Here is a 65,806-nt window from a genome sequence, read left to right on the forward strand (position 1 = left end):
TATATCAGTCATATATCTCATTTTGTAGACGATTAAATGACAAAAGGGATGTTTAGTAACCATAGTAGCTAACAGAAGTAGAGAAAGTAGCTACTGAGAAATTATGCTTAAAGGGTAAACATTTTAAGCATAATATATATTTCTAATCTAAGCCTGTAAACTAAAATATCCTCATATTTTTGTAAAAGCTCTTGGGTAAACACAATATAATTTAAGACTTTTGAACTGCATGTTTGACATACAAACCCACTGCTATAGAAAATTAGGGTTTTGACTCAAAATATTATAATTACCAAGACAACAAGCCTTGGTCTATACAGTTTTAAGTAACTGAACCCATAAAATCGCTGGACTTTTAATGTCATATGTAACATATAAAATAATCAGCTACATATGAAATAGCAATGACTTGTGCATACTCCAAAGCTGAATCTTCAATATAGGCTGACAGGCTGCAATGCATTGGCTTAATTGAAGATTAGATACCATTTGATTATATATCTCCCATTTAAAGTGGGATCTAATTAAGGCTTCACATGGGGCGTGACGTAAGCAACCCACGAGCTCCGATCTTGCGTGTTCCACAGAGCGCTCAAAACAGACGCAGCCCGCACTCAGAGCTGCAGCACGCGCCACAGAGAATCCCTCTTTACAGAAGACAAGCCTCCTGGATAAAGATTACAACAGCAAAACATTTGCATGCACCATGAAGTTTCTGTTTTTGGTCTCCTTGGTTGTTTTCCTATCTACTGGTAAGTGAAAAACCCATGCACATAAATAATAATTTCATAAATCATTTCAGCACCACGGTCAGCGACAGCGTACTTTGCTGCAGAGCATTTGTAGATCGTGATGAAAACATTTCAGCGTGTTTTGCACAAGTAAAACGTATATGATTAATTCATAAAATGCTTTTGAGATGAATGAGTGTAAAAAATATCTTGCATTAAGTCTTGCACACATTTAATACAAGGCTTTTACTATCCCAGATGGAGAGTCTGTACCAGTTGAGCAGGACACCAGGAGAGAAGATTTGGTATTCTATAGATTCTACATGTTACTAAGCAATGCATGCATTTTTCTATTAGTTTCTATTCTAAGTTAAATGTATGGGTTGTTGACAAATAAGGTTTTCTGAGATGGTAAAAATTAGAAAGGTTTAAAAAAAAAAAAAAAAAAATCTACTTTAAACCATGTGTTAAGTTTGTAGAAATGTAATATTTTTGTTTCATAAGTTTTTGAAAAACATTTATAGCATTTTTCTAAAAACAAAAAAAAAAACTGAATTACTTTTTTTTTTTTTTTTTAAATGAATTTCAAGAAGTTTTCTTAGGGTTACTCCATTTGACCTGAACAAAATGTGCCTTTTGATAAAAGTGTCAAAACATATTTTTAAAAACAGTCATGAGGGTCTAATAGAGTCCTTTGTTTTATTTTATTTTTTCCACACATGACAGAAGAATGGCCATCTGCATGTTGGTCACACCACCTGACTTTGATTTGATGGATAAAAGTTTTTGAAATATTAATATTTAAACAACAATTAACTGCTATTAAAAAAAAAATACAATTGTATCCTCTTTTCTCCCAATTTGGAATGCCCAATTCCCACTACTTAGTAGGTCCTCGTGGTGGTGTGGTTACTCACCTCAATCCAGGTGGCAGAGGACAAGTCTCGGTTGCCTTCGCTTCTGAGACAGTCAATCCGCACATCTTATCACGGGGCTCGTTGTGCATGACACCACGAAGACTCACAGCATGTGGAGGCTCATGCTATTCTCTGTGATCCACGCACAATTTATCACGTGCCCCACTGAGAGCGAGAACCCCTAATCATGACCACGAGGAGGTTACCCCAGGTGACTCTACCCTCCCTAGCAACTGGGCCAATTTGGTTGCTCAGGAGACCTGGCTGGAGTCATTCAGCACACCCTGTATTCGAACGCACGACTCCAGGGGTGGTGGTCAGTGTCAGTACTCGCTGAGCTACCTAGGCCTCCATTAACTGCTATTTTAAGAAAAAATAATTATAATAAATTTATAGACCACATTTACCAAAATATTTCAAGAATTACAGCCTTTAATGAGACTTTTATTTTGTTTTACTGTCTTCGGACAGTTACACAACTTTTTCTGACATTTGACATATCAAAATGACATTACACTCAAAAATCAAAGTAGATGTTTATTCAAGTAATTGTTGTGTAAATTGCATTTATGTATTTTTGAATAACTTTGAATAACACAATTACTGTCACGTCATTAATTCGTATATTATTTCTTCTCAGCTTGCCCAGTGTTTAGTTCAGATCCTTTCTAAGGCACTGTATAAAACAGATGCTGCTCCATTGCATTCAGAATGCAAAAACATCCTCAAACCAGGTATGTTGTTGTTACTTATCGCTTCAATCATCTGTTGAAGTAAAAAAAACATTAATTTAATGTAAGAATTATTTGTTATTTAGATTACTTTAAATCATGTTTGGTTTATTGTGGAGGTAACACTGTTTGCTAAGTGATTCTGCAAGTAAATGTATCGTAAATATAATTTGGATATATAGCGTGAGAACAGTCAGACTTTGTTATCATCATCATTTCTTACCCGTCCAATGCAGTATATCATGCTTGGATGGGTCAGTTATGGGTCAGTGGTTTCATTGGAAGACTCTGTAGACTAATTATCAGATGTAAAGTTACAGTTTTTTTTAAGAAACTCCTGCAAGAAAAACAAGAAATGGAGTTAAAAAGAATCATGAGGTATGTGCTTTGTTTTGTTCCCATTTTATCTCTCCTTGAATTTAGGTTCAGGTCACTCCTCAGTCGTGAAAAAAAGTGAGGATGCTGCTCTGAAAACTGCTCAAGAGGATGTGAAAAGACCAAGCCGAGAGCCTGAAGTTAATGAGGAAGAAACAATTGAGGATCTTCTCAAAGCTGACAAAGAAAAACATGAGTTGAACGATGAACGAAGCCAGGAAGGGTTCCCGAGTTTTGTGAAAAGAAGATTCCAAGACAAGCATGAGGAAGTGGACGATGAACGCAGCCAAGAAGACTTCCCAAGTTTTGTCAAAAGAAGACTCAAAGATAAACGTGAGGAACAGGATGATGAACGAAGCCAGGAGGACTTCCCGAGTTACTATAAAAGAAGCAGCAAAGATAAAAGAGAAGATTCTGAAGACGAGAGAAGCCAAGAGGAATTCCCTCAGAAACGTCATTTCTCCATCTTACACAAGGAAAAGCGTGATAATCCTGATGAGGAGCGCAGCCAGGAGGAATTCCCTCCATACCAGTATAAAAGGAGTCGTCTTCTGAGCAGCAAAGACAAGCGTGAAGATACAGATTATGATAGAAGCCAAGAGGACTTCCCAAGCTACACCCACAAACGAAACCATGGGGATGAAGAGGAGAAAGAAGAGGATGAGAGAGAGAAGCAGATCTGGAAACCATCACACAGATACCACCACAAGAAAATGCTCCACAAACGAGATGAGGACTCAGAGAATGAGAATTTTGAAGATCAAGACTACGATAGAAGCCAAGAAGACTTCCCAAGCTACACCCTCAAACGAAACCATGTGGATGAAGACGATGAGGAGGACAAGGAAGAGAGAGAAAAGCGTATCTGGAAACCCTCACACAGATACCACCACAAGGAAAAGCTCCACAAACGAAATGGAGATTCAGCCGGGGACATGAACTCTAAGGAATCTGAAGAGGTGGACGAGGATATTGTAAAACGATCTCGGAAACCTTCTAGCAGAAACCACCATAAGAAGTACCACAAACGCAGTGGGGACTCATCTGAGGAGGATTATGAGGAACAGACACACAAATATCCCCCCAAGTATAATCACAAGCGTGTTGACTTCATGGATTTTGAGAATGAAGATGAACCAAAGATTGACCATGAGCTGAATGAAAAGAGGCATTCCTCAAACAGTCAGGGGGAAGAAGATGAGCAGAAGAGACACCAGAGCTCTGCAGAAGAAGAGCAAGACAAGGAGGCTGCACTGAGGTACCTCACTAAGAAAAAGAACGAGTTAGAGGAACGCCTACTTAACAAGGTCAACTTTGATGAGAAACGTTCTCCCTGGATTTACAGAGGATACTACCATCCTGCGTGGTACAAGAGAAGCCAAGATGTGAGTACTGGCCCGCATTACAGTCGTAACCTAGAGGAGATCGCTGAGACCCTACGGTACAAAAGGGGCCTGCTTTCTCAGCAGGAGTCACTTGGGGATAAAAAGGATGTGCCACATTAGAAGCTTCTCACACCAGAAGAGGTACAGTATTTTACAAAATGGTTTTTACAAAAAACAGGGACAGATACCCCAAGAGTAACTTGCATTTACAAAAATTGTTCACCCAAATATTTAAACTCAATGAGTGTGAGTAAATGACACTTGTCATTTTCTGAAATATTTGTATCATAAAGGTGAAGTGTGCCATTTCTGGACCACTAGTGCACCAAACAGAATTGCAAAAACAATGAATGCATTTAAATGCACACCAATACATGGATAACTACCAAAAATCTGCTTATTAAAAAAAAACAGGTTTACATGAGACTTGAAATCACCGGCTTTTGATGTTAAAACCTAAAGAGTTGTGCACACAACACTAGTATCCTTATGTTTATGTGGGTGTAGGGTTATGTTTTAGGGATTACGGGCCAATCAGGTAGCGCAGAGTCAGAATCTGGAGGGCAGTCAGATTTCGCCACAACACCAGTAAAGGTGTTTTCATGCAGCGTGAAATCGGGGTAATGGGCAAAAATCTACGTGTGCATATCGGTTTTTGCTTCAACCATTTATGACCTTACCTGGCTCAAGGAAAACTGTTTAACGCATTTACATTGACTACGTTTACATGGACACCAGAAAGCAGCTTATTGTGAGAAAGCAGCGTTGCAGTTTACATGCACTGTATAAGTGGCATACTCTTTACTTACTAATACATGCGGCTCGGTCAGTAAGCAGCTTTCTCCACAGCAATGTAATTTCCCCACAAATCTTGTGTAAATAACAAACATGGGATCTGAGGAAGACTTTGCTTTTTTATTCTCTGTTGCTTTGCTTTATTTCCAGATATTCCAGAGTTGTTGCCATGTTTGTTTTTTTAAATTTCCATTGCGACCTGCAGCAGAATTGCGCTGCAATATTGGGGTTTACGTCTTACTTAAAACTCCAGGATTCCCCAGACGATATTTTACATTGGCCTGTATAAATGGGTATAGTTTATAGTATGTGCTTTTCCCACTGTACTCCCAGAAATGTTGAATTCTTTGCACTGTGTTGACTTGTTGTTGGGCTCCATCCTATAACATTTGTTATTCGATCTATTCACACACATGCGCACTCCCCAAAAACCTATAAGAACAGCACTTAAGCATTTACATGGCCACATTAAGATGCGTTCTCGATGAGAAACCTAGGTGTGTTTAACCGTTTTTTCTTAATCCCTTAAGCAGTGTAAGGAAATTGACGTTCTCGTTTACAAGAGGTTTCAGAATGCCATTTTCTTAAATGTGGTCATAACCATACACAACGTTGGCTCATTAAGCATAATTGGTGTGAAATCGTGCATGAAAACGTACTCATTTAAGGCATTTACATGCACACCAATATGCTGATAACTATGAAAAATCCGTTTATTAAAATAAAATCAGACAACGCAAGAAAACCATGCTTATGTGAGACTTGATATCAGCGGGTTATTCTCTGCTTTTGACATCAAAATGTAAACAGGCATGCACACAACACATGCACACATTCGGAAAGCTGATAAGAACACTGGTAAATGTGTTTGCATGCAATACGAAATTGGAGTAATGGGCAAACATCTTTGTGCTTAAACTGTTTATGACCTTACACCGATAAAGGAAAACTATTTAAGGTGTTTACATGACCTTGTTAAGCATAATCAGTGTAAGATTGTACATGTAAACAGGGTTACTATTTATATGCAGTGCCAATTCGCTGATAACACCAAAAGATTTGAAATCAACGGGTAATTCTTGAGTTATTTTCACTCTAACATTCAGAGTTAAATCAGGGTAATGAACAATGGGTGAAAAAAGCACCTAACCAGTCTAGGTCTAGATGCATTTAAAGCAAGCAAACTATGACATCAATGTACAAATAATAGCCAGAGTCTGAGAAACAAGGTCAGATTTGCTGCTTAAAGTAGTTCATCCATGTCTCTGCATGTTAGAGTTCAGCATGAATAAGTAGAAGAATGCGGGTTGACTGTAGCACTCCTCTTGAGTTCTTTTCTGCATGCAATTCACGCTGCTCCAAAAAACTGGTAAATACCTCCCAGTATCAATGTTTCTCCAGTAACTAATTATCTAAATGCTGCACTATTACAAGGACATCCGAGATATCCAATATGACTTCACTGCAAGCGATGCAGAAATATGGCAATAACTCCAGAGCATAGAGGGATGTCTAGATTCTACAATATGCCAAGAGAATCATTTCTCATCTTGACAAGGATATTATATAACTTCAAGTACTTCTCAACCACTTCCTTTGGGTCTGCTGAAATAAAATATTTTGTTGACTAAAGCAACACACTTTCTTTCATTCATTAAGAAACAATAGATTGCAAACACATAAATAGTACAGGGTCTGAGGGTTGTTTAGGACAATGTTTTTAAGCACCACTCAAAAACGCTTTGTAGCTTCATGGCACCAAACAGAATCGCAAAAATAAGTTAATAATGACATAATTTAACAATTCCTATATCCAACAGGGAAAGTATTTTAAAAGATGAAAACAATACACACTTTAAGTGTTTCAAAGTTATAAAGATACTAAGCATAGCAAATAATCTCTCTACTTTTCTTTCTTCAGTTGTGAAACTGGCCTCTGTGGACCAACAGATGAAAAAAACAGCTTAACCAGTTGAAGAATGAGCTGGGACATCACCTTCTGTGCTGCCTGTTTCAACTTTGCATTAGCTTTATGTGTGCTGATTTGGGCTTAAGTTGAATGCGTTATTATTATATCTTACTCTTATACACTTGTATTGCGAATTTTGTTGTAAGTCAGTGTATGTTTAATGTGAGCATCTAAGAAACAAGAAAAGCATCTACAAAAGGCAAAACTCTGGAATCTTTATGCTTGACAACAGCATTCATGTTATTTCTCTCTTTATTAAATAACTACAAGAACACAGAAAAAGAAAAAAATGCCTGTTTACTATTACCTGCAGATTTGAAATGACGCATTTAAGAGCATGCTACTCGATACCCGTGAAAGTTAATGTGTTTAAAAATAGCTGTCGTTTAATGTTCTTTAATAGATTCATTGCATTCCTGATTGTTTGTATTCAATCAAATAAAATGTGTTATTATGGGACCAAAGTTGATAAATGCACTTGTGTTTTGATGCTGTAAGCCTGCAAAAACACAAATTAATATATTGTTTACTGATGCAATGATTAATTTGTGAGCAAAACCTGACAATTTGCCAAGAGGATGTTAAAAACTTAAAAGCATCTTTCCTTTCTTGCACATTTTGCTAAAATAAATAAATAAACAAAATGGAAACAATTTATACAGTCATTTTATGTAGTAATGATACAAGTCTATGCAAAAAGTAAAAAAGAAAACATACTGGATAAGAGACAATGAATAATAAAGTCTTGCAACTCATACAGAAAATAAAGCACTGCCTGAATGTGCGAGTCCACACTGATTTAGTTTCTTCTAACTTAAATAAATTAAACTGAACTGATTGCCTAGGTCGCGCTGCCAAATGATGGGCTAATCTCATCCAGTTTCTGTCTCTTGGCGGCTGGCTCCTCGGATTTCTGCTGATTCTTAGATTTGGAAGTGCCTGCGGCAACCGTCATCCCCGAGAGGAGATAACCTCCACCTCCACTCATGAGTAACATTGGATGAGTCCTATTGGGCAACACCTGCAACATTTAAACATAAGGGTATAAGATATCCACAATTCTAAAATCCTGAATTTGATGATGTTAAGAATATCAAACTATTTGCAAAAGGTAAATAAAAAAAATAAAAAAAGAGGAACCTTGCAAGGTTTCTTTTTTTATTGGGTCATGGTTGTGGAGAGGGCCAATAACCAATTAATCAGCCGATAGTTTTTAAAATTGATTTACAGAATGTTTTATGTAAAATGTCTTAGTCTTTCCTTCCTGTGACAGGCACAGACTTAGACACTACAAGTAGAGCTGTCAACAAGGCGGAGAAACAAAGTTAAAATTTTTCACTGAAATATTACCAAAATCGAATAGCAAAATTTAATTGTTTATTGCAAAGAATATATATTTGGCTGTTAAAAAAATGTGCGTAAAATGATAGTCAAAAGATTCAGCCAGTTCATATTTTCAAATATGAAGTAAAAAAGTAAAACGAGAAAAGAAATGCTTCAATAGACAGTTCTATGTTAAATTATTGTTGCACAGTAGCCTATACTGGCGCCATAGTATTACCACGGACTCAAGCTTCATAAAAACACCACAGTGTTTTTCATTAAATATAGCTGTATGTACGTACCTAATGCTAATGCAGCGAGATGCTGAAAACAGAGCAAGACCTCCAGACTTCTGGGAGCCATTCACTCTGTATGCGACCATCTTTTTCTTTGTAAGCATGCGCTAGATGGACGTTTTTGACCGTTGCGCTGTGCCTCGCTGTTATTTCAGCATCTCGTGCGGTAACCATTTCTTTTTCAGACGGTGTCATTTTAAAAGGAAATGTACCTTTGAAACGTGTTGAGACACCCACATTCTGTTTTATTCATTGCACTGCATCTGTTTTAGCTCAAGAGTGCAAGTCATCATCAGTGCTTAGCACACATCCAAAATTAGAACTTTAGCATTTTTTTTAGGGATGTCATAAAAATGTATAGATAAAATAATGTGCCCATTAATAATCAATGTATATCGCATTTTTAAGGCATCGATATACTAAAATTAGCCGAGATTTAAATTAGAAGCCTAATTAGCATGCCTTCCAATTCACTCTGCTGCCGTCTGTTTAACAGTATGGCGTAAAAGTGTTGGGAGACCACAAGAGGGTGATATAACATTTAATGAAACCGGGTCGTGGGTGAGAAAAGCACTGGTATCACACACAGGACAAGCATGCAGCGCAGCAGAAGGCAGTCCAAAGTTACAAAGGTTTTTGTACTTCTTCAAGAATGAACAAAGTGATGTTGATGAGTTTGCAGGTTAGTGTATGAAACTGGTGTAACTGTACAAACTGAATGATTAGAAATGGCGATGTTTATTCTGCAATTTCTCTGTATGTAGCCTTGAATAGATCTTTCATTCAAGCTGTCAAACCACAAAACGACATACTTGTAACTGAAAATACATTGTGTAGGCTCTATGAAGTATACATATACACAATATATCATCCAGCAATGGCTAGAGTAAATAATCTTTGTCCTTTGATAATGATTTTGGTCAAATTTAATTGAAAAATTGCTAGTTGCGCTCCGTGGCACTATAGAATTTTGAAACGGAGCGTTGGCGGAGTGTGCATGCCTGCGTAGATTTTTTTGTAAATTATTTTAGAACGGACCATGTCGTCCGTCAGACGTGTCTAGTGTGCGATCCCCTTTAAATTACCCTGCAGCTAATACTTTACCAAAGTTGTGTTGAGAAAAATGTTTGAAAAGACAAAGACTATTGTGCAACGACTATTGTGTCCAATTTATATACGAAAAAAAACCATATACAGATAATCATCTGGAAAATCTTACAATTATCGATGCATGAAAAAGCCATCAATCCCAAGCCTATTTTTTTTTTTTATCTTAAATTTGACAAATACCTGAATTTAAATTTGACAGCCTTAGCTACAGTCCAAAATGAACAAAATCCCAGATGCAGTTTGTGACGAGGAGGAGGGCGTGGCCGGGCCGTGATGGAGCACGGCCGGCACTGAATCAGCTGATCAGCGGGAGAGCGAGATAAGGGGCAGCCGGAGACGCCGCTTCAAGAGAGAAACGCACACGGCCGCGTTGCATGTGTGTCTGTGTTTGTTTATGTTTGTTTTAAGTTCATTCATTTCATTAAAGTTTGTTTACTGTTCAGCTGGTTCCCGCCTCCTCCTTGTCCATGCTTTATCTGTTACACAGTTTATTGTTCAACCAAAATCCTAATAACCAGAAAAAAAATTATGATTTTGGTGCATAATGTGGGACTTTTAACTATAACCAAGCCCAAAATACACAAGGGACTCCATAATGAGGACTAGTGAGGACTTATTTTGAAATGACGGAGACTTGGCCAAATCAATTTATCAATCTACCTCTAGTTGAAGTAAAATGCTGTGCACCCTACATTATCTACAGTATCCTTAAATACAATGAACAAAAAGAAAATATGACTCAGACTAAATTTAATACAGATACACATGTTTTTTTGACGACCACAATGTGTTTTTCCTGTGAATTATTGGCAGCCAAAAGCATGCACATTTTTGTTTACTTTTGTACGATAAACACATTTGGATCTGTTTTAGTTTGCCACTTGATATCCAATGCAAAAGTTAAGTGTGGGATAAAAGTGAAGATTCACCTGGTAATGCCTGAGCCATGAATCCGTCAGTCTAAGACTGATTGCTCCTCCTTGTTCCCTGAGCTTGGTGTAGCACTCAATCAGAGGCTGCAAAAGAGATGAGACATTAAATATTGAAGGAAGCAGGTTAAAAATGACTTTAAAAAAATGGTTTATTCAGTTTGATTAGAATAATCAATGTCTGACAAAGCAGCCAGTTTTACCTCTCTGTACTGGGAGTACACAACAAACGGTCGTGATGGTGCTACAAACTTCAGCATACCCAGTAACACAGGACAGGGGTGAAATCGACTAGCAATCACCAACCTGAAATAAACATTCCAATAAGTATTCACAACACTGACTAGCAGCATGGGTTGCCAGTGAATTGCTGGAGAGCTGAATGCAAAACAGCTTAAAGATCAATATAAGAAATAGAACATGACAAGCCTGGTCAATGTCAGTATATATCACCATTTACCATAAGACAAATTCAGCAACATGTTCTCCTGACAAAAAAAGCTAGTTAAAAATAGCTTTTATAGTTTAAACTTGTTAAGTAGGTGCACAATTCGCATCTGCATAATATAAGGAAGTATTATTGGACTATTTTAACAGAGATCCTTATAAAACAGACCACCATTTTACATGCATTTAAACCTGTTTGCTGTATCTGCTATATTAAGACAGAAAAACATACCCATCTGCATTTCGTCCCTCCAGCTGAGCTGCAGCTGATGCTAGTTTCTTCCTCTTCTCCTCCATCTTCACTTTCTTCTCTTGTGCCTGTGAAGGTTAGAATTGCCATTTATTTGTAAATAATAAATCAAAGTGTTGAATAGGGCTGGGTATTGCTACAGATTTCCTAATTCGATATCAATTTACAAGCTCTCGATTTTATTCTATTCAGACTCATTTGGGTACATTTCATTTATAATGTCCATTTTGCTAACATATGAAAGAAATTCTATCCTAATGCTGCTAATTATACAGGGATCCTTCTAACTTGGTACATCACGAAATTATATTAATTCAGCTCATTTTATTTAATCATTCGTTTTTCATCATTTTAGTCGCATTTTAAAAATTTTCAAATTCCATATATTTCATCAATAAATATGATGTTATGAAATTGCATATATTAGTGACAAAACTAGAACACTCCCATCCAGAGGGCTATCACGATTTAATTAATTGTCCAAAAATTATTGCGATTTATGACGATTAATTGTCTGTTTTAGGGCTTTTACATTTAATTGTCACAATTCATTTGAATTAATAATAATAATAATAAATTCTATTTATAAAGCGCCTTTCTAATAGAGGTCGACCGATAGTGGGTTTTGCCGATACGATAACTATGGTGGGAAAATAGGCCGATAGCCAATTAATCTGCGGATAGTTTTTAAAATGTATAATATGAATGAAAACTTTCCACTCAATGTAAAATAATGCTGAACTTTAGTAAGTATCACTCTCAATAGCAATACTTTATACATTTCTAACACATTGGTATCTTCTTCAAAGCCTTTGCCATCTGAAATAATGAAAATAGTAATTAAAATATTACAGGTCAAATGTGTTTGTTGTTCAGCAGTAACATAAAACACTGCCTTACAAAGCCAAATAGCATCTGTATGCTTCATCACTACTAACATATTTATTATTTTATTTCACTGTCATACAGTCGTACTCAAAAGTTTGCATATTCTTGGAGAATTGGTAATAGATGTACCATTTTAAAAGAAAACATGAGTGAGCAGGCAAAACACATTTCTTTTATTTCTTATGGGATTCATATTCAACTGTAGGTTATAACAGAATGGCACAATCATAAAACAAAACATGGAAACAATGAAATAAAATGAAATGACCCCTGTTCAAAAGTCTGCATACCCTTAGTTCTTAATACTGTGTATTGCCCCCTTTAGCATCAATGACAGTGTGCAGTCTTTTGTAATAGTTGTCTATGAGGCCCCGAATTCTTGCAGGTGGTATAGCTGCCCATTCGTCTTGGCAAAATGCCTCCAGGTCATGAAAAGTCTTTGGTCGTCTTGCATGAACCGCACGTTTGTGATCTCCCCAGAGTGGCTCAATGATATTAAGGTCAGGAGACTGTGATGGCCACTCCAGAACCTTCACCTTTTTCTGCTGTAACCACTGGAGGGTCAACTTGGCCTTGTGCTTAGGGTCATTATCGTTCTGGAAAGTCCAAGAGCGTTCCATGCGCAGCTTTCGTGCAGAAGAATGCAAATTGTCTGCCAGTATTTTCTGATAACATGCTGCATTCATCTTGCCATCAATTTTCACAAGATTCCCCGTGCCTTTACAGCTCACACACCCCCAAAACATCAGTGAGCCACCACCATGTTTCACAGTGGGGATGGTATTCTTTTCACTATAGGCCTTGTTGACCCCTTTCCAAACATAGCGCTTATGGTTGTGACCATAAAGCTCTATTTTGGTCTCGTCACTCCAAATTACAGTGTGCCAGAAGCTGTGAGGTGTGTCAAGGTGTTGTCAAGCATATTGTAACCGGGCTTTGTGGCATTGTAAAGGCTTCTTTCTGGCAACTCGACCATGCAGCTCATTTTTGTTCAAGTATCGTCGTATTGTGCTCCTTGAAACAACCACACCGTCTTTTTCCAGAGCAGCCTGTATTTCCCCTGAGGTTACCTGTGGGTTTTTCTTTGTATCCCAAACAATTCCTCTGGCAGTTGTGGCTGAAATCTTTCTTGGTCTACCTGACCTTGGCTTGGTATCAAGAGATCCCCGAAATTTCCACTTCTTAATAAGTGATTGAACAGTACTGACTGGCATTTTCAAGGCTTTGGATATCTTTTTATATCCTTTTCCATCTTTATAAAGTTCCATTACCTTGTTACGCAGGTCTTTTGACAGTTCTTTTCTGCTCCCCATGGCTCAGTGTCTAGCCTGCTCAGTGCATCCACGTGAGAGCTAACAAACTCATTGACTAATTATAACCAGACACTAATTGCAATTTAAAAAGCCACAGGTGTGGGAAATTAACCTTTAATTGCCACTGAAATCTGTGTGTGTCACCTTGTGTGTCTGTAACAAGGTCAAACATTCAAGGGTATGTAAACTTTTGATCAGGGCCATTTGGGTGATTTCTGTTATCATTATGATTTAAAAAGGAGCCAAACAACTATGTGATAATAAATGGCTTCATATGATCACTATCCTTAAATAGAAGACAGTTTTTTTGCATAATCAGTCATATTTTCAAAATCAATGCCAAAATTTCACAATATCTGCCATGGTATGCAAACTTTTGAGCACAACTGTATTAAATGTATGCATGATGCATAAGAAAGGGAGAGAGAAAAATGGGTAGAAATAAAATCAACTAAATTCTTGTCTTTTTAAAGGTAATTTTTAAATGGCATTGTATATATGTGCCCTCACATGAACACATTTTATTATATAACAATGTGCCCAATCATGAATATAAAATGTATTTTTCAGACGTATATATTTTATCATGCTCTTACACTTTTTTTTTTTTTTTTTGTATTATAAAATTAGGAAGCTTGGACAGAAGTTTTTTGTCAGAATTCTGTCAGAACAGAAAAAAGTTTGGTAAACTTTATGGTCAAAAATCTATAAAACGTAAAACTATAAAACTGTACATTGCGTGCATTCACGCAATGTAATTTGCCATCGCTTGGTCTTCTGAAGCAAGCGAACATCTGAGAAAAAGCAAAAGGCAGCATATTCATATACGTTTGGCATTAATGATTGATTTACTACTGATAACTTACTTATAAATTCACTTAGAAACAAATCCTTTTCAAAGCGATTAAAGGAAATAACTAATGGAAACTATTAGGTCTATTAATTAAGATAGATTAATTGCGCAGCCCTTCATAGAAGAAAGTCTTAGTCTTACCCTCTGTTCTCGCAGTCTCTCTCTCTCTGCTCTCTTCGTTTCCTCTTCTGGGTCAGTGCTGACCTCCATGCTTTGAGGTTTTGAACTCTTCTCCTCTAACACACCTAAGGTCTCCTGAGAGGAGTCAGACTGCCCGTTCCCACTGGCCTGAGAGTCCACGTCCTTCTCTGATAATTCAAGGGTTCCCGCCAGAAGAGCGTTAACTTTACACATGGGGAACTCATGTAGTGTATCATGGAAGTGTGATGGAAAGCCAAAACTTTCCATACCGGCTCTTGTTGGCCCACCACCAGGATACATCTGGATCACTGAACCATAACCTGAAAATCAAACATGCAGTGTAATATAAGTGCATGCACATTTATCTTTGGCATTAATACCATACACATGGGAATTTTTTTTTAAGCAATTATAAATTATAAACAACACTTTATGTAATTAACAGCAATGCATGACTTTCAAGGTGTGAAAAAAGGTAAAGTGTGAATACCTCCCATTCTCTCCATTACAGAGCCCAGTACAAGTCCAGCACAGGTCTCAAAAACAATGATCTTACTGCCAGCGTGGATGTTACCCAGAGTTAGCATTTGAGCTAGGGTGTCATAGCGCAGATGACTAATAGAAAGCAAAATGTGTATTTAAAATAAGCAGCACAACTACTTCTGAAACATTGATATATTGATCTATTAAATATAATTGCATATACACTGATGAGCGAAAACATTATGACCACCTGCCTAATATGATGCTGGTCCTCCGCGTGCCACCAAAACAGAGCCGGCCCGCCGAGGCATGGACTCTACAAGACCTGTGAAGGTGTCCTGTGGTATCTGGCACCAAGACATTAGCAGCAGATCCTTCAAGTCCTGTAAGTTGCGAGGTGGAGCTGCCGTGGATCGGACTTGTTGGTCCAGCACATCCCACAGATGGAGATCTGGGGAATTTGGAGGCCAAGTCAACACCTTGAACTCTTCATCATGTTCCTCAAACCATTCCCGAACAATGTGTGAAGTGTGGCAGGGCGCATTATCCTGCTGAAAGAGGCCACTGCCATCAGGGAATACCACTGCCGTGAAGGGGTGTACCTGGTCTGCAATGATGTTTAGGAAGGTGGCACGTGTCAAATTGACGTCCACATGAATGGCTGGATCCAGGGTTTCCCAGCAGAACATTGCCCAGAGCATCACAATCCCTCCACCGGCTTGTCGCCTTCCCAGAGTGCATCCTGGTGCCATCACTTCCCCAGGTAAACGGTGCATATGTACATGGCCATTCACGTGATGTAAAGAAAACAGGACTCATCGGACCAGGCGACATTCTTCCACTGCTCCAAGGTCCAGTTCTGATGCTCGCGTGCCCATTATAGGCGCTTTCGACAGTAGACAGGGGTCATCATGGGCACTCTGACCGGTCTGCGGCTACGCAGCCACAAATGCAGCAGGGTGAGACGCACTGTGTGTTGTGACACATTCCTCTCGAAACCATCAATCAAATTTGCTGTGACTTGTGCCACAGTAGATCTTCTGTCAGTTCGGACCAGACAGGATAGCCTTCGTTGCCATCGTGCATTGATGAGCCTTGGATGCCCAACACCCTGTCGCCGGTTTGTGGTTTGTCCCTCCTCGGATTACTGTCGGTAGGCACTCACCACTGCTGACTAGGTGCACCCCACAAGCCTTGCCATTTCAGAGATGCTCTGGCCCAGTAGTCTGGCCATAACAATTTGGCCCTTGTCAAAGGTGCTCAGGTCTTCACTCCTGCCCATTTCTCCTGCTTTCATCACGTTGACTAAGAATACTGATTGCTCGCTTACCATCTAATCCACCCAGACCTTGACATGGGGCCTTGTTAGGAGATGATCAACATTATTTGCTTCACCTGTGAGTGGTCATAATGTTTTGGCTCATCGGTGTATAGTTTCTACCATAACATACCATATTTTTCCTGGTTCTCTGCCGTGGTACATCATGGCGAGGAGTCGAGTGGAGGGTTTTAGGACTGTTACGTCACTTTCGTACCTGTGGCGATTAAGTCAAATTAGTCTCTAGCCACACTTTTAGCATTTAGCAACTCTGAGAAGTTAGAACTCACTTTTTCTTTTTCTTCTTGATGTATTTCTCTTGTGCAAATTCAGTTTTGTCCTTGAATGTTGTACTGTTGTCTATAAGCTGCTGAACAATCTCCTTAAAGACAAATGAAAAGACATGTAAGCTAAATTTATTTGTAACATCACCACAGAACCTATAAATTCAGTGCAAAAAAAAAAACACGAACATTCCGCAAAACATCTCATTTTGTATTCTACAGAAGAAAAAAAGGTCTTGGAATGACATGAAGGTGAGGAAATAACAGAATTTTTTTCTTCACAAAACTGTTTTGCAAAAATGCTTCCCCAGAGACTTTTAGCATAGGACATACCTGTCCCTTTAACCCCTGCTCTTTCAGTGTTTCAATATCGTCTCTGGTCAGTTTTTGAGATCTTCCATCGTCCACTATGTGCCTGTTATCCTGGCCTGCTTCCTTAGACTCTATGACAAGGGAAAAACTAGATAGTGTTACAAAAAAGTGATGGGCTCGAAGAAGTAAAACTATTAAACACACAAAAGAAAGCATATCCATACCCTCATTACCCACAGAGTTCCCTGTGCGTTTCGCAGCCTTGAGTTTGAGTGAACCACCGGCTTCGATTTCAAACATCGTCCCGTACAGCTGTCCAACTGCATTGTCCAAGAAGAACCACTGCTTCTCAAATATAACTTTCCTAAGAACAAAACACACAAAGACATGTTAAATCCAGTCCAGAGAGGTAAACATAGGCACTGATATACACTAATATTATACCTGATATAACCAGCATTGTATCACAGGCAGAAAACTTCAATCTGAGGTTTATCTGATACTCCAAACAGCCAAACAAACAAATAAATAAATAAAAATTAAACGAAGTTCATCCAAAACTCAAAAATTATTTCATCATTTACTCACCTTCATGCCATCCCAGATGTGTATGACTTACTTTCTTCTGCTGAACACAAACGAAGATTTTTAGAAGAATATCTCAGCTCTGTAGGTCAATACAATGCAAGTGAATGGTGACCAAAACTTTGAAGCACCATAAAGCAAATTAAGGCAGCATAAAAGTAATCCATCAGATTCCAGTGTTTTAATCCATGTCTTCTGAAGTGGTCCAGTCGGTTTTTTACAGTCTCCTTGGCGATAATGATTTCAAACTCGATTACATGTTGTAGGGCCATCTAGCGTTCTGCACATGTGTCTAACATTAGGAAGTGTAAACGAGCTTAAAATCATGATCGTGAATAGAGACTGCAATGGCAAGATGTACAGTTGAATAGGAGTTATATTTTGGGCTGTTCTCACACAAAACCGATTACATCACTTCAGAAGACATGGATTAAACCACTTTTTTAAAACATGGATTCAATTTACTTTTATGCTGCCTTTCTGTTTTTGGAGCTTGAACGTTTTTGTCACCATTCACTTGCATTGTATTTAAGTACATAGCTAAGATATTTTTCAAAATCTTTGTTTGTGTTCTGCAGAAGAGTCATTAACATCTGGGAGGAATAAGGGTGAGTAAATGATGTGAGAATTTTCATCTTATTTGATTAGTGACCTTGAACTAATGCAGAGTCCTAATTTTATTTCAAAATGTTTCATTTTAGATAACTAAAACTTTATTTCCAGATATAAATTCAATTTTAAATCCAAGATATTTTTATGGGGTCTCAGACTGACTGTATATATAACATCAAGCTCTTGCCTGCAGAATCTAAACATTTAAGGAGGATCACATTTAATAAGTTTGTGAAACAGTTCTGCTCGGACTCACTTTTTCTGCTCGATCTGCACGGATTTGAAGACATCTCCTCTTCTAAGCACTATATAATCCCCGTAACTGATTGGTCTCTCGGTATCACTGTCATTCACACACTCCGCCATTTACTGCGATTAATCTGTATACAAGTGAGTTTGCAGATTTTCTATTATAGCCTACACTTCAATACGCCTAACGTTAAAGCGGTAATTTCACTCAAGCGACGCTCGTCTCCACTCTCCACATGTGTATACTGTCACTTCCTGTTCGGAGAGGCAGATTAATCGAGTGCTGATTTCAAGAGCGACAGCCAGGACGACTAGCTGGTCACAGATTAGAGTGATTTTCAACTATATTTTCCACTGCTTATTTATTCTCTCATTAAGAAATTAAATGTGCAGATTAATTCTGAACTTTTTTAAATCCCCTTTTCTCCCTAATTTGGAATGCCCAATTCCCACTACTTAGTAGGTCCTCGTGGTGGCGCGGTTACTCACCTCAGTCCGGGTGGCAGAGGTTGCCTCCTCTTCTGAGACAGACAATCCGCGCATTTTATCACGTGGCTGTGCATGACACACAGAGACTCCCAGCATGTGGAGCATGTGGAGGCTCATGCTACTCTCCGTGATCCAAGCACAACTTACCATGAGCCCTATTGAGAGCGAGAACCACTAATCGCGACCAAGAGGAGATTACCCCATGTGACTCAACCCTCCCTAGCAACCGGGCCAATTTGGTTGCTTAGGAGACCTGGCAGGAGTCACTCAGCACACCCTGGATTCGGTGACTCCAGGGGTGGTAGTCAGCATCAAGATTAATTCTGTACTTAAATTAAATTAAAGAACCTTGCACCATTTTTTTTTTTTTTTTTTTTTGGACATGCACCATAATAATTTGATACTCTCTGAAGTTCATTAATGTATTGTACAGCCACAGTACTTTTTATAAGTGTAAACAGTCTAATTTATTGCACATACAAGAGAGTTTGTCCTAGGACTAACAATAAATAGATCCTTTATGATTATTACCATAACCATATTATTGGAATTACCTTTTATGATAAATAGAAAGCAAACATGCACTATTAAGATTGCATTCATTGCTATTATTCAGAAGTTGGTGGCAATTTATTAACATAAATCAAAACTGATTTTCATCAAACTTGAATGACGCATGACAGAATTGACCTTACTTCAACAAGATTTTTTGAAACACATTTAAAAGATTCGGTGACTATATTATGACAAACATTTATAAAACAGTTATGAAGGATTCGCCAAACTGTCAGTGCTTCAGTATGAGATTCAGAGAAAAAGACAAAACATGTCAAAATGAAAGTGATTTATTTAGACTACTGCCAGATTTCCTAGTCAACATACTGAATGAAAGCAAACATTAAACAATACTGAACTTTAAAACGAATGAACACACAAACTGATAAAAATGTATGCCTTAAATGCACTGTAAGTCGCTTTTGGATAAAAGCATCTGCTAAATGCATAAAATGCAAATGAATAAAAAATAATAATAATAATTTGAAATTTGGTGCTGTGGATAATGTAAACTCGTGGACACGTTTAGCTTTCATTTGATGTTAACTTACACTCATGGACACATTTATCTAATAAACAATAAAAAAGAACTTTGTCTGTACCCTACTTAGGTAAACCTTCAAAGAAACCTACAGCAGTAAACATGCAACAGTTACACAAATTCATGTACATAAATGTGCTGTGACTTATGTACAATGTACAGATGTAAAAACAACTCATTGAGATGGCAAAGACTAGCAACCGAAAAAAAAAAAACTGACCCACTTTATATCAGGTGTCTTTAACTTCTGTGTCCTTAAGAATTTGATACTATGTACCTATTATGTACATACTTGTTACATTGTACTTACTTTTAAAGTACCTGTATTCAATCACATCTGTAATTACACCGTTAACTTTACCCCTAACCCTACCCATACCTCAAACTCATGTTAGTACATAATAATGTTTAATTTATATAGCACCTTTCCAGAGCTCAAGGACGCTTTCCAATAGTGACACAATAATACATAAACAATGAACAGTCACAAAAACACAGTTCAGATAGCACAGTCATTGAGACTGAATACATAACACATCAAGACAAAGTAGTTAAAGACACCTAATATAAAGTAGCCACAAAAAAAATAAAAATAATAATAATCTCTGTTGAGCATGCCTTTTACTTTTAAACTACTTTTGACAAAAACTCTATAAAATTATGAACACATTTTATTCTTGCTTCACTGAAACACTAAAGATCCAAGTCTCAGTTCTGATGTTTCATGATTTGGGCTCAGTCTTGTCCTCCTGTAAGTTTGTGGAAGAGTTCTTCATCTAATGTTTCATTCTGGTCTTTTGAGCGTGTTGAAAGGAAAATGTATCCTCCAATGTACTCGTGAACCACCTTGCAGTCACAGCTTTGGCAGGAGAAAGCTATCGACATGCTCTGGTCGAACTCAATGGCCACCTGAAACAGAAATGCAAAATTAAATGCTCACAGATCATATCTGATTTGTGCACCAGCCACACAGACACATACAAAGTATCTGGTCACTTAAGCCACACTTAAAAATGTATGAATGTCATTGCATTATATAACCATAAATCACAGCACAAGCACAAATTTCAAGCAAAAACACTCTACAAAAAGTGGCTATTTGGCTTCAAATTATAAAACAATAGATATATTGAGTATTTGGACACTGTCTGGGTGTCAACCATTAGTGGAGCATGTCCATAGTAAATGTGCTGAACTCCACCTGTGGTTACTCTGCTAGGACACATGTGTGGGGAACTGACTTATAATCACTTTGAAAAACCAGCTGGTTAAAAGTATTCACAAAAATGGCTCAAAAAGTCAAGTTAGTAAAAAAAAAAGAAAAGGGTTATCTTTCTGGTTTTGATTACCTGTCTAATCTCCCAGTTGACATTCCATTGTTTCATGTTGGAGTACCTCCAGGTGGTGACTGGCAGACCAGTTGACATGTCAATGCGGATCAGCCTGTTGTACGAAATTCCCAGGATGTCATCTTTCTTGCTTCCTCTGAATCTATGGCATACAAAAACTATGATTTCAGACTTCTTTTTCCAGGACTCATAACTCAATCCCTTGAGTACTCCCCCAAAAGTCAATTTGATGTTCAGCAAGGTTACCTGACAATGTAGTACTTGATGCCGAATTCTGGCAGGGACTGCCACGCTTGGATGAAACGCATTTTGGCCTCCATGAGAGAAAGCTGGGAAATATTGTGATGGGCCTCCAAGATTCGTGTGGTCAGCTGAAATGAGAAGAGTAAGGTTTGGATGTACCTACTCATTCTTTATTATTACTATTTTCTGCATTTTAAAATCATAGTGAAGTCATCAAAACTATGAAAGAACTTAAATGGAAGTGTAGGAACAATGTAAAGGCCAGAAAATGTTAAACAAATCAAAACAATCCTATATTTTAGCTTCTTCAAAATAGGGATGTGAGTGACTAATCGACTAATAGAATAATCGTTCTGCACCAGCTAGTCGACTATTAAAATCACTACTCTAATATTGCAAATGTATTTTCCTTTGTGCATTTGTCCTTTACTTTCCCTCTGGATCTCTCACCAAATCTCACAATAACAATTGAGTCCACCTGGGGGCGCTGTGGAAGCGTGTCGTCGAGGTGTTGGATCTAAGTGAGGCAATATTTCTAATATTTTGATTCTTGTTGAATTCTACTCTATTGGTATTCGGCTCTTGTTGGAGTCAAGCATACCAACGGACAAGGATTTGCTATTATGGTGGAAAGGAAATGCGAAGTGGTACGAGAAACTCGGAAGCTTATCAGACCAGTATGTGCGTTACATATCTGAACATGGGCAGAGCACATTTTATAAAAAGCTAATTTTCACCACTTGTTTTTCAGAATAACATGTAAAAACATAAAAATGTGATAGCGTGTAGACAGTAGACAATAGAAGTTTATATATGTGCGTTACCCTAATGCCGTCAGTATTGGTTTCTATGTAAGCTCTAGGTGAGTGCAAATGTTTTTCTGTTATTTTTTTTATTTTTTATTAATGCATATTGTTCATTTAATTTTTTCCCCCAAAAGAAAAGCATAGTTTGAAGTTATCTCATTTTGAAACTGTTCTTGGTAACGTTTGTGAATTAAACAAAATATCAATTTCACGTACTGCCTTTTAAACAGTATTAAAGGAGATCCCATGTATGATGGACACTTTTTGACGGCTTTTCCTTCAGACTCATCCATTTAAAAAAGTAGTTAAAAAAAATAATAATCACACATTTTCTACAAAACTAATTTCAAGCTAAAAACTGAGCATAAAACTTTAGATCTGCAGTATTTAAGATCATGAGGGACATAAATTCAGCCAAGTGCGTCCACATTTTTGACTAGTGGGGTAACACTTTACAATAAGGTTCCATTCATTAACATTAGTTAATGCATTAGGTATCATGAACTAACAATGAACAATATATTTTTTACAGCATTTATTAATCTTTGTTAATGTTAGTTAATAAAAATACATTTGTTCATCTTTAGTTTATAGTGCATTAACGAATGTTAACATAAACAGCTTTTGATTTTAAAGTATTGTTTATTGCTAGTTCATGTTAACTAATGTTGTTTACTAATGCTAACAAATGTAACCTTATTGGAAAGTGTCACCAATGTATGTCTTTTCATAGCAAGGTATGAAATAATGCCAGCACAGATCTAATAAACCAACGTTGTCAACATGGCACAAAGATAATGAATACTTCAAGCCACAGCTTGTCCACTGTGTGTGGCAGCATACACAAGGGTGGCGTTCCAAAATGGTAATTTCACCTGTTTGGTCTTGTACTTCTTTGTGTATCTTGGAGAAACGAAGCACTCGGCGTTCATCTCCATGGACTCCACGTCAGGAGCTGCCTGGCCTGGAGGAGGCGCCAGACTCTTCATCTGTAGGAAAGACTGGATGTTCTTCACTTCTGTGCGATAGGAGCTGTAGGCCATCGTCTTCCCTTTAGATGCCAAAATGCAGGCAGCTTTCCATTTAGCATACTGTGTTTCCTGTTTTGAGGTGACATTTAATTGGAAGCGGAAAAATCAAAGGCTTTGTTCACACTTTATTTTACAAATCTTTAAGTCTGACTGATCACACTGCCATTTTGTGAGGAAATGTAATCTGATCTATTTGTTCAGACAGTGTAGTCAGTGTCCAATATATCTACATTAGTTGCTACTATTATGTTGTATGCTTCTCCAAAAATATAAAATGTTGTGGTTGGTCCTGGGTTTGTAAAAATCTGATTTCGTATTTTTTATTTATTTATTTTTTGTTGCTGAAATGCTAAACTTACAGCCAAATTCTTGCGTAAAACTTTAATCAATTTAACTAGACAAAAATAATGCTTAGTTAAACAATATTGTGCTTACCACTATTGTGCTTTAAAGAGGTTCAGACACACAAACTCACATTTTCACAGCGAATATAAACCTCGTTCATCCCGTCGGCCACTGGCAGTAACAGCTTCAGGCCAAACTTCCTCTCGGTCACATTGACATCTGGGATAACCTCACATCCTGTACAATTAATGATATGCATTAACACTCTGAAGGATTAGTTTTAATGAAACTAATGATCTTCTCTCTGATTGGCTGCTCACCTCGTAGATGAAGTTGCTCAATTGGTTCCTTATTCGCAGACTCTTTGTTTTTGAAATATGAAATGGTGGTATCTCTAAAAACAAACCAGTACTCCTTATACGGCTTTAACGTCAGTCGTTTGGGCCTGTAGAGCAAAGACGTGAAAAGATATGTAAATACTGCAATGGATAATTTGTCTTATTGCAGAATTGGACACAGATAACACCGGCCTGTAACAGAAACACTGAAATCTAACCAAAAAGTGCAAAAAAGTATTACATTATTACCATGTTATTTTTTTGTACTATGTTTTGTGGGCACGTACCATGGTAATTCAATTATATATTTGAAGTGCCAAGTAAATACCATGGTATATGAATATGATAATCATTCAGTCACATAGCATTTCGGTCATTGACAAATAAGGTTGTATGAGGTAATACAAATTTGAAATATTTAAAAATCTAGTTTAAAACACGTCAAATTCGTAGACATGTAATCTTTGAGTTCATGTTGTTTTTACAAATTTATGAAAAACTTTGATAGCATTTTCTAAAAAACACATTTTTTATTTAATGTCAAAGGTATTAAAATAGTTTCCTGGGGGCCTGGGTAGCTCAGTGAGTAAAGACGCTGAATACCACCCCTGGAGTCGGAATTTCGAATCCAGGGCATGCTGAGTGACACCAGCCTGGTCTCCTAAGCAACCAAAATGGCCCGGTTGCTAGGGAGGGTAGAGTTACATGGGGTAACCTCCTTGTGGTTGCTATAATGTGGTTCTCGCTCTCGGGGGTGGGGCACATGGTGAGTTGTGCGTGGATGACGCGGTGAATAGCGTGAAGCCTCCACACGCGCTATGTCTCCGCGGTAATGTGCTCAACAAGTCACGTGATAAGAAGTGTGGACTGACTGAGATTCGTCCTCCACCACCCCGATTGAGGCGAGTCACTACGCCACCACGAGCGCATTGGGAATTGGGCATTCCAAATTGGGGAGAAAATGGGAGAAAAAAAAATTCCTTACACATTAAACACATGAGAGTGTATGCAACTTAATCATTAATTTCAAAAAAGTTTTCTCAAGTCAAGAATATCAAGAAGTTTTTTCATGGTTACACCAAATGACCCGAGCAAAATGTGCCTTTTCATAAAAAATGTCAAAACACTGATATTTAATGATATTACGAAATAATGATTTGTTTTAAAATTTCACACACACATACACACACACACACACACACACACACACACACACACACACACACACACACACACACACACACACACACAGTCTTGCGGGTCTAAAGGGGTCTCTGTTTTATGATATGTCACATGACACAAGATGACTTTGATTTGGTGTACATTTTTTTTAACATATTAATTATATTTTAAAATAAAAATGTCACTGCTTATTTTTAAAGAAATAATAATAGTAAAAGATTATTCAGCACAACTCATGGCAACTTTTCTTTTTTCAAGAATTTCAGCAATTTCAGAGACTTTGATTTTTACTTTGAACCACATAAAAAACAAATGACTTTAAGCCCCAGGAAAAAAAAGTGACTTTGAACTCAGTAATAAAAACATAGAAAAGGTGAATTCAAGTAATTGTTTTGGTTGAATTTCATTTGTAAAGTATTTTTGAATAATTTATTAGATGTGGACCAAAAAATTAGCATCACATCATTGACCCATATATCAAAATATAATCACAGTACTTTTTTAGTAAGGGTTGCCTCTGTTACAAGTTTGCAAATCCTAAAATTAGCATTTATAATAAACCATGATCGTCTGAGTGTTTTTATTTAAAGACCACCCCTTACTAAATTGGGAACAACACTACCAGTAATCTATAAGAGATTTGTTTTATTTGTAAAGGGTCTTTTTGATCCATGTATGCTCTCTGAATAATGTGCATTAAATCTATTTATTATTATTTTAATGTTTTTGTCTGTATTTTAGTAAAATCAGATTTTGATCTGGTGTGTTGGGGGGGCATGATTTTCCAAAACAGATTTTTCTGTTAATGTGCATTATTTTACTTTGTAAAATTACTTTGTTAAATTTACTTTGTTAAAATAAAACAAAAAACGTTAAATTACAAAGGGAGGAAAAAATAATAAAAATCTTTTTTGCTTTAAAATTTTTTTTTTTTTTTTTTTTTTAACTGAAAAATCATTGGTTTGATCTGTAGAGAGACATTAAACACTCTTAAACTCACCTAAACAATTTAAGTGTATCTTCCAGTTTTGGAATGTCAGTGATGTCTTCCTGAGAGAATGAAATGCAAAAGTTAATACACATGTAACTGATGTCCTCTTACATCACAAAATGGAAAGGTTTACCTACAGTATATTTACACCTCACACAGAATCATCTTGAAGATACTGTATTGATAAAGAGAAATAGTTTGCTTGGTGTAATGTCTTAAGGACTATTGTGTTTATATAAAAGAACTACATAAAAAATATATAAACTTGTATAAATCTCATCCTGACGGATTGCAGTTATAATAATCTGGAAGCTAAAAGGTAACCTTTTATCAGCAGACCCCCAAAAATGACGGATATTAATTGAATTCAAGTACCATTGTAAAGCCAACGTCTTTCTGATGAATATCAATCGAAAACTAAGTCATCATATCATAAAAATTATAGACACCAGGATCTTATCGGCATTCCGTCCTTCCAGTGTAGATTCTAAATTTGAGAGCGCAGCCTCTACTTCATCGATCTCTGGCTCATTGGAATCAGTCAGTGGCTCCGTTGTCAAGGTCAATTTACAGATGTGATACTAAAAGAGATTCAAGTATTTTACATTAGTAGCGGCAATTTAGATGCATTCCAACAAAATAGAAACAGTGACTCATTTGTTTACTTAATAATTAAGTGATTCAATGAGACTTAAATCCTAATTCAATAATTTAAACCAGGGACTCCAAGCATTCCAGTATCTCTTAAAAGAGAAGTGTGTAATTTCTGCACCACTACTGTTTTCAAACAGGTTTCCCCAAACACTCCTGCCATTAGCAGAAATAACAAAAACAGGAAGTCCAAAACCAAATCTCACATCACTGGCTGAGACGTGGATGCAATGGTTTCAAAGAGCCACAGAGTTTATATTCTTCAGAAAGTTTACTTGCTTACTTGTAGCTGTCTATACAAATTAAACTGGAATTGGATATTTTAACATAAAAATTACACACTTTACCTTTAAATTTCAAATGATTTAAAAAGATAGATTGTTAGTGGGAATTTTTATGGTGCCAATTCAGTGAATAACTAATTAAGTAGATTACAAACTTTACTACATAGTACCCTTTCAATGCCTAGTAGTTACACAACACCACTTGATGCAGGAGTCTGAAATCAATTTTAGCACCAATAATTGTGCACATTTGTTGACAAAACAAATCTGTGGGGGAAAATCCCATAATCTCAACCGCAATAATGCATAATTCTTTCCTCGTAGTTTGTGAAATCCTACTCTGTCTGCTCTCTATCTCCATGGATTGTTCCCTCTTTTTGTTCAGACACATATCCGTTCATCCATCATACCAAACAGGTTTTCTCTCATGAACGAACAGCATGCCAGCTTTATATCTCACAATGCCGATTATAGAAAAATATTACCATAAAATCACCATGTATGTCCTGATTATCTGAGCAGATATAATTTGTACAAATGCACTCAAATCAGGTTCTCATTTGGTTTATTCCATTGTGTTCATCTATGCTTTCTTCAACAGACTGCATATTTTAACTTTATCTTCTGTGCGAGGTGTGGAATGTTACGTCCTTTGTCCTCAAAGTAATTTATCTCATAGCTTCAGGCAAATAAAGAGGGCACCAAAGGATTCACAGCAATTTAAAACCATCTGAGAAACATCATGACACGAAATACTACTATACATTAAAGCATTCTTTTTTGGAGAAACCAAGTAACAGCCAATGACTGGATAATTTTTCTTGATCTTTGTAGCTCTGAAATAAACTGAAGAACAGAAATACATGGGATTAATAGAGTTGTGTATGTGTTCTATACCTGCAGGGAAGCAAACATGAGCATCTCTTCTTCAGTGCAGTCTATTTCCTCCAGCAGAATGGCCCAGCGAGCCTGTTCATACAACTGAGTAATTCTGACTGCATCATACTACGAGAAGAGAGAGACAGACACCACACACACACACACACACACACACATTGGTTTATTCACACTGCCCAATCTATAAGCATAACCAGTCAATGTTTACTGAACTTCATATGAGAATGATATTTGTAAGTTAAAAAATTAAAGTCCAAACTATTTTTACCTTCGGGTTGAGGTCAAAGAAACAGTGGTACTTAAATCGCAGCAGAAGTCTTTCATTTTCCTGAATCCCTTGTTCCATCAGTGAGCGAGAGGAGTCCAGCCACCTGCCAGACAAAGTCTCCATTATATAACCAAAGATAGACCGATATATCGCCCTGGCCAATAAACAGACCGATATATCAGCCAGGCCAAAAAAACAGGCCGATATATTGACAGGTCAATAAACAGACATATATATCGGCCAGGCCAATAAAAAGACCGATATATCAGCCAAGCCAATAAATAGTCAGATATATCGCCCTGGCCAATAAACAGACCGATATATCGGCCAGACCAATAAACAGACCGATGTATCAGTCAAGCCAATAAATAGTCAGATATATCGCCCTGGCCAATAAACAGACTGAAATATTAGCCAGGCCAAAAAAACAGGACGATATATCGACAGGTCAATAAACAGACATATATATCGGCCAGGCCAATAAACAGACCGATATATCAGCCAAGCCAATAAATAGTCAGATATATCACCCTGGCCAATAAACAGACCGATATATCGGCCAGGTCAAAAAAACAGGACGATATATCGACCAGGCAAATAAACAGACCGATATATATCGACAGGACAATAAACAGACATACACTATATTGCCAAAAGTATTCGCTCATCTGCCTTTAGACGCATATGAACTTAAGTGACATCCCATTCTTAATCCATAGGGTTTAATATGATGTTGGCCCACCCTTTGCAGCTATAACAGCTTCAACTCTTCTGGGAAGGCTTTCCACAAGGTTTAGGAGTGTGTTTATGGGAATTTTTGACCATTCTTCCAGAAGCGCATTTGTGAGGTCAGACACTGATGTTGGACGCGAAGGCCTGGCTCGCAGTCTTCGCTCTAATTCATCCCAAAGGTGCTCTATCGGGTTGAGGTCAGGACTCTGTGCAGGCCAGTCAAGTTCTTCCACACCAAACTTGCTCATCCATGTCTTTATGGACCTTGCTTTGTGCACTGGTGCGCAGTCATGTTGGAACAGGAAGGGGCCATCCCCAAACTGTTCCCACAAAGTTGGGAGCATGGAATTGTCCAAAATCTCTTGGTATGCTGAAGCATTCAGAGTTCCTTTCACTGGAACTAAGGGGCCATGCCCAGCTCCTGAAAAACAACCCCACACCATAATCCCCCCTCCACCAAACTTCACAGTTGGCACAATGCAGTCAGACAAGTACCGTTCTCCTGGCAACCGCCAAACCCAGACTCGTCCATCAGATTGCCAGATGGAGAAGCGTGATTCGTCACTCCAGAGAAAGCATCTCCACTGCTCTGAAGTCCAGTGGCGGTGTGCTTTACACCACTGCATCCGACGCTTTGCATTGCACTTGGTGATGTATGGCTTGGATGCAGCTGCTCGGCCATGGAAACCCATTCCATGAAGCTCTCTACACACTGTTCTTGAGCTAATCTGAAGGCCACATGAACTTTGGAGGTCTGTAGTGATTGACTCTGCAGAAAGTTGGCGACCTCTGCGCACTATGCGCCACAGCATCCGCTGACCCCGCTCTGTCATTTTACGTGGCCTACCACTTCGTGGCTGAGTTGCTGTCATTCCCAATCGCTTCCACTTTGTTATAATACCACTGACAGTTGACTGTGGAATATTTAGTAGCGAGGAAATTTCACGACTGGACTTGTTGCACAGGTGGCATCTTATCACAGTACCACGCTGGAATTCACTGAGCTCCTGAGAGCGGCCCATTCTTTCACAAATGTTTGTAGAAGCAGTCTGCATGCCTAGGTGCTTCATTTTATACACCTGTGGCCATGGAAGTGATTGGAACACCTGAATTCAATTATTTGGATGGGTGAGCGAATACTTTTGGCAATATAGTGTATATATCGGCCAGGCCAATAAACAGACTGAAATATCAGCCACGCCAAAGAAACAGGTTGATATATCGGCCAGGGGTGCATTTCCCAAAACTATCGTTAGCCAACTATGGTCGCAAGTTCCATCGTTACCAACATAGTTCAACGATTTGGCGTTTCCCGAAACCGTAGTTCCAATGAACATTTGCCAACTGCGTCACAAAGTTGTGTAGTTGGAACTACTGCTCTCCACCTGTGGTTAGAAGCATAGTTCCTTGTTAGTTTGTGGTGCTGACGTCACTGATTTAGCTGCGGCTGGGGTGTGTTCTATTTAGAGTTATCACCCCTATGCCCTATTCCTTTCAAATATTTCACCATCCACTTTGAGAGCTTTGAAAGTCTTGAAGTTGTGGTGCTCAAAGTTATTTTTTTGGGGGAAATTCAGTTTAAAACGTTCTTCCAGTGTCTGTCACAATTGTTCTCCCTTCGAAGTGCCCTCAGAAGGCATTATTTATGTCGTTTGGAACGCAGGATTGGCTTTGTTTCTGCATAGAATAGGTGAGTTATTTTATTATTTACAAGCGAATATATTTGTTACAACATTCCCAAAGAGAAATTTCACATATGGCAATATATGTAAAACATAATATGTATTCTAGTGATTTTCACTGATATAAAAAGTTATCTGTACTGTACATATTATATTCAACATATCTGCAGTGCTTTGAGTAAAGTGTCAGAAAAGCGCTATGTTAGTGTAAAATTTATTCATTCACATTTCAAAATATTATACTTTCATATACAGTATGTAAAACATTATTTCCCAAATCACAGTAGAATTTTATTAAGCCAATATGCCCAAATAAATGAACAATAATAGTAGAAATATATAAATGGCCATATATATGATCTCTGTATGGGATAACATGTCTGTGTAAGTGGTTTTGTGTTTATTATGTCGTGTTCACAGAAGTAGAATATAACAGAATATGGAATATTCTCAAAAGGATTTGTTATAGAAAACAAATTTACAGTATGCTTCTTGTTTGCAATTAATGTTTGCAGTGAAAAACAAAACAAAAACATAGACCAAGGTAGGCAAATACACAAAATGTTTATTAACATAAGTTATATCAGTCAGATGAAATAATAGAAAATACAGTAACCAAACTGTATTTAAAAAATAATAATAATTTGTAGTATTCTGAATTAAATGTTCTCTGACTTATGCTTCTGCCTTGATGCGAGTTCAGAGGATCATCATCATCGGCAGCATCATCTTCATCATCATCAGCACAAGCACGAACCCCCTCTTCCTCTTCCGGAAGTTGAAAATATTCCCTGACTGCAATGTTGTTGAGAATTGCAGTAACCACTACAACAGCACAGGTTTTGGAGCGGTTCAGCTTCAGGCCGCCACTGGACTTGCTGATGCAGTGAAAGCGCTGTTTCCACACTCATATAGCCCTCTCCACTATAGAGCGTGTCCTTCCATGGGCCTGATTGAATCTTTCCTCTGCATTGGTGGCTGGATGCTGCACAGGTGTCAAGAGGTATGGGTAAAGAGGACATTCACTCTCTCCCAGCAGCCAGCTGTCACCAAATTGCTGAAATGGCCCACTTAAAAGAGTCATGTGTGCTTCCACGCCATTTTGCCACAATGTCAGTGAAGACCCCCAGGTGTTCACACACTACTTGAACATTAATGCCTTTCCTGCAAATGTACAAGGGCTCATTCACCACAGGATTTACCACTGGGATAAGGGTGCCGTTGATGACGCCAATCACTCCGGGGATGTTGGCAATATTATGGAACTGTTGATTGACCAGCTGGATTTCTTGAAGAGGAAGTCAGCGTGGTTTTCATAAGCTGTAACAGCAAAGGTGTTATTGCTGTCACAGCCTTGCTGACCGAAGACTTGCTGAGCCACAGGCCATCACCAACCACCTCCATAAAAATTCCCAAGGCATAATAACACAGTGCAGCTAAGAACTGCATTGTTGGACTTAAGGCATAGTTTCTTCTTGTGGCCCTCTCAAGGATCTTGGTCCTTGGAAGCCGGAATATTCTTATGATGTTGTCATCGGATAGAGAGTCAAGCGGGGTGAACGTTGTCCTTTAGTAGGCATTTATTTACACTGCCTAAGTTCTGCGTCACCTTCTGTGCTCAAGCTGTAGAATGCTTTGTAAAGCCGCCATTGTTGAGCATTTGAAACATGCATAAATACTGTTTATATTAGGAAAGTCATTAGTACACCTGCCAACGATGTACCTGAGGGATGGATAGAAACACCTTGGTGGCTAATAATCATTCTAAATTAACTAATTAAACATGAGTGATTCATCAATGATTTGTGGCAGGGCACAGTTTAATTTGATTATCATGTTTCTCATATTGTAATTCTATTCATCTGTTAATTGGTTTTTGGTTTTAAAATTGGCTGTTTTCATGCTGTGGCTTGGGAGAAACGAGAAGTAAGCCTCTCTTGAGATTTGTCTGAGGATTTAAATAAAGGGGATATATATAATCATTATCACTATATTGAAAAAATCTTTACATAGTTAACTTTATTTACTTGACTTGTTGCAGTGTATGTGATGGTGGGTCACCATAGCAAAACAATAAAGGTTTGTATTTCATTCCATATGATCATACTTATTGTTTATATGCACTTTGTAATGCCACTTACAAAGTGCATATAAACGTAAATGTCTATTTCGTGACTTTTTTCACAATAAACGGCTTTCTGTCCATGTAAATGAGCTGTAACAATTGATATCCATTCGATCTCTGCAGAAGTTATTACTCCACCCCCTGAGTAACGTCATTAACGACAGCTCCACATTGTTGAACCAACGTGGTTTGAACGATGGATGTGTGACATAGTTACTAGGGTTTCGGGAAACAGTCATGACTAGCTAGTTAGTTTCTCTAATGATGCATCGTACTATGGTGGTTCAGCAGTGAGTTACGTCATTGTATGGGAAATGCACCCCAGACAAATAAACAGACCGATTTATCAACTAGGCCAATAATCAGACCGATATATCAGCCAGGCCAATAAACAGACAGTTATATAAGCCAAGTCAATACACAGACTGATTTATCGGCCAGGGCCTCATTTCCCTAAAGCATCGTAAGCCTAAGTAGATTGTAGAATCCATCTTACGATTCATCTTAGTTTTGCGGCCCATTTCCCAAAAGCATCATAACTTAAGTAGTACTTGAAAACACTCGTAGATTTACGAGTGCTCTGGAGTAATCATACAGTGCAAAGAACATTGTAAGGACACAGACTTACACAGACACCTGCAGGACAATCGCAAAATTACATTTCATACGATTTAAATTCCAATAGCTACACTTTATGCTGAGATTTTAATATCAGTATATGTTTTATTTATTTTTATTTTAACAGACAAGTCTAATAATAATAATAATAATAATAATAATGAAATACATAAAATAGATAGTCTAAATGGATGAACAGATTAATTAGTAAACGAATAAAGTTATTTGTGTGGACTAGTTGGTAACAACAAATTGGTGGCATGATTGATGCAAACAACTGTATAAATTAATATTAGAGAGAGGAAAAATTAATTAACTTGCTGATGTGCATGTAAATCGTCCGTATATATTTGTCCATCATCCTACATTTACATTTATTCATTTGCTTTTATCCTTTTCCTCTCTGACACCAAAGGCTCTCTCGCCAGCACTACAAGTTGTTTAGCACTGCACATGCAGCTGTCATGTACTGGACTCCTGCAGAGACTCTTATGTTTATGTTTACCTTCTTCATTGATTTACCTCCTTCTTCTGTTTGTTATCCATTAAAAGAGCTGCATTTGGTTCCTCTCTCTCGCCTCTTCCCTGCACGAACCCTGACAGAAGAACCGACCGACAAAATGGACCCAGCGGAGGCGATGGGCATTTTCTTAACTCCCGCTCCAGTCCGGTAGGAACCGGCCTCCCATGACTCGGCCTTGGGCTGTAATCTGGGGAGTTGGCATCAGGGCAACTGCCCCCAGCTTCCACGGCCACGGAGGCCTTTCCCCAGTCGCCGCCAACATCCACGGCCACGGAGGCCGTTCCCCATTCGCTGCCAGCACTCACGGCCACGGAGGTTGTTCCCCAGTTGCTGTCAGCATTCACAGCCACGGAGGCCGTTCCCCAGTCACTGCCAGTGTCCACGGAGGCCATTGCCCAGTCGCTGCTAGCACTCACGGCCACGGAGGCCAATCCCCAGTCATTGCCAGCGTCACATATTGGACTCCTGCAGAGACTCTTATTTTGAAAGTTCCTTTGTGTCCCTTCATTGTCTCTGTCTTCAGTTCCTGCCCTAACTGTATCACAGGTGTTCCTCGTCGTCTTGTTAGCCCTTGGGTGTGTATATATGCCCTCTTCTTCCTTGATCCTTTGTCGGTTCTTGTTTGAATGTGGAGTATTGTATGCCAGCATATTGCTGTTATGTTTATGTTTACCTTCGTTGATTTCTCCTCCTTTGTTATCCATGTAAAAGAGCTTCATTTGGATCCTCTCCCATGCCTCTTCCCTGCATGAACGCATTGCTGTCACTGTTATCACTTTTGGGAGTAAAGAGCAGATCTCTGCTTTATTGGTGAATGTCCCTAAAGCGCATCTTCCAAACGTCTCCTTATTTTGTGCTCCGCGGTAAAACGTTGAACCTCGTAATAATAATAATTGATTGTCATTAGCAGGATCAAACACAGGGCCTCCACTGTCTTCACTTATCCTGGAAGCTTTTATATCGAGAGGAAGTGGTGAAAACGAAATATTACAAATGCACACCTGATTATGGAAGCAGATTGTGTAAAAGAAAAAGACTGTTCTGCACAAAATTATTGTAAAAACAATATAGTTAATTAGGTTGAATATTTAAGAAAATATTTTAAAACAAACGTTAGTGAGGTAAATTACAAATGATTGTAAAGTTACGCACATATATAATGAAGTTAAAATGACGAACAGCACTATATGTTCACATTTCAGCACTGTCACATGGACAGCGACTCTCTTAAGTAGCACTTAAAGCGTGGCCTCGCACGTTCATGTCAAGTGCAGTTTTGGGAAACACACATAAATTATGAACCTTTGTAAAATTGCTTGTAGAAAACATTCTTAACCGCTAAGATCGATCGTTATTGGGAAACGCAGCCCAGGCCAATAAACAGAATGATATTTTACCATTTTGAGATTATTGCCATTGGCCAATAACCGAGCCTGCTTGGCCAATTAATTGAAGCGTTAACTCTCCCTTGTGTCAGTTCCGAAATCTACCAACGGCCTTCGGCCACATTTCTCTATAGAAACAGTATCGTATCACCACTGAAAAAACATATCCATATCTACTGTATTATTAAGAGCATGTTCTGTCTTATACATTGACTTTGTTTACTTCCATCTATGATGTTGGAATCAACTTGATTCCATGCATCACTGATTCCATGCATCACTGTTTCTGAGAACTTTGTAGACTTCACTGCCCAGTGCATTACAGTAAATTACTCTCCTATGGTAAAAGTTGTCCATGTATTCCTCTCACCCTGCATTAATGGCTGCTCTGTCCTCGAGAGTAAGAGATTTGTATAGTTTGGCCAGTTCCTCTGGTGGCAGGTTGGGCTGGCTGGCCGTCAGGGGATTCTCTCCAAACCACAGACTGGTGGCAGACGCTGGCGACCCGCTCTCCGGGTCATAGGTTGGTGTCATGGTTTTACTATACAAACCAAGGGCTCCTATAGCAAGTACAAATTTTAACTTGTAAATTATTAATCATTTAAACTTCCGTGTTCATCCAAATAAAACTGTTGCTAATTATCCAGACATAATCCAATAAATAATTCTGAATTTAAAGCAATCTACAGAATCTTCTCAAAATGTATACAAAACAGTGTGCAAAATATGTAGAAAGAAAAATATTATTATTCATAAAAATCGATTTTCACAAACAATATCATTGCCACCTCTCAATCAAATAGTTTTAAATACCTCTTGCCATTCCACTGGCTATGTCCATGTTTAATATATCATCAATAGCTGATTCTGTGCCCTTGTCTTTTTTCTTTTTCTTCTTTGGTTCATCTGTTGGTTTCAGTAGAGACAGTTCTTCAGATCTTCTAATGTCTGTGAACAGAGACAGCAATGCTCAAAAGATAAAGTCCCAAAAGATAAAATGGTAAAACAAATGAACATGTACAAAACTGAGATGTAAAACTGAAGAAACAGCAATATTCTAATACAATTTTCCAACATTTTATATTTTTGGTTCAGGGTTTTTGGTTTTGATACAGCTTAATCTAATTCTGTCTAGTTTTCGAAAGCTTAATCTAAAATCTAGTTCTATTTGGTTTTCAAAAGTTAAAAGTTTCAAAATCTAGCTTCATCTACTTTTAAAGGATACAATGTTTTTAACATATTCTACATAGTTTCTTTTGATCTTGACAACATATCACACTGTTTGTAAGAGTTGACTGGATATCTTAAGACAGATAAGACAATTTTTCAATATATTCATTGTACAATTTATTTATTACATTTTTCATATTAGGGTTTCATTTCTATGCAATAGAATGTATAATTTTATAATATAATGAAAATTATATTTTAATAACATTTTCCTTTCCAGCAGTGTTATGCTCTTACTGAGTACTTTGCAGATCTCAGCCACAGCTTTGAAGACCACAGCTGAGAAGCTAACAGAGAGTTTGATGGTCTTCATGTTGGGCAGCTGTAGGCAGAGGGGTTTGTGTTGTGGAGTGTAGCGCAGGTCAGCATCCGCCTGAACTCCATATTTATCCAGCGTCCAGTGAGTCTTCAGCAGCCAGCAGCTCTTCTGCTCCCACCAGATGGCATGATCGGACCAGTCCTGAGGAGCCTCTGACACACAACACATCATATTACATAATTATTGTATATTATAAAAACCTCTTGTATCACTTTTATCATTTCCTTAATCTTACTGAAAGAGCTTTGCATTTACAATTTATTACATATAATTATTTTTTACAGGTTGCCTGTAACAGTGCTCTATAAATCAAGTTTACAATAATAGTAATATTATATAATATTATAATATCATCTAAACTGAAGTGAGAATGGAATGACAATTTCATGGTTTTATACAGTTCAGATGGGCTGAAAATGTTTATTTTGTAATATTATAATAATACAATTATAATTATCAATATAATAATATTATTATTAGTAGTAGCAGTATTAGTAGTAGTATTGATGTTGATGTTACTATAAAATATTAATTACTAGTACAGTATATTAAAAAACTAGTAAAATATAATTAATTTCATATTTTTTTCTTTCCTGATAAAATCACTAAAATTGCTTTTAAGTGAAGTTAAACTGTAACCATACTATTACACCAGCCAAAGTCAGTTCAAACCAGCCACTGCCAGTAGTACAAACATTACGAGACACTAAGGAAATTGTGGGTGAAGTGAAGTGTATTCATTTTTCATGACATCATCACTACTCCATATAAACCTTGATGATTCCCTTTTTACTCACATTTCCTTCATCCTCCCATCTATTATCTGACTATAATCTGACTCATCACATAATCACTGTCTACATAACTTCTGGGGTGCCCCTACTTTTACACACCTACTATTACATTTATTCTGAACACTGTGCTTAACTAAATTCATGTATGACCAATGAAAGGCCTTCTAACAAACAAGCATATTAATTAGTCAGTTAACTGATGTGTCTAGAGAAAACCAAGATGTTTTGCTATTCCTAGCTTGTCTTTGGCTGGCCCAGTCACACAGTGAACTTCAGACCCTGTTGGCAAACAACACCTGAGTCAAAGAACAATAACTCAGAGCCCAAGGCTATACAAAGGTATGCAGGGCAAACATGGGTGTATCTGCGTATCTCAACCATTGTTTAGGACTCTACGCTGAGCTGCAGTACACAGAACTGCACTGGGTGAACAGATATATATATCACAATAATATAGATATTTTTGAATGCCTAACCCCACTCCTTCGTCTAAACCTTACCAATTCTCATCAAAATAAAAGATGTAACAAGCAGATAAAAGTACAGTCACAATTATTTATTCTAAAAAAGCACTATAAAAGTATTACTGCTTTTAAAGACTTCTGAAACCATCTGATAGTTTTGGTGAGGAACAGAGTGAAACTGAAGGGTTTAATCGCTGTCAGCATCAGAGTGACATTTAAAATATGGACCAAGGGTGACATTTAAAATATGGACCAAGGGTGACATTTGAGGGGTGCAAGCATCGGACCAGTGGTGACGTACTGGTGGTGCAGGCAAAAACTATAATAACGTATCGTTATGAGAGTCTGTCGAATAAAACCCAGTCCTTTTTTGTAATGGTTTCTTTGTGTTTTCAATATGCTTTTAAACAGGGAATGTTTAAAATTACTCACTGATCTTCTCCACGAGTTTGAGCATGAGTCCTCCGACATGTAGATCGCCCTTCACCCGTAATTTAAACCTCATACCCTCATCTCCCTCCCGTTGGTCCACCTGGATAGAGAGCTCCCAGGAGTTGTGTCCGTATTCTGCGGCAGTGACCATGATTCTGCCTGCAATCACAAACACAAACTGAGAACCTCAACACTGTATCTGCATAATACAGTCTTATTTAAGAGTCTGACAGAGTGATGTGTCTATCAAACAATCAATCCTTTGTGGTAAATTGTTTATTCAGGTCTGATTAGTATTTTATGCATGCATGAAAATACAGATTCATTCTGAAGAGGCATCCATAACAATACATCATAAATGCATTTCTTCATTTGTGGAACAGACAGGAATGGATTTAAATAAATGTTTAAAATAATATTTTTTTTTAAATGCACTGAATCTTATACGATGAAACAAATAGAAAAATAGATTTTGTGGTGAAGTTTAGCTGAAAAGAATAAGTACTTTCTACATCGAATGAGTTGGTTTAAGCATGAACTTAAAAATATTAAGTAAATTCTACATTTTTACTCAATTCAAACAAGTAGAAACTAATGCTCTAACTTATAAGTAAATATTCTTTATGATTGTTTGTTATCTTTACAGTGTGTCATTAATTCTCAATCCTAAAGTGAAAACCCTTCTAATATTTATTCACCTATTTAAATACATTTTACTAGTACATAAAATAAGTACATTTTAAAGTTATTTTAAGTACTATCAGATTTGTAAGTAAAAGTTACTGTATAAACAGAACATTTTAAGTTAGATTTTTTCACTTTATTCAATATTATGTCATGAAGTTGTCATGAGTAGATTTTACTTAAATGTATACCTTAAAAATGTACTAATAAAAACTGGGTGCAAACACTTACGAAATAAATTTTAAATAAATCTTACTAGTCATTTTTTTTTTTCAGTGTATGCAAGAATAAGCTATTTAAAGATTTACTCGATACATTATCGAATGGTTAGAACATAATTTGTGACCAAGAGGTAATTCAAGTAACACAATTTGGTCACACTGACAAAAAAGCTTGGCACCACCAGCAATTTTTGTTACGACCAGTCTTCAAATGAATAGTACAGATTTGTCCATTTTTATATGGCTTAGGTTTTAGATGCTGTCAATACAATGATACTGGATGTTTCATGTACACTTCACATATGCATACGAATGAGAACACCCTGGAATCATTGTTCACTTTCACTGTACGGAAAAGAGCAGCTCGGACATTCTGCAAAAATCTCCTTTTGTGTCCGTATAGTGTATATGGTCTCTAATGATAACATGTTCTGAGAGCATACTCAACACAGGGAGTGACAGAGAAACAGAGCTTCAGGGTGGAGGAGGGACGTGATTAAAGAAAAAGAGAGACATCAGCTTAAAATTCCTGACAAGCAGAGACAAGACCAAAGGCAGTAAAGACCAGCAGAAACAACAGAATGATTCATACAAACTCATTCTGTTGTCTGTTGGCTTGTACATCAATAAACAACAAAGCCCGGGTCTTAAACATAAAATCAGCACGGTACAGTTCCACAGTGTAAACTAGGCAAAACTAGACTTTTAGGCTTTTGTGTTTGACCTAATAAGATAAGAAAGTAAAAGAGTGACAAGTTTTGCAACATTTTAATCCAATGGATTTTCATCAGACACACGTTGCTAAATAAATGGGAATATCGTAACAGTGTGCAAATAGATTTCTTTGATTTATTGTAACATGCTTTGACCGAGCACCTTTTAATGGCAGGATGTATGTATTTGTACAGATGTACAGTCTCTTACTTAAAAAGCATGGGCGTGTAACCTTTTGCATGATACTTTTGCCTTTGAATTCTCTATATAAGTATTTAAAAATCAGGTTGGCCCACATACTAAAGAGTTTGGGGATGGGAGATAGGATTTGGCTGCAGATTAGAAATAACAGGCACTCTCTGAACAAACAAGTCAAACTGATTTTGCAGGCCCAGGGCAAACCTGCTAGGTGGGCAGGTTAACATGTCTGCAGGGCATAGAAAAAGGAGTTTACACCTCTCAGTTGTAAGAAACGGATACTCTATACTGAATTTAGATCTACTCAAGTAGCAAATCATCAGATGAAGTCAACAGTTTGTCATTGTTTTGCATTGTATGCAGAGTGTAAGCAAAACCCAGAAATTATTGTTATGGATGTTAAAGCTAACATGCAGAATGATGCAACAAATATGAATTATAGCTATAAACATTTAACTGTATTAGTATTTTACACGTACCTTAGAAAAGCATGACTCGCATATCAAGTAGAAAATATTCTGTTATACTTTACAATAAAACAACACCTGGATGTCTTACTTTTTCCCAAAGTATGACATGTAGGCCTACTGAACAGGGTAAATGCAATATTGACCATTAAGGATCTAAATGAAAAGGCAACGCTTGAAAATGAACTGTCAAACCATTTTTAACGTCTAATCAAAGAAATAACTGTTAAAAATAATGTTTAATCATTTTTCACTCACCTAAGGTGTGTTCCCAAAGTTTTTGCTTCGTAAAGTGAAACGGATCCTCCGTCCAGGTGTGCGGGCTGGAAGAAACCCCGCCCAGTTTTAAAAAATTACGAATCCTACTATAATAAAAGCTTCTCTCATGAATATTAATAGTGTCATGCAGCAGTTCTGAAATAGGTATAGCTGCAGGCCGGAGACCTCCAAAAGGGGGCGTGGTTACTCCGAAAGGAGGTTGTGCCAGCTTCACAAGGGGCGTCACTACCACTCACGGTTAAGGTTAGCGAAAGCGTTAGGTTTGGGGCTCCCTTGCACCCTTTTTGGAGCAATGTCTGCAGCTAAACCCTTCTCGCAGTTCTCGCTGACCTTCCAATCGCTAAGGCTTAAGTCGTGAATATTAATAAGGTATAGATGACGTTGCGTTGTTACGTTCCAATGGAGGGCTTGGCTCATTAATATTAAGATCAGAGCCTTCGCCATAGTTGTTGTCGTAAAATCGCGCCCAATCAGGACAGTCAGGGAGGCCCCGTAACGGAAGTGAGTAACTATAACAGAACACTTTTACCTGGTTGTAATTGTAATTGTTGCTCAAGTCATAATGACCACATAATGACTAACTTTTCTGTAGTGAGTGTACGATTTTTTCCAGTTCCAACCAACATTGACAATGATTGTTGATAACGTGCCACCCTGAGGCATAAAGGAGATACATAGTTTAGAGATATCCTGACCTCAAAAAGTATTTGGACCTTTAGACCACACTTAGGGGTTTTCAATCTTTCAGGACATGCAATATGAGCTGAGCCCCCACCTCAAACCAAAATGAACCAAAAAGAAATGTATGCTAATACCTCCTTGGCTAACACCTTTGATAAACCATTTGACGACAAACATTTAAATAATAGGCTATAACTAAGGTTATGTTCGCTATATACATGGCGATTCATAAAATATAGCTTAAAAACATTGGCAGTGTTTCATTCGTGAACGAAAATGTGTTTTTGAACAAATCTTTAAAGTGAACCAATCGCTCACGTTCACTTTCATTGTTTCGGTCATGATCGACATTTGTTTAATAATGAATCGCTTGAATCGATGACTCAGTGACTCACTCATTACCAGTGTAATTACTGTAATTAAATTACATTTTCATTGAAAAAAGTAAAGTTAGGGATTACTCTTAATTTTTAAGTAATTTAAGTAATTTAGTTACAGTTACTTCTGATGTAATTGTGTTAAATGCTGTATAGACTCTAGAACAATTCTATATAAAACAATAGTGAATTTAAAATGTAACATCTAATATTAAAATTTATGTTTTCTAATTTAACTCTGTTCCCTTAAATTCTTTGGCCGGTTCATGAATAATTGATTTGATTTTATATGAGTTATTTGAAAGAATTAAAAGAACAGTTTCATGTCTATTCTTGTATTTTTCATTTGGTCAAGGTTGATAAGGGTTTTAGAAAGTAATTAGTATTAAATAATGCAATTACTTTTCAGACAGAGTAATTAGTACAGTAATCTAATTACATTGTAGAAGATGTAATTAGTGGTTAATAATTAATTACTTTTTTAGAGTAACTTACCCAACACTGCTCATTACACACATTTTTCAAGACCCACTGGCGTAAACTTCAGAACGCATAAGTGAATGATTCTCTTTGGTGAATGGATTCAAAAGACTCGAGTCAGTGGTATGACTCGAGTTATTTGAATCCGTCGCTATTATTTCTTAAGTTGAAGGTAATCGTGCAAAGAAGATGATAATAAAATGGATTTTGCCTTTTGGACTGAAAAGGGGGTCCAAGCTTAATAATCACATTATTTATTACTATAGAAATGTGATTTATTGATCAAATTAATAAAGTTAACACCTTAGGGCTTTATATGGGTTTCCACAAAAGTATAACTAAATTTTCTTTAGTAAGAATTTGCTAGCTTACTACAAGTTTTGACAGTGTTGTAGCTTGTTTGTCCAGCAGAGGTCAGGCTAGCTCTCTGTGGTAATAAAACATCGTATGATTGTAGAAGTTAAGAGAGATTGATAGGGTTTATTGACTTTCCCCACAAACAAAAAAAGTACTTTTTGGACATAATACCATAAAATACCATTAGTATTTAGAGACTTTGGAGTACCATATGAATACAAAGTATATCAAAGTAGTATATACCATGGTATTAATGCCACAGTACTTTATTGTGTAAAGTACTTTATGTTGCATAGTTCTGTATTTGGTGTCTATTTATTTAGCTCATTGATTCTGTGGAAACACAATGGGTGGAAACTGTAATATATATATATATGTATATATATAAATCTTAAACAGTGACAAGTTAACCATTATCCCACAGAACCTTTTTACACTTTTTTTGAAGTTGTTTTTCTCTAGTGAAAACAGTAGGTGGTGCTGTACAGCTGGTGTTATGCCAGAGTTTAGCCACAATTCCAGCCCAAGACTCACATAGTTTCTGTCTCCCTATGGGCATTATTTTATGGTTTGGTAAACCTAACACGGAATGAGGACTTGACCAAAATATCCAATGTCAAGGCTCAGTCTAAAGTCCCTAAATATGTATTTTTAAAGCAGACTCCCATGGGAGAAGTTTCCTCTTACATGTATGCTAATCCAAACCATGTCCATAGCTTATGATCTTTTGTTTTCCCTTAAAAAAATCACACAAGCAAAACTTTAACACTTGTGTTTGGATTTCTACACAAGACCAGTGAGAAATTTCATCATAAAGAAGAGGACAGTATTAAATTGGTGATCTGAACTTAAAGGAATATTCCGGGCTTCAGTACAAGTTAAGATCAGTCGACAGCATTTGTGGCATACTGTTGATCACCATTAAAATTTATTTTGACTCGTCTCTTCTTTTCTTTAAATAAAAGCACGAATTGAAGTTACAGCGAGGCACTTACAGTGGAAGATAATGGGGCCAATTTTTGGAGGGTTTGAAGGCAGAAATGTGAAGCTTATTTTATAAAAGTACTTACATTAATTCTTCTGTTAAAACTCATGTATTATTTGAGCTGTAAAGTTGTTTAAATTGACGTTTTATGGTCATTTGGGGTTTACAGTCGTTTTATAGGGTTTACAGCATTACGTCATCACAGCAACAAAGTTGTAAAATTCTATACATCTTTACACAGAAAAGGTTAGAAAGCAATTTTATCATCCTAAAATCATGTTTACACACATATTGTTTACATCTTGTGGCTGTACTTTTAATACAGTGAGTATTTTAACGTTTACTGATTGGCCCTATTCATTTCCATTGTAAATGCCTCACTGTTACTTCGATTTTTGAATCGAGAGAAAAGTAGGGAAGAGTCAAAATGAATTTTTGTGGTAATCAACATTATACCACAAATGCTGTCAATTGAGATTAACTTGTATTGAACCCGGAATATTCCTTTAACCAATTTGCATTTTTCTATAGTTTGATGAGCCATTCAGCGCTATCCTTGTCAAACAGAGAGGCTATTGTGTGGACGATTAGATCCTTCCCTAGCCAGTGTTAAAACTCAGGTCGGGTCCGATTGCGATCTAAAACCTAAATCCCTGTTCGGAATCCACACACGGAGGCCTCTGGGATCAAGCTACGCTCACAGTGCGCTCTTTCCCTAAGTGGATCAGTCCATTAAGAAAAAAGAAAAGAAAACGTTGTTGTTTACATCCTCCGTGCGACCTCATTTGACCTCACAGCTCGAGCATTCCTGCCATAGTTTTGACATTTAAGCACAAGTACACGAGGCGGACAGGGAAAACAAGGCTTAATCACACCCAAAGGGCGAACGAGAGATAACAAAACAACTTCTTAACCTGAAAGATCAGGGGGTGATGGATGCCCCCTCCATCTGCACATCAGCCTTTTTTTATTTTCTCTTCTCGCCTTTAAAGACACTTCTCTTCCTGTGAACTGGTGGACGATTCTTTGAAAATGTTATTTTAATAGTTATAAACACTAGGATGGCCTCTTGAGGTGGTTGTTTCTTATGAACTTGAGGTCTGATGGTCAAAAAAGTTTCCATTCAAAAGCATGAATCAGTGCTGTCGCTTTTGGTGCAGAGATGCACGTAGAGCCACAGGAAATGGAGCAAGTAAATACACAGGACAAGAACTGCACTCAACTTGTTGGTTATGTTACCGGAATGCCTATTAAGACAGGGCTGTTCTGTTCTGGCCAGAGCGGATGGTGACCGAATAGTCTAGAATCTAAACTAATTATGAATCTAAGAATACCTCATGGAAACACATTTATTTAGGTTATCTTTTGTGTTGTTTTTTCTTAGCTGATGCATAGCATGTCCACTGACAAATTTTTTCTTACCTACATCAAGATTTTAGGTAAAAATCTAGTTTAAAACATGTCATGTATGTTGGTTTCACACATTTTTGAAAAATATTTATAGCATTTTCATGTGAAGTAACCATAAAGGAAAATTTATTAAAATACTTTTCTTGCATCTTGAATACACGAGAGTGTACACAACTTAATCATTCATTTGTGGGGTGCTCCCGGTCAGCAGTGGTGAGTACTTACTGGCAGTGGTCCGAGGAGGGACAAACCACAAACCGGCGACAGGGTGTTGGGCGCCCAAGGTTCATCGATGCACAAGGGCAACGAAGGCTATCCTGTCTGGTCCGAACTGACAGAAGGTCTGGTGTGGCACAAGTCACAGAAAATTTTAATGATGGTTACGGGAGGAATGTGTCACAACACACCCTGCTGAATATGGGGCTGCATCACCGTAGACTGGTCAGAGTGCCGATGATGACCCCTGTTCACCATGGGCAGGTGAGCATCGGAACTGGATCTTGGAGCAGTGGAAGAAGGTCGCCTGGTCCGATGAATCCTATTTTCTTTTACATTACGTGTGCACCATTTACCTGGGCAAGCCGACAAGCCGGAGGAGGGAGTGTGATGCTCTGGGCAATGTTCTGCTGGGAAATCCTGGGTCCGGCCATTCATGTTGATGTCAATTTGACACATGCCACCTACCTAACCATCTTTGCAGACCAGGTACACCCCTTCATGGCAATGGTATTCCCTGATGGCAGTGGCCTCTTTCAGCAGGATAATGCACACTGCACACATTGTTTGGGAATGGTTTGAGAAACATGATGAAGAGTTCAAGGTGTTGCCCTGGCCTCCAAATTGAGCATCTGTGGGATGTGCTGGACCAACAAGTCTGATTCATGGTGGTTCCACCTCGCAGCTTACAGGACTTGAAGGATCTGCTGCTAATGTCATGGTGCCAGATACCACAGGACACCTTCAAGGGTCTTGTAGAGTCAATGCCTCTAAGGGTCGGCGCTGTTTTGGCGGCACGCGGAGGACCAACAGCATATGAGGCAGGTGGTCATAATGTTTAGGCTCATTTGTGTATATATACTGTATATATGGCTACCTTCTGTATATGTTGGTTACACCAGACTTTGATTCGGTGGACAAAAGTTTTTAAAATCATATTTTTAAATAAAATAGTATAACTGCTTTTTTTTTTTTTTTTTTCAGAAATAATAAAAAAAGAATAATCTGCTCTAGTCAAATGCCAATATTTTCTTCAAGAATTTCAGCTTTTAATTAGACTTCTATTTTTTAACATCTCTGAACAGTTACACAACATGACATTTTTTACTTTAAGCCCCAGAAAAAATATTAAAATGACTTTGAACTCAGTGATTAAAAACATGTTAATCATAGAAGAGGCGTATTCAAGTAATTGTTTTATGTGAGTTGCATTTGTTAATCTATTTTTGAATAATTTAATAGATCTGGACAAAAAAATAATAAACATCACTTCATTGACCCATGAATGTTTAAGGGAAAGTGTATATTTCAGGGGTTTTTCTGCTATACTTTTAATCACCTTTTTTAAAAAGTATATATTTTTACCTTTTTAAATATTCCACAAAGTCTCATAAAGGTGGAGTAAGTCATTTTAATCCAATACACTTTTTGTCAAATTCTGTGACTATCTGTTCACGGTCCGCTAGCAGTCTGTTCTGTGGGTGCGCTGAAAAAAAAATCTGGTGTTTGTACACAGCCCTGGCTCTGTAAATAGGAAAATAAATTAAGTGGATCAGACCGATCCACACAACACTATTCCAGCTTCTGAAGGAGCACTGAAGGGAGGGGTGTGTTTGTTTGGCTGTTGAGTTCAAATATCAACAGTCTTTCTCAGGAATTGCTTACTCCACCTTTAATTAATATGAGGTCATTAAAAGCATGCATAATATATATATATATATATATATATATATATAAAAAACAATTAGCAAACTGCTGTTTAAAATAGTTTTTGATGTAGAGCATGTTACACCACAGGACTGGTCAGCTTTCCAAAAGTCAACTACAAGTCAAAGTATTTTTCACAACTTTATGTTTTGTGAAAAGCGATATACAAATAAAACTGACCTCACTTAACTTGACTTATTTCTGGTATTAGCCAAAAACATAGCCAAGCTTTTTACAGGAACATCCGAAGTTAAATACAAATTTAGTATGTGGATTGTCTGAGTGTAGACGCAAAGAATGACAGTTAACAGACTCTAAGCAGTGCAGGACTTTCTAGTTAAAACTGATTTATGCTGTACTGACATTCGTGCACTCATTATTTGCATATAACTTCAGGTTTACTACGTGCCTCTGCTCTCCATTAGCGATGATGAACCACTTATTTACAACCACAGATTTAATTCAAGTAAAACATGTCAACATGGCTTAGGAAACAGTTGAGATCACTTGTGCGCAGATCAGGCTTGGCTAAGTAAATATTACTGACCTGTAGTGAAAAGAAAGCCTGGCTCAGATTATGATAGAAACAATAGTGACGTTGGCATGTGCTTACAGCGTAAAATTATTCTAAGAACCTCACTGAGTGAATTGACTGTCTCTCTGTCTCACACACAAGTGCAAATTACATAGTACAACCACAGTTATGATGATGCATGCTCAGTTACTGTGCTGAATCTAAGAAACACAAGTTTAATTTTTAGGGAATCTCTTAGTAGAGCTTGTTTGCTGTTTTAAGTTGTTTTAGACAGTGACACAGTCTTACACTGATTATGCTTAATAAGCAGACAACATGTGAGGTCATGTAAACACCTTAAACAGCTTTCCTTTTTTTTTTTTTTTTTTTTTTTTTTTTTTACCCTGAGTAAGGTCATGTAGATTTTACTTTGATTTACATATATTTTTGCCCATCACTACGATTTTGTGACGCATGTAAATGCCTTTATGGCAGTAAAGGCGTTCTTACCGGCTAATCCAATGTGCTCAAGTTTCATGTGCATGCCTGTTTACATTTTGATGTCAAAAGCAGAGAATAATCTGATGATTTTAAATCTCTTGAAAAAGCTACACTGTTTTGAAAACATTTGAGCTACTGTCTCGCTGTTAAAAATGCAGTTGTGTTAGTAGTGTTGCTAGTTCCCTACCTGTCACTCACTCGATGTTGTGTCGATGTAGTGACTCTACGGGTCACTCTTGGGAGCCCCAAACACCTCTGCTTTTTTGAAAAAAGGCTAATGGGAATTGGTGAGTGGAATTTGCATGCCACTCCCCCGGACATACGGGTATAAAAGGAGCTGGTATGCAACCACTCATTCAGATTTTCTCTTCAGAGCCGAGCGGTTGTATTCAGTGCACTGAATTCAATTTCTCTCCATGATGCACCTTAAAACTGCTGGATTTACGGCGCATTTCAGCGGCTTCTCCCCCTCTGTACCCATGGAGTGCAGAGAATGCCCCTGGGTGCTTCGGCAGAGCGAAACAAGAGAGTATATTCTAAAAGAGTATATTTTCATTCACAAAAAGAGCGGCACACACGGAACGTCTTTTAAAAGATGCCTTTCCGTTTGTGTGTTATTCCTGGTTGCGGTCGTTATCTCTCCGCTTAAGAGCCACGATCGCTGTCTTATGTGTCTGGGCGCTGCCCATGCGGAGACATCGTTTGTGGATGGATCATGTCCTAATTGCGAGAACATGACCATGGCAACGTTGCGGTCGGGGCTTGCTTTCGTGAATCAACTTGGTTGAGATGCAAGAGGCTGACAAGGCACGGTCCCTTGATGAGGCGCCTGTATGCGTTGAAGTGCCATCTGTTCGCTAAGTGGTGTTCTTCCCGTCGCAAAGACCCCCAGAGATGCGCAGTCGGATCGGTGCTTTCCTTCCTGCTGGAGAGGCTGGAGGGACGGCTCTCCCCCTCCACCTTGAAGGTGAATGTAGCCGCTATTTCGGCTCACACCGATGCAGTAGATGGTAAGTACTTGGGGAAGCACGACTTGATCATCAGGTTCCTGAGAGGCACTAGGAGGTTGAATCCCTCCAGACCACGCCTCGTCCCCTCGTGGGACCTCTCTGTAGTCCTTCGGGGTCTACGGGGAGCTCCCTTTGAGCCCTTGGAGTCAGCTGAGCTTAAGGCACTCTCTTTGAAGACTGCCCTCCTGCCTGCGCTCACTTCCATCAAGAGGGTAGGGGACCTGCAGGCATTCTCTGTCAGCGAATCGTGCCTGGAGTTCGGTTCAGGTTACTCTCACGTGATCCTGAGACCCCGACCGGGCTATGTGCCCAAGGTTCCCACGACCCCTTTTAGGGATCAGGTGGTGAACCTGCAAGCGCTGCCCCAGGAGGAGGCAGATCCAGCCTTGGCGTTGCTGTGTCCAGTGCGAGCTTTACGCATCTATTTGGATCACACGCAGAGCTTTAGAAGCTCCGAGCAGCTCTTTGTCTGCTTTGGTGGACAGCGGAAAGGAAGCGCTGTCTCCAAACAGAGGATCGCCCACTGGGTCATTGACGCCATTGTGATGGCATATCAGGCTCGGGATGTGCCACCCCCTGCGGGATTACGAGCCCACTCTACCAGGAGTGTGGCGGCCTCCTGGGCCCTGGCCAGTGGCGCCTCTTTGGCAGACATCTGCAGAGCAGCGGGCTAGGCAGCACTCAATTCCTTTGCGAGGTTCTACAATCTCCGGGTTGAGCCGGTCTCATCCCTTGTATTGCCATGCACGAGCAGGTAAGTTCTGGGACAGCTGGCCGGGTGTACCACTTGGGCATAGTGCCTTTCCCCTCCCTTGAGGTGAAGACATGCGCTCTTGACTCCCAGTCGTGTTCACAGACTGTGATCCCTGGATGACTTTCCTCCTTAGCCCTCTGGCAGTTGAGTTTGCGGAGAAACTCGCTACCAACCCAGTACATGCGCTAATGAGGCCCTGTACTGAGGTAAGTGCTCCACATGTGCTGGTTCCCCGAAGGCAACCCCATGTGATGTCTTCCACAAAATCGTGGTGGGTGGGGTGTGGTCTCCATGGTGTCTTCCCCTTGGGAGGGACACCCCCGATGTAGACACTTATGGCTCCCAGTCGGTTAACAAATTCCACTCTTTTTGGGGAGAAAAGAGAGGAAAAGAGGCCTCGGCTGGGCTAGCCTGTCCCTGTTGTTGGGCAGTCGACTTGTTCCTGATGGACCATTTGACGCTCATAAGAGCATTGGGGGAGGTTACGTGACGGCCTGGTGCACTGGCTACGAGGCACACAGTGGTCTGCCCGTCACACACTGCTAATTCACGTAACATAGTTCAGATAGTTGTGCCATTTTGTATAGGGAACCCTAGTGTCACTACGTCGACACAACGTCGAGTTAGTGACAGATAGGGAATGTCATGGTTACTTTTGTAACCTCCGTTCTCTGATGGAGGGAACGAGACGTTGTGTCGCTCTTGCCATAACGCTGAACTACCCGCTGAAATGGCCGGGACCTGGTCTCGGCTCCTCAGCACAAAACCTGAATGAGTGGTTGCATACCAGCTCCTTTTATACCCATATGTCCGGGGGAGTGGCATGCAAATTCCACTCGCCAATTCCCATTGGCCTTTTTTGGGGCTCCCAAGTGTGACCCCTAGTGTCACTACATCGACACAATGTCTCGTTCCCTCCATCAGGGAACGGAGTTTACGAAAGTAACCATGATGTTTTTTTGTGAACACTGTTTTTTAAAAAGTGAAAACCCAGTTTGATCAAGCTCATGGGCTTGTTGAAATTTTATTCAGAATCTCATAACACAATCTAAAATACATTGGAGTTATATTTTTTCAAATATAGTGCTGCACTACAGAGCATCATAGATGTAAGATATTGCCTAAATATAATACAATTACTATTGATTTATTATTATTATTATTATTATTATTAGTTGTAGTAATAGTAGTATAACAGTTAATATAAAATTTCTGTCATACATTTTTAATTTAAATTGAGCTTTTATTTTGACGGAGGTTTTATTTTGAAGTGTTTCTGTGTTTTTAAGACCAAGTTGCTCTGACGTCATGACAAGCTTCCCACTCTGGAAAAGCAGATCACTACGTGACTCAGAGTGATTATTAAACCACAAAGGCTGCTATTTAATTAAATAAGTATGTACTCTGTTTGTGCCTCGTGCTACAAAGTGAGTTTGCGCTCTGTTCACTGCCATCGGCTTCAAACAGAGCACTCGATACACAAGACGGTGTTCCCTGTATGAGCCAAGGAGGATTAAAAGGTACGTGCAGCTGCCGTCGCACAACACTGTCTCCATACATTCACATTCACAGCACGCCGCTCATTTAAACTATACATTTATATCATTAAATCGCAGGTTTTGCGGTAAAATAATCTCACTAGGACATAACGTGATTTTAATTTGTGCGTTGAATGTTTACGTAATGACATTTGTACATCAGATGGTATCAGTTTTTGGTATCAGAGCATTTTTATGAGTATGAGTGCCAGTACATGAGCGTGGTATCGGACGCGATACCAGTATCGGTATCGGGACATCCCTATTGAAATCTATAAACACTGTGTATATGTGGCACTATAAAAATTCCTCTGTTTGTTTTGAGCGACCCATTTCAAGAAAGACAATAACATTGACTTGATCAATGGCTTAAGTTGGGGGCAGGACTATCTGTTTGTTTGATCAACAGCAAACAAGGGGCGTATTAAGAAAGCTGTTTTGAAAACACTGTTTATTTTTGCAATTCCGTTTGGTGGAAATTACATACTTTAGCTTTAAAAAGTGGTGGGGACAAAACTAACCAAGGCAAAAAGTGGTAGGGACATGTTCCACCTGTCCCACCCATAAATGATGCCAGTGGTTGAAATACGCAACTGTTGAAGAGAACACACTATCCAGTGTGCCGTTTATACTAAGTTGGATGTCTTTAGAATAGAAATACAGAAATCTTTCCTTCCATATCTGCATGCTAGTCTCTTCAGAGACGAGTGCTTAAGGCAATAAAAGCCCATATGTGTGACAGTCTTATTTAGGAAACTGTCTACCCACGCGGGATCCAATCCTACACGGGCTAAAACGTTCAACAGTAAAACAGTTCTTCACTGGCTCTCTGCAGACCTCTGCCATGTTTCTGAAACCTTATGAAATGAAAGCCAACAGGGGGTAGTATGCAATCATTCTCCCCCATCTGGCCTGTCCACTTAAATTAGCCAGGCCTTGCATTCAACGGCATCTGTTTCCAATATGCTGCAAAGACGGAAGGGTGGGTGCTTGGCTTTGTAGCGGAAAATACAGCCTACTGTACTTTTAAATAGCCTACGGGTGAAACGGGACAATGTGGTCCGTATCGCCTTATCCCCAGATTGCTTGTTTCTGGACTGCCACTTCTTTGCCTTTGAAAGATGTCAAATGTACAGTTGGAAGGAATTCATGCAATGCCGTCTATGCACATGAGCACAGCTCTGGTGGCACACATTCTCATGTCCAATGTTGTACTGCCCCCGAGCATTTGCTAGCATGACGGATACATCCTTCGTTTTGAATGTTTGCAAATGGGAGTTTTATGTTTGAGGGTGTAGTGTAGGGGTGTCAAATTCAATTTCAGCCCAGGCCACATCAGCGTTATGTGTGCCCTCAAAAGGCCGGCTGAAAATGTAGCACTAGCTCCTGATTCGGTAGCACCCATACAATTACAAGTAATCTTGCATATTTTGTGCATTGAAATGCACATTTGACAGTAAAGCATTGATTTTTGAGTTTGGGATGCAGAATGTAAATTATGAAAACAGTAACAGTAATATCTGTGAAAAAATTAATACCTAATTTATATAGGGCTAAATTGTGTGACTAAGTTGGTCTCCTTTATAGGATCCTTTCATCAAGCAACTACTGATGAAACTACTGTCATCTCTTGGAATTTCTGAAGGCAAACAAAACGAGTTACATTTTCCTACAATCACAGGGCATTAGAAGAGAACAGATTTTACACAGAAGGTAAACTGACAGCTTGGTCCGTAATAATTATGAAAATTTACCATAGTTCTTCCATAGTATAGTTCTAACAATGGTATTTGTAATAAGACCATGGAAACCATTGGTAAAACCATGATTTCTATATTTATATGTCTGTGCATGGCAAAGTGTTTTCTCCTCTTTTCTTTGTTAGTGCTGTTTAGAATTGCAGGGCTGTTTAGTGTGTTTTTAAACTAGTTTAATCACTAAAACATTTTGGGTTTTGCAGAATTTGGCAATTCTGTGCTGCGTTCAAACAGGTTTACGATTGCTTTTGTAATGGTCTGCACTGTGCGATTAACGCACCTACACTGTGCTTGCGAACCTCTTTCCATTCTGTATATTAATAATTGATCCAGGTATTGGATAGCACTGTCAATAATGATCTGCGCTGCTTGGGTGAGACACCTCGGTCTGCGAGTAAACGCACCTGCTCTGTGCATTGACTTGTGCAGATAAATGGTCTGGGAAGTGTTGTTTTGTTTCGCTTTTGAAGTGAGCAAAATGCGCTCCAAAAAATAAGGTAAGGATGACCGGGGAAGGCTCATTAATATTAATGAGGAAAGTGCTAACTGATTGGTCACTGAGACGTTCCGATCACCTGCCATCGAACGTTTGAGAAATTTGCTCGTGGGCCACATGAAATGAGATGGCGGGCCGGATTCAGTTCACGGACCTTGAGTTTGACATGTAGTGGTATTTATCCTTCCACTGATTTAAAAGTGCTGGTGAACTAACTGCTCCAAAGATAAGAAGTCCCATTAGCTCCCCCAATAATTCAAAGTTCTACCATAATTCTTAAAGGGATAGTTCACCCAAAAATAACAATTCTCTCATCATTTAGTCACCCTCATGCCATCCTAGATGTGAATGGCTTTCTTTCTTCTGCTGAACACAAATGAAAATTTTTTAGAAGAAAATCTCAGCCCTGTAGGTACGTACAATGCAGGTGAATGGGTACCAAACTGTTGAAACTCCAAAAGCACATAAAGGCGGAACAAAAGTAATCTATAAGACTTCAGTGGTTAAATCCATGTCTTCAGAAGCAATATGATAGGTGTGGGTAAGAAACAGATCAATATTTAAGCCATTTTCTACTATCAATCTCCACTTTCACTTTCCCATTCTTCTTCTTTTGTTTTTGGCGATTAGCATTCTTCATGCATATCGACACCTACTGGGCAGGGAGGAGAATTTATAATAAAAAATACTTAAACATTGATCTGTTTCTCTAATCCCCTGTAATTGGATGCATTTACTCACAGAATAAATTAATCATTACTGACTGCGAATAGCAACCTGGTCTCAAAGAATCACGTTTCTATACGTATATTTTTGCCAAATGGTTTTTACATAGCTCGTTTTACGTATTGCAGCAGTTTTACTGGTGAAATAAACTCTAGTGGTGCTAAAACAATGACTTTAATTCCCTATCACACAAAACAACAGTAAAACAGATATAGATTTTATAAGGTATAGATACAGTTTATAAACACTTTTCACTCTGTTCCTCGAACAATGCTATCTTAAGATGTCAAGCACTTAGCGCGAGACTTGAAAGGCGAGATTACCCAACATTTGCATTACATAACCAACTACATTTTCAAGCTTATTCAAAAGCGATCAAGTTGTGCGGTAGCTTAACTGATAGAGCGTTGCACTTGTGATGCAGGGTACCACTTAAAAGAGCATGAGAATTGACACGTGAGCCAAAAGTGTCATTAAAGCACCATAAAATAATGTGGTTGCTTCAGCGTTTGCATTTTCATCACACATTTGCTTTTTCTGACTCTATCGGTTAGGTTTAAGGCAGGTAGGTAGGGTTTGTTGATTTAAAACTCATTAAAGCATACCCATAAGAATCTCATCTTTTTGGGAGAACATTTAACTCGCTTTTAGCACCACACAGTGGACATTTCACCTCAGGACTGCCACGATACGTGTAAAGAGCAATGTAATATCATTTTGCAAAAATTATTTTATCTCCTTTTCTCCCCAATTTGGCATGCCCAATTCGCTCTGATTTCTCGTGGTTGCGCACTTGAGCAGCAACTCGCCTCAATCCAGGTGGCGGAGGACTAATCTCAGATGCCTGCACTTCTGAGACAGTCAGCCCACGCATCTTGTCACGTGGCTTGCTGAGCGCGTTAGTGCGGAGACCTAGTGCATGTGGAGGCTCACGCTATTCACTGTGGCATCCACGCACAACTTACCACACGCCCCACCGAGAGCGAGAACCACCTTATAGTGACCACAAGCAAGGTAACCCATGTGACTCTACCCACCCTAGCAACCGGGCCAATTGGTTGCTTTGGAAGCCTGGCTGGAGTCACTCAGCACTCCCTGAATTCGAACTTGCGTTTTCAGGTAGAGTAGTCAGTGTCTTTGCTTGCTGAGCTACCCAGGCCCCCATAAATCTTTTTATTAAGCTACTAATATGAGTAGAGTCATCTCATCTAAGTACAATATTTTAAACATATTTTAAAAAATTAACTATTTCTTTAGGGGTAAAACTTTTACTGAATGCACTCTTAACATAAGGGGTTGTCATTTTTCTCAGTCCAGTTGCATGTTTGTCCACCAAATTATTGGTCCAGCCATTGAACAGTGTTGGAAAAAAGCTAGCAACGTAATCTAGACATATTGTACTCATAGATGTGAACATCTGAAGCCTTTTTATACCAGTCACACATCATTTAACGGCTATAGTCGAACATAAATAGTCTTGTTTTTACACATGTGCATATTCTTATGAGTGCTAAATCATATACTCTGAGCCTGTTCTTTTTTTCTCTTTGTAGCTTGAGTGAGGAAAAAGTAGTAAAGAGAGTTCATACTTCTGGACTGCTTACACCAGCAGGTTGAAATCCTCATGCAGTGATGCTCAGACATTTCCTGTCCCAGAGCAGCCGAGCTCAAACCGCAGCTTAAGCAGAGTTCTGCGGCAAACATTTCAGACTTTATACAGACAAAGTAAGAGAGTTTACTTTAAACCAATGATGTGTCCAGCCACTTAAGAAGATTATTTCTGTACACCAAACTCAAAAGTTTGTCAAATTAAACCGCAAGGATCCTGTGAAATATAAATAAAAATAACCTTTAACAGATATACACATTTAAAATGGTCAGTATTTCTCTTCTGGGAAATTAGACCAAAAATATTTATGACACATTTTGCACTACACTGATTTTTGTCCAATCAAATGCTCTCTAGAATGAGAATGTCCCTCCCCCTAATACCACCTGCAACTGACCTAATCATGGTTACCTTTTACATAGAACTATTAGATTGAACAATTTACTTTTTAAGAAATTGGGGTAGTATTTATCTGACACAAAGTCAATGAGGATTTAAATTAGGGTGACAGCATTACTCTCGAACAGTTACATTTACACTAAATACAACAAATAAAAAAACATGCTAATTTATATAACTGAGTTGAAACTGCGAATCCATTTTTGTTTTTGTTAGCCAGAGTCAAACACACACACACACGTTGGTGCGGCTATCTTTATGAGGACTCTCCATAGACATAATTATTTTTATACTGTACGAACTATAGATTCTATCCCCAAACCCTAAACCTAACCCTCATAAAAAACGTTCTGTATGGGGACCTGGGTAGCTCAGTGGTAAAAGACGCTGGCTACCAACCCTGGAGTTCGCTAGCTCGCTAGTTCAAATCCCAGGGCGTGCTGAGTGACTCCAGCCAGGTCTCCTAAGCAACCAAATTGGCCCGGTTGCTAGGGAGGGTAAATTCACATGGGGTAACCTCCTCGTGGTCGCTGTAATTGAGTGAGTTGCGTGAGTTGCGCGCGGATGCCGCAGTGGGTGGTGTGAAGCCTCCACATGCGCTATGTTTCCGTGGCAACGCGCTCAACAAGCCACGTGATAAGTTGCGCTGGTTGATGGTCTCAGACGCAGAGGCAACTAGGATTTATCCTCCACCACCTGGATTGAGGCGAATCACTACACGACCACGAGGACTTAAAAGTGCACTGGGAATTGGGCATTCCAAATTGGAAGACTAAACATAGTTTAGTATGTTTTTAAGCGATTTGAATTATGGGGACACTAGAAATGTCCTCATAAACCACATTTATAGCATAATACCCTTGTAATTACCAGTTTTTAACCTAAAGAAATGTCCTTGTAAACCACGCAATGTAGCTGCTATACAGTTTCCAGAAGCTGAATGAATGAATTCCACTTTTCCATTCACACTCAGGAAGGAGATGCTCTACAAAATCTGATAAGGTTGGTGACAAATCAGAAAAATTGCTGACAAGCCCTTGACATTTTCTGGCACAACTTCCCAGAACCCTCCATGCATGCTGAAATGTAGATCACTTATGAGGTCTCCTCTCAGCACTGAGATACACTGTTTTTTGTTTTGTTTTTTATAGAATACCATGTAGGGCTGCAAAACACACTTGATAAAATGGATAGTTTGATATAAATAATCATATACCATCTGCGTTATTTCAACTTCATTGTATAAAAATCGTGTTTGATAGCGGAATTCATGTTAAACAACTACATTACCCATGGTCCAGCAGAGAAAGCTTTACCAATCAAAGATCCGCGGCCAACCAAAACAGCGAAACGTGCCTCGGAACGATTGCCCGCTCCCATGACACACTGTGAATGAAAGAATCGAGCCAGTGTCTCTTCATGCTTAAACTAATCTATTTGTACATATCGGAATATTTAGCAATAAACGTAAAATATATTGTTTTCTATACGTATAATCAACAACCTAAAATCAGTTATTTTAAATACTGTATATTCCCATAGTTTTCTATTCAATGACATAATTTGCAATGCTTCATGGGATTTGTAGTCAATGCCCTCATGAAATACGGTAAGTACGCAGTCTTGTACCTCTGTCTTTCTGTCAAATTTTCAAACGCTGTTTGTAATGTGATTTCCCTCGGAGCTGGCTGGTTTGGTTTCATGGCTTACGACTCTTTTATGAAGGATTTAATGAAAAGTCTATGGAAAAAATTAATGGGAGTAGACAAAAAACAGAAAAAACACCCACGCCAAATATTGAAAAAGTTTATATATCCACGTTGCTTCAGTGCGTAGGCTCAAAAATTTAAATCCAAGGAAAGAGAAAGCTCGCACAGAGAAGGCTTGTGCGAAAAATTAATGGGAAAAATACTTCTGGAACCCAGACGGCTGAATAAGTGGGCGGACACTGTTTGCGCTCTATTCAGACGTAGTACATCTATATTATCGTATAATTAGCTTGAATTACACAGATATTAAATAATGAAAGTGCAGTATTTATAATTGACATTAAGTTTGTCACTCTTTTGATTTCTGGTAAGTACAACTATAAATATTAAAATGCTGTCAGAGTTTTGCAAATGCTAGTAATCAAAGGATGAGCAAAAGTAATAGTGATGCTTTGGAAAACAATTTCAGTTGCACTCTCGAAGATGCATTCTTTTCTCTGAATTTATTTTTGATGCACTGTGAAGCATAGTTTTGATTTTTTGACAACAAAAGTTCACTGTTTTACATTAGTTACAATGTTTTAACCTTTAAAGTGACAGTAAATAAGATTTATGGATTGTAATTAACTCGTCTGTGGTAAGACAGTTTCCGAAGTAGGAATAAAAGGAAATATTTTAATGTTTTGCACACTTTATCGAGTGTCAGATGAACTTTTGCTTTGCCCTGTACGTTTAGACATTTCTAGTGCTTTTTTCGTTTGTTCCTTCCTGTCCATGGTTACGGCCGACTAATCTACAGAAATGTATTACAGTCTAGAGTTTTGAACGGCAGGTTGCGGAGGGTAGATTTCTCAAACATTGAGAAGGAATTCAGACCATTGAAAGAGCTACAGCCCACATTGTTTTGAGATTAAATACTCAGATATATATATTCAAGTGCTCTCCACATGTGTCAGCCCACCCGATAGCAAGACTCCCCACATTTTTCTGGCGGAAGGCATGCCAAACTCATCTGTGGTCATCTTCAAAAGAACGCCTCCGGGAACACTCCTTGGTCTTGACGCACCACCTGAAACATCTTAAAAGGTTTTTATTTCTCATTTAAGGCTAGCATCATTAACGTAAGTTGTTTGTAAAATCTTAACTCTACCTTTTATTTTGCAGTCAAAGGTCAAGAGGTTCCGTCAGCAGCAACATGAGGATTATCCCGTTGACATTCCAATTTCGGAGTCTTTTCTGCCTGACTCATGGGAGAAAGGTCTTGCTCTGTGCTGGCAAGCCAGGCAACAAGGAGCAATTACTGTCGCATTAGGGATCATCATGACATGTTGCTCAAATGCACAGAGAAGCTACTGTTTTCCTCTGTTCCTTGAACGCATGTCCATCAGGTAGACACATTTAGGCTACCTAAAACTCGCCTAGAGAACTTTGAAGTGTAGTCGTGAGGAACCAGACTCATAGGTGTCCTCTAGTTGAACCTATCAAAAATGATTTAGCACCTCTTGGCGCGATTTCACTTCATTATTCAAATACCTTTCAAATGTCCTTTTAAGAAGAAATACGGCTACAGTATATTCCGTTGATGGGATGTTATCTTTGGCTCGTGGAAAGGAAATGATTTGATCTAACCCCCTTCCATATATGTTGAAATATTTACAATAAAGCATTTGCTAATGATTACGTCTCAATTACGTTGAATTGAACTGAGTTCCTCGGAAACGTTTGTAAACGTTTGCAGTTACTGACACTGGAATCACATATAAAACGTATGAAACAATGAAATTATCAACTATTTAATTTAAATGCGTTAATAAATATTTATTTCAAAGTTTTCTGGAGTTTCTCAGAAACGTTTGTAGACGTTACTGTCACTGGAATCGCAAATGAAACGTAACAATGTAATTTTTATTTTATTTTATTTTTTTTAATTTTTTTTTTTACTTGAAACATGTTGCAGTATTCACTGCAAGGCATTTGCTAACCCTTGATTCTCAGTTAAGCTAAATTAGCACATTGCATTACAGAGTTTGCCAGAAATGTTGTAGACATTTGCTGTTATTGGCGCTATCTTAGAAGAAAAGGTTCCATATAGAACCCTAAAGTGTTCTATCGCTCGCTTCATATTTGGAACCCATAAAAGGTTCTATATAGAACAATTTTTAAAGGTTCTATCAAAAGAACCCGAAAGGGTTCTTTGAGCCAGGTGGAAAGGTTCTATGTAAAACCTTTTAGGTTTTCTCAACATGCAACTGTAATATTTAGTTTTTGTTTAGTTTTTAAATGTATTTATTTTTTATTTCCAGGAGAATGTTTAATGGATATGCAAACTGAATAGTTCATATACTATATCACTAAGAAAGTGAAATGACCATATAAAAGACATTTAAGTATAATTAAGTACAGCATTTTTAATAGTTTATTAAGTTTATTGCTTGTGTTGTATTAACAACAACAAAAGCAATAATTAACACAATTCATAATGCAATAGTTATGATAATTGACTTAATAAATCCACAGGTTTGTAATAACCATAAGTAAGATTAATAAACAAGTAAAAATACATAAAAACAAATGACCAATGAAAAGCTGTAAAACAATTTTTAGCACTGGGGCAGATGCAGAATCATTTTGTTGCCACTGGTCTGGCAAACTGAGTGAGGTCTTTTGGATACAATAAATTAAATAAAACTTCACTTCAGCCATCTCCATGTCATCAGTTTAATGCCTCTGCACTCTCTGAGGGGTCTGGACACCATATGAAAGATCAGGTTGAGGATGGATGTGCTGATCCCTGTAAGTATGTGAAACATTTTATAGACCTGCTATCAGTATGCAGAGTAATTATAAACAAATAAATTGGTAACTCTCTAAATTAAATCTTAAAACTTAAAAGAGCGTTGTGTTTAATCTGTATGAAGATGGTCAAACTAGTAATGCTGCTCTCCAGAGCCACTGCAAACAGAAATTAACCATTGTTTAGTATCATAAAAACCTTGATGCAATGCAAAATAATGAGAAATAATAGAAAAATATGTACCTTTTATGACATTTATGTCATTATTTTGAAGTCAAATGTCACCTTTTGACTTCCACTTGTCATGGCTCTGATGATGTTGATTTTCAGATCTTCAGAAGTGCTCTGAGTTAATGAAGGTCTTTGCTAAAACCCATGTTCAATTCATATGGCTTCTTCAATTAAAAAAAAAAAAAAAAAAAAAAAAACATAATTACAGGGCCATAGTTTCCAGGGGGGATGGTGGGGAGGTAACCATGATCAATGAAAACACGGAGATGCTTCACGCTGCAACCCCCCAATATTCAAGCCAAATCTATGCCCTTGCATAATTATCATATTTTTTTTTACATGACAATAAAACTACAAACAACAAATACAAGTTGAGAAACTGATTTCCATCATTTCCTCTCTTTGACATTTGGACATTTGACATATTCACACTCTTGAATAGAGCTTGATGAATCTCTTTATATCAGTGCAGTCGGCTTAATTCAATGCTGTGATGTGCTCCAGGTAACTTGTTTCTTTTTTTCCCATGTTTTCTATATGCAAAGAAAATGTAATTATTTATAACATAACCTGGTATCAGGATTGCTAGTCAACCCACAACAGAGATTTTAGTGATTCAATTTAAAATTATTTACCTCCTGCCAGAGAATATCGCAGGCCTGGACGAAGACATTTATTCTTTGTGCTTGCTGAAATAAACGTGTAAGTCATAAATGACAGGGAGGTTGGTCAAAATATATATAAATAACATAAAACTAATCAACAAATTAATTTATATTTCTTATTACAAGGGTAACGTCACCCTCAAGCTTTCAGCTCAACCAACTTACCGTGACTGTTAAAATGTGAAATTTTGCATTTGAAATGGCGCGTTTTGATCACTCGAAGTACTCGTCTGTGAGCGCGTGGCTTAAATGCACCTTTGTGCTATGTAGATAGGAGGGGAAAAAACAGCGCTACATGCACAAGTTGTTTGCTGTTTATGATAAATACATTTTTTGCATCTTTTGTTGAATTGTGAGTCAATAATAGACTATACCATATACTGTGTATTAATACTAAGATAAACCTGTCGTCTAAAAGAGAAAGGGCACTGGATCTGATCATTTATCCGGTCATTTATCCTTTTCTAATCAAACCCAAAGCTGTAGAAGTACATTGTAAAAGTTTCATTTTTCTGCAGTATGAAATGCAAATGCAAAAGTAATGTAGTTCAAAACTATTTTTAAACAAAACTTTCAATAATGTAATTTATGCATACATATACATACATAGCCTACATACATTAAGCAATGGTCAACCCAAATAACTCTTTTGTGCAAAAATGGTTCTTTTTTCTGTAAATCTTTGTAAATATAACCTTTTTGGCAGAAAGCATTCTTTGAAGCTGAGTAAAGAACCCTAGGGTTCTATATAGAACCCCAAAGAACCTTTTTTTCTAACAGTGTAAAATTGCAAATAAAACAGCTTTTTAACTGAAATATGTTGAAATATTCACAACAAATATTTGCTATAGTTTATTTCTCAATTACTCTGAATTATTATCAAGTTTGTCAAAAATGTTTGTAGACGTTTGCAGTTACTTCCACTGGAATAGCAAATAAAACATAAGTGGAATAACAGTGATATTATCAAGTTTTAACTTGAAATGTGCTGAAATAATCAATACAAAGCATTTGTGAGTGATTATGCTGACCCATTGCTTTTTGCGGATCGAACATTTGTAGATGATTGCCTTTACTGCTACTGGAATCACAAATAAAACACAAGTAACAATGGAATTATTTGCTTTTTACTTGAAATATGATGAAATATTCATGACAAAGCATTTACTAAAAATTACTTCTTTGTTATGAGGAATTATCGCATCACTTTATAGAGCTCATCGGAAACATTTGTAGACGTTTGCTGTTACTGCCAATGGAATTGCAAATAAAACATTAGTAACAATGGATTATCAGCTTTTTGCTTTTTTTCTTTGAGTAAAAGAGCTTTAGAATTCTTTACATTCCTGTGAAAGCCAGCTCTGGTAATGGATCTTAAGATGGCAGGTCTGTATTTTAGCAGCTTCTCTGAGATGTTCTGGGATAGCTCTCGGCTTACAGGAACCTCCCTGAAAATGGCCTCAGGTGCAGGGATTACCGCTCTTCTGTGTGCTGAACAAAACCCAGGCCGAGTTTCCCTCTCAGCCCAAATCCCACAATGGGAGTTTAAATCATAACCACAAGAAAGAAATGATGTCTCGCCGAACAATGCGAGACAATGCGTGTTTATCTGACCCTGGACCTTAAGGGATCACGCACAAAGAGATTTCTTAGACTTAAATTCGTTTGCGGATGCAACGAGAGAGGATTTCAGATGATCGTCCTCAGGGTAGAATGAATCAGATACGATTGTTGCTGCATTATTTTATCTTCTTCACAATGAAGAAAGCCAAACTAATTACAAATACACCTTTTTTGTGTCACCAACCACTAGTTAATGTTTAAATCTGAGGTTAGCAATTAAACATATTTATCCACAATGTCTCAAGCTCTTTATTCTTTTGCTGCTTTAGGCCTGGGTAATATTACACAGAAACCAGAACCTGATGAAATGTTCACGTAATGCCGTTGGAATGAGCTTTTAAACTATACAGTGCTTCATCATTTAGTCAGTGGTCACTCCGACTGATTTTACCACAGTAGGCCTTGAAACCATTTCCGCAAACACATGGCATCAAGGCTGTCTATGGTAACAATTAAGCTTTTAAAGATGCCTGGACACCCTGAAAAAGACAAATTAAAGCCCATCCTTTCCTATATACGCCAACGAGCCCACAGTATCTGGAGCTGTCGACCCTGTCCCAAAGCTTTCATCCCAATCGCTCATCTAGCAGAAATTGATTAAAGGCCCTCTAGATTACTTCCTTTTCACAAAAGCTATTATTTTCCAATAACAGGAGTCCAGATTGAGGACTGTTTAACTGTTGTTTCCCTCTGCTCATTCTTATTTGTGTTTTTGTTAGAAGTAAATGAAGCGACCTCGCTGTTTTGCTCGCTCGTCATCAGGCTCTAATACCGGAGCTGCTCGGGTAACATTAGAGCCTTCAACATCTCAGAGCACCAGACCTGTCACGACTCTGAGTGAAACCAGTCACCCTCCAGACCTCTGCACAAAGAGCCCGGGTCACAAAAGGTTCTCTGAGAGTCTACTGTTGTATTTAAATGCTTTTGAAGTCGCAAACAACAGGGTTCATCTGGATAATAGTGGTCCCTCATGACTTTGACCTCTTAGCGACGAGATTCCCCCTGACTGTAAAGCTTCTTTTCTTTCTGCCGGTCCACTCATCACCTAGGAGTTATGCTATCCCTTCCGGAGGTCATCGGCAGGGTTAGTGGGGTTAAAGGATCAATGCAATTTCTGCTGCCCTTAACAATGGACGCAGACTTGCCATTCGGGGATTAAAAATGTGGAAGTGAAACAGACTAGCTAGATTATTAGCACTATATTATTCTGGCAACAAAGGGAAAAGTAGGCTGCATAAGAAATAAAGAAGATTATTATGGTGGCGAAGTGTCTCATGTTTTTGTTATGGTCTTTCTCAAGAGGCAAGATGGTATGTTTGGAATAGTACATTGGATATTCTCCATATATCTGCAGTTTTTCTTTGTAATTTAAAATTAAACAACATCATGAATATTTTTATGATTTTTATGCACTTTGTATTAGGCCATTTGCTTCCTAAAGACTGAGTTATTCATTTTGTGTTCTTTTTTTTTCTCATGACTTGTGATTATTAGGGAATTAAAGGGATAGTTCATCCAAAAATTAAAACTCTGTCAAATTTTTCTCACCCTCATGTTGTTATAAATTAATTTACCTATCTTTCTTCTCTGGGACATAAAAGGAGAAGTTAGGCCGAATGTTGGCCTCAGTCACCATTCACTTTCATTGTATGGAGGAAAAACAAAAACGCAATGAAAGTGAATGGTGACTGAGGCTGTCAGTCTCTATCATTCTGCCTAACATATCCATTTGCGTTCATCAGATTTGGAACAAAATGAGAGTAAATAAATAATGACAGAATTTTCATTTTTGGGTGAACTATCCCTTTAAGACAAATGTTTTGATAGCATCCCTGTTAAAATGGTTTTAGAGTTGGTAAGTTTGATTCATTTCTGTGATTCAGTTAAAAAAGTTTGTTTCACTGAATCAATAGAAAATTCTGAGAGAACGTATTGTTTGCGTCGTCACACAAAAATGTTCAAGAAACTAAAATTACTCTGTATTTGTATATTGGTGCATATACAGTATATTTAAAATGATTAACTATTATTCTTTCTTGCGTTCACCTAGTGAACAAAATTTAAAATATGCCTTGATTATTTTAAACTAGATTTTTAATGTATTTTACTTCTTGCTTGAAACATTTTGAATCTA

At 38.1% G+C, this 65,806-nt stretch overlaps 3 protein-coding genes across 4 annotated transcripts; 1 reads left to right on the forward strand and 2 right to left on the reverse strand.

Annotated features, from left to right (window-relative positions):
* Nucleotides 1–613: 613 nt before the first annotated feature.
* LOC127410239 (sarcoplasmic reticulum histidine-rich calcium-binding protein-like) lies at nt 614–7,000 on the forward strand. Its single transcript, XM_051645399.1, has 5 exons — nt 614–752; nt 990–1,036; nt 2,289–2,382; nt 2,803–4,280; nt 6,856–7,000. The coding sequence occupies exons 1-4, from the start codon at nt 707–709 to the stop codon at nt 4,257–4,259; spliced, it is 1,644 nt and encodes a 547-aa protein (XP_051501359.1). The 5' UTR covers nt 614–706; the 3' UTR covers nt 4,260–4,280; nt 6,856–7,000.
* Nucleotides 6,883–18,546, reverse strand: trmt6 (tRNA methyltransferase 6 non-catalytic subunit). 2 transcript variants are annotated; one of them, XM_051645400.1, is made up of 11 exons: nt 18,304–18,546; nt 17,075–17,214; nt 16,872–16,981; nt 16,545–16,636; nt 16,388–16,471; nt 14,944–15,068; nt 14,454–14,773; nt 11,241–11,326; nt 10,765–10,867; nt 10,562–10,648; nt 6,883–7,924 (listed from the first exon to the last, which is right to left on the reverse strand). In XM_051645400.1, the coding sequence occupies exons 1-11, from the start codon at nt 18,411–18,413 to the stop codon at nt 7,745–7,747; spliced, it is 1,437 nt and encodes a 478-aa protein (XP_051501360.1). In that variant the 5' UTR covers nt 18,414–18,546; the 3' UTR covers nt 6,883–7,744. The 2 variants fall into 2 exon arrangements, with proteins under 2 accessions (XP_051501360.1, XP_051501361.1); XM_051645401.1 differs by lacking the exon at nt 18,304–18,546 and adding an exon at nt 17,295–17,313 and having other exon boundaries at nt 6,885–7,924.
* An 885-nt stretch (nt 18,547–19,431) lies between these two features.
* fermt1 (FERM domain containing kindlin 1) lies at nt 19,432–41,182 on the reverse strand. The gene is made up of 15 exons (XM_051644331.1): nt 41,113–41,182; nt 38,571–38,729; nt 36,799–37,032; nt 36,145–36,279; nt 35,702–35,891; nt 28,267–28,369; nt 27,999–28,106; nt 26,616–26,747; nt 26,176–26,225; nt 23,976–24,100; nt 23,786–23,892; nt 23,155–23,379; nt 21,477–21,601; nt 21,231–21,372; nt 19,432–20,790 (listed from the first exon to the last, which is right to left on the reverse strand). Exons 2-15 carry the CDS (start codon nt 38,719–38,721, stop codon nt 20,617–20,619), a joined length of 2,001 nt encoding a protein of 666 aa, XP_051500291.1. The 5' UTR covers nt 38,722–38,729; nt 41,113–41,182; the 3' UTR covers nt 19,432–20,616.
* Nucleotides 41,183–65,806: the final 24,624 nt, after the last annotated feature.

This window comes from Myxocyprinus asiaticus, chromosome 19 (genome assembly GCF_019703515.2).
Source record: "Myxocyprinus asiaticus isolate MX2 ecotype Aquarium Trade chromosome 19, UBuf_Myxa_2, whole genome shotgun sequence".
NCBI classification, from domain to species: domain Eukaryota; kingdom Metazoa; phylum Chordata; class Actinopteri; order Cypriniformes; family Catostomidae; genus Myxocyprinus; species Myxocyprinus asiaticus.

Excerpts from the sequence above, each read along its gene's own strand:
- LOC127410239 (XM_051645399.1), top strand. The coding sequence starts at position 707 with ATGAAGTTTCTGTTTTTGGTCTCCTTGGTTGTTTTCCTATCTACTG. Across the intron at positions 753-989 it reads GGTTGTTTTCCTATCTACTG|ATGGAGAGTCTGTACCAGTT; the intron begins GTAAGTGAAAAA and ends TTACTATCCCAG. Across the intron at positions 2,383-2,802 it reads CAAAAACATCCTCAAACCAG|GTTCAGGTCACTCCTCAGTC; the intron begins GTATGTTGTTGT and ends CCTTGAATTTAG.
- trmt6 (XM_051645400.1), bottom strand. The coding sequence starts at position 18,413 with ATGGCGGAGTGTGTGAATGACAGTGATACCGAGAGACCAATCAGTTAC. Across the intron at positions 16,637-16,871 it reads AGCAGGGGTTAAAGGGACAG|GAGATTGTTCAGCAGCTTAT; the intron begins GTATGTCCTATG and ends TTTGTCTTTAAG. Across the intron at positions 10,649-10,764 it reads TGTACTCCCAGTACAGAGAG|CCTCTGATTGAGTGCTACAC; the intron begins GTAAAACTGGCT and ends TCTCTTTTGCAG.
- fermt1 (XM_051644331.1), bottom strand. The coding sequence starts at position 38,721 with ATGGTCACTGCCGCAGAATACGGACACAACTCCTGGGAGCTCTCTATC. Across the intron at positions 35,892-36,144 it reads AGCCAGTGGAATGGCAAGAG|GAGCCCTTGGTTTGTATAGT; the intron begins GTATTTAAAACT and ends TACTTGCTATAG. Across the intron at positions 24,101-26,175 it reads GATACACTTAAATTGTTTAG|GCCCAAACGACTGACGTTAA; the intron begins GTGAGTTTAAGA and ends TTTGCTCTACAG.